The sequence below is a fragment of the Pelophylax lessonae genome (assembly GCF_965119305.1).
Source record: "Pelophylax lessonae genome assembly, chromosome: 1".
NCBI lineage: Eukaryota > Metazoa > Chordata > Amphibia > Anura > Ranidae > Pelophylax > Pelophylax lessonae.
This window is the reverse complement of record NC_138768.1, coordinates 158,342,986-158,415,074: the sequence shown is the minus strand read 5'-3', so window position 1 is coordinate 158,415,074 and position 72,089 is coordinate 158,342,986.

Sequence of the window (72,089 nt, the reverse complement as noted above, 5' to 3'; positions counted from 1 at the left end):
GGCGGGGGCCGGCAGACATTTTGTCTGCAGTACCCGCCTCTGGGCTCCCGCTGTGTGTCATCACAGTGGGAGCGAGCCGCTGGCGGCGTGTATGTGCACACCCTACCCGGAACAGCTGGATCACGTACAGTTGAGCTCATAAGTTTACATACCCTGGCAGAAATTATGATTTCTTAGCCATTTTCTCGAGAATCTGAATGATAACAGAAAAACTTTTCTTTCACTTATGGTTAGTGTTTGGCTTAAGCCATTTATTATCAATCAACTGTGCATACTCTTTTTAAATCATAATAACAACAGAAACTACCCAAATGACCCTGCTCAAAAGTTTACATACCCTGGTGATTTTGGCCTGATAACATGCACACAAGTTGACACAAAGGGGTTTGAATGGCTATTAAAGGTAACCATCCTCACCTGTGATCTGTTTGCTTGTAACTGGTGTATGTATAAAAGGTCAATGAGTTTCTGGACTCCTGACAGACCCTTGCATCTTTCATCCAGTACTGCACTGACATTTCTGGATTCTGAGTCATGGGGAAAGCAAAAGAATTTTCAAAGGATCTGCAGGTAAAGGTAGTTGAACTGTATAACACAGGAAAGGGATATTAAAAAATATCAAAGGAAATGAGAATGCCAATCAGCAGTGTTCAAACTCTAATCAAGAAGTGGAAAATTAAGGGTACTGTTGAAACCAAACCACTGTCAGTTAGACCAACTATGTATTTAGCCACAACTGCCAGGAAAATTGTTCTTGATGCAAAGAAAAACCCACAAATAACTTCAGGTGAAATATAGGACTCTCTAAAAACATGTGGTGTGGCTGTTTCAAGATGCACAATAAGGAGGCACTTGAAGAAAGATGGGCTGCATGGTCGAGTCACCAGAAAATTGAGCTTTTTGGCCACAACCATAAACGCTACATTTGGAGAGGAGTCAACAAGGCCTATGATGAAAGGTACACAATTCCTACTGTGAAACACAGAGGTGGATCACTGATGTTTTGGGGACGTGTGAGCTACAAAGGCACAGAAAATTTGGTCAGAATTGATGGCAAGATGAATGCAGTATGTTATCAAAAAATACTGGAGGAAAATTTGCATTCATCAGCCCGGAAGCTGCGCATGGGACGTACTTGGGCATTCCAACATGCCAACGATCCTAAACACAAGGCCAAGTTAACCTGTCATTGGCTACAACAGAATAAAGTGAAGGTTCTGGAGTCGCCATCTCAGTCTCCTGACCTCAATATCATTGAGCCACTCTGGGGAGATCTCAAAAGTGCAGTTCATGCAAGACAGCCCAAGAATTTACAGGAACTGGAGGCTTTTTGCCAGGAAGAATGGGCTGCTTTACCATTTGAGAAGATAAAGAGCCTCATCCACAAATACCACCAAAGACTTCAAGCGGTCATTGATGTTAAAGGGGGCAATAAACTGGGGTATGTAAACTTTTGATCAGGGTAATTTGGGTAGTTTGTCATTATGATTTAAAAAGAGTAAACACAGTTGATTGATAATAAATGGCTTCAGCCAAACACTAACCACGAGTGAAAGAAAAGTTTATGTGTTATCATTCATATTCTGTGAAAAATGGCCAAGAAATCATAAATCTGCCAGGGTATGTAAACTTATGAGCACAACTGTATATAAACATGATCTGGCGCACAGGTGCCACCCTGTAACAGTAAAACTGCTATGGGGCGGACCTGAGGTGGTTAAGCATCTAACATTATCTATCTGACAGGATAAGAAAGATTTTTATTGTTTTACACCGTATATTGTATTTCAACAGCATTAGGTGCTCTGTAGAAGGGAACTGTTAAATAACTGATCTGGGAACATCAAGAGCTTTGGGCTCTGTTTGTATCACAAGATGTAAGTGCATTATGGCTGCAGTGGAAAAATCTTGATAAAGTTGCCAGTAAAATGTATTTTACTTAGGTTCCAATCACTCTGAGCGTAAAAAAATGCTAGTTCCCTTGGCAGAAAAAAATGCTAATATAGAGCATTTTTTGTACACAGTTAACTCAAGTTTTGGATAATTTAGCAGTTTTTCTGCCACAAATCTTCAATCAAAAACTCAAACTAGAAGGGTTTTTTTCCTGCCTCTCAACGCTGTGCTTAAAGTATGCCTGGACACATAGAATTACACTGTGTTACAATATATCAGCGCTGCTTAAAAAAGTGTGAAACTAAATTGTGACATATAGTGAAATACATATAATAAATTATTACTAGAACAATCAAATCATTATTGAATTATTAAATATATCAAATTAAACAATTATCTTGTGTTATATAAAGTGTACAATATGTAAACTTGTAACAGAGACAATTGAGTACTGTCCGTGATACTTTTTTTTATTTAACAAGCTTAACAATATACAACAATTACCACCAAATACACTTCTAGTCACTATGGATGTAGAATCGCTGTATAGTAACATCCCTCACAAGGATGGATTGGCTGCATGTCACAGATTCCTATCATCCTCACCAAACCACACAGTGCTGAGGATGTTACACAGCTCATCAAATTCATTCTTACACACAACTACTTCACTTTCAATAACGACATCTATCTCCAGTGTATGGGTACTGCTATGGGAAGTAAAATGGCACCCCAGTATGCAAACTTATTTATGGCTGATCTGGATGACAAATTCCTGAACAGCATACAACATAAGCCATACAGATATTATCGCTATATTGATGATATTTTCATCATATGGACAGAAGGTGAGGAAAATCTCAAACAATTTTTTTCATTGATCAACACCTTTCACCCATCTATCAAACTTAAAATGGATTATTCTAACAGGCATGTCAACTTCCTAGACAACACAGTATACATCAGGGATGACAAGCTTCATACTTCGATATACAGGAAACCGACTGACCGATGCAGCTATCTCCACAGTTCCAGTTTTCACCCCCAACACACTAAACGGGCCATCATACACAGCCAGGCCATCAGATACCACTGAATCTGTTCAGACCCAGAAGACAGAGATAAACATCTCAGAACACTAGCAAACTCCTTCCGTAAGAAAGGTTACAAAAATAAAACCATCAACACCAGCATAAACACAGCCTTGAAAACCCAAAGAGATAATCTTCTCCAATACAAAGAGAAAAAAACAAATAACCGTGTACCTCTAGTCACCACATACAATCCAGCACTAGAAGGGATAAGAAAGATAATCAAAGATTTACAACCCATCATAACAGAGGATGAAACTCTGAAAGGAATATTCCAACAACCTCCAATACTGGCTTTCAGACAACCACCCAACCTCAGACATAAACGAATCAGCAGAAAACTTCATTCTGATTATGAAGTCGTAAATAATGGGAGCAAACCCTGCCATAAAAAACGCTGCAAACTGTGCAACCAGATCAATCTGTCTAAAAGTGTCACACACACAAATGGGACCTTTAATATAACGGGATCATACAGCTGCACCTCCAGTAATGTTGTGTACCTCATCCCATGCAAAAGATGTAGCAAAGGATCTTATGTAGGCGAAACAGGACAGAAGTTGCAAGCGAGGATGAATTTGCACAGACATACCATCAAGGAACATAAAGAAGATAGTTTCTGCACACCTGTGGGACATCATTTTTCACAACCGGACCACACTATAGAAGACCTCAATGTTTTAGTTCTTAAAGGGAATTTCAGAACTATCCAGGAAAGGAAAACTTTTGAATTAAGAATGATACTTCTTTTTGACACAAAAAATAATGGCTTAAATTTAGATATGGGTTTCCTTACTCATTATCCCACAGTTTTACGACCCCCTCTGTGACTATCCTCCCCCACCTTCCCCCCTGTCTTCAGCTCTCCCTCTGTCTTATCTCACTAACTATGCTAGTTTTATTACCATTGCCAGTTAAATTTGTTTATGTTTGTTTGGTTTTCTCTTTATTCCTTTGGCTTAGAGATTTTGTGTTTTTTTACCATTATTATTATTATTATTATTATTATTAAGGATTTCTATAGCGCCAGCAATTTATGCAGCACTTTACAATAATAGAGGGAGACAGTACATATACAATACAATAAAATACAAGAGGATTTAGAGGGCCCTGCTCAGAAGAGCTTACAATCTAATGGGGTGGGGCAGGTGTTACAAGAGGTAACAGTAGGGAATGAGCTGATGGCTGCTAAACCTTTTGTGAATCAGTACTGCTTGGATCTTGAAGAAGGGGACATACCCCGAAAGCTTGTCCTGAAAAATTGTGTGTTAGTGCAAATGAAAAAAGTATCACGGACAGTACTCAATTGTCTCTGTCGCAAGTGCACTAATACGGCTACAATGACCTCAAGCATAAACTTGTAACTAAAGAGATCCCAGATCTTCTACATATAAACAAAAAGAGCTCAGTGCATAAATAAATATTGCTAACAGTCCTTCTCTCTTTATACGGCTATACCTGTGGGGGAGCTGTATAGAATCCAGAGCCACGCTGCCACACACATCTGAATGTGTATACCCCAAACCAGGCAGTTTCCATTTCCAGACCATGAGGAGGAGGTGTTATTGATGGGCTATATATTTTTGGTCATCCGGTGAGTGAGGGACAAAGAGGGGAGCACATGAGGAGGGCACTTTAGCACTAGTGCACCTGTGTGTGGAACTGTCAGCAATATATGACATGTTTACATTGAGCACTGAGCACTTTGGATTTCTGAAGAGGAGATCCTTGTGGGACTTTTAATTAATTTACCCTTTGAGACTGTTAGCAAAACTCGAACTCTGCCGTTCGATCGTTCGTCGAAAGACGAACAAATGTGCTTCTTCACGGGAAATTTGAGCGCCCACAATGCACTGCGAGCGCGGCACGTGCATTACATTATGTAATTGGCCAAAGCATGCACCCTGACCTCCATGCTTTGGCCAATGAAATCATCTGTGCCATGATTGGACAAAAGGCAGGCTGCCTTTAGCCAATTATGTCTCAGGGGCTAAGTACATGCCCCACACTATATAAAGGCTGCTCGCGCAGCCGTAGCGTGTAGTGTGGTTGTGCGGGCAAGGAGACAGGGACAGGAACGTGTTTGAGAAAGGGAGAGAATATTTTTTTTAACAGTTTGTCAGACAATGCAGTGAGACATTGCTAGCAGTGTGAGTATAGGGAGGGAGGGGGATCCTGTTTTTCAGGCAGGAAGAGCAAGGTGTTTTGCAGTTTTTCAGACAGCGCAGTGAGACATTGCTAGCAGCTAGTCAGGGTGAGAGATTTGTGTTTTTTTTACAAGGTAAGAGATCAGATAGTGAAGTATATTATACCATAGACCATATACATACATAGATCTCTATCTATATATAGGGCTATTGATTACATCATATCAGGTCATTGAGTATCTTATCGCTCACTTGAGTATACCCTATATCCATCTGATCTCTATCTATATATAGGGCTATCGATTAGATCATATCAGGTCATTGAGTATCTTATCAGTCACTTGCATATACCCTATATCCATCTGATCTCTATCTATATATATATATATATATATAAGGCTATCAATTAGATCATATCAGGTCATTGAGTATCTTATCGGTCACTTGCGTATACCCTCTATCCATCTGATCTCTAGCTATATATAGGGCTATCGATTACATCATATAAGGTCATTGATTATCTTATCGGTCACTTGCGTATACCCTATATCCATCTGATCTCTATCTATATACAAGGTAAGAGATCAGATAGTGAAGTATATTATACCATAGACCATATACCATACATAGATCTCTATCTATATATAGGGCTATTGATAACATCATATCAGGTCATTGATTATCTATATGTCAGTTGCGTATACCCTATATTGATCTCTATCCACATCATGTCCGAAAGGCCGACAAGGAAAGGAAGACGCTCACAGGCCACAAAAAGAGGGCAAGCAGCCTCTGTGTCCACAGTAAAAAGTGGTGGTCGCAGTCAACATGGTACATCCTCTGCAGGTGGGGCATGCCCATCCTATATTTCAGGTGCTGCCCGTCTTTTCAGCCACAACTTGTGGAAGAGGAGGGGGCGGGAGGACTCGAGGAGACACGGGGAACTGAGGAGAAGCGGCCGCTGCAGGTAAGTCTCTCTGCATTGAAGGGGGCACGCTGGTCTCTCTGCATTGAAAGGGGCACCATGATCTCTCTGCATTGAAAGGGGGCACGATGATCTCTCTGCATTGAAGGGGGGCACGCTGGTCATTCTGCATTGAAAGGGGGCACGCTGGTCTCTCTGCATTGAAAGGGGGCACGCTGGTCTCTATGCATTGAAAGGGGGCACACTGTTCACTCTGCATTGAAAGGGGGCATGCTGGTCATTCTGCATTGAAAGGGGGCAAGCTGGTCACTCTGTATTGAAAGGGGGCAGCTGGTCATTCTGCATTGAAAGGGGTCACGCTGGTCACTCTGCATTGAAAGGGGGCAGCTGGTCATTCTGCATTGAAAGGGGGCATGCTGTTCATTCTGCATTGAAAGGGGGCATGCTGGTCATTCTGCATTGAGAGGGGGCATGCTGGTTATTCAAACTTGCATTTTACTTTAATTACATCAGTATTTTCATAACAAACAATACATGTGCTTAGGGGGTTAGGGTTTCTTTAACTACTCTAGTGGAAGAGACTCGAGTGCTAAAATTCCACGGGTTAGGGGGCGCAAATTACTTGCCTTGCCCCGGGTGCTGACAACCCACGCTACGCCACTGTCAGTGACATGCTGCTGGAGGATGTGCAGAAAGTTGAAAGCTGTATTGGTCCCCAGGTTGATGAAGGGAATAACGTGAGCCTAGAGAGAGGGGGTGAAAATGACAGACAGGAAACTAGCAGTCATGTTCCCACAGCTGCAGTATACTGCCAAGTTTGCTCCAGTAATGAGGAGGGAGGGGATGATGAGGTCACTGACTTGCACCCAATCTGCTAGCAGTACACCACCGCTTGATTTGAGCAGCAGGCAAATTTCACTACCCGAGTTGCTGAATCATAGAAAGAAATATTGTCCTAGTCATCCACACGCTCTGCGTCTTAATGCTAGCTTGGCCAAATTGCTAGCATTACAATTGCTGCCTTTTCATCTGGTAGACTCTGCTTCCTTTCGCAAATTTGTGGAATGTGCTTTACCACAGTGGCAGGTACCAAAAAGGCATTTCTTTTCATGTAAGCCCATTCCAGCTCTCTACCATCATGTGGAAGGTAGTGTTTTGGACTCATTGGACAGAGCGGTCAGCAGGAAGGTGCACATTACTGCTGACTCTTGGTCCAGCAGGCATGGACAGGGACATTACATTTCTTTTAACGGTGCACTGGGTAACTCTGCTGTCAGCTGGGAAGGATGCAGGACAGGGTTCAGTGTTGCAGCTTGTTTTGCCACCACGCCTCCAAAAAGCTGGTGCTGGTTCTGCCACATCTGGCTACTTCACCACCTCCTCCTCCATGTCCTCTTCTGCTCAATTGTCCTCTGAAGCAGCAATGCTCCCTAAGCATTCAAGGGCCTACGCAAGCAGTCAGGCAAAAAGATGCCATGCAGTGTTTCAGTTTGTCTGACTAGGAGATAGGAGTCACACTTGGGCAGAGATTCTGTCAGCTCTGCAGGGGCAGGCTCAGAAATGGTTGATGCCACGACAGCTTGAGCCAGGAATGGGTGTGTGCGACAATGGCACCAACCTTCTCTCCGCCCTCCGTCAGGGACACTTGACACATGTTCCATGCTTGGCAGATGTCCTGAATCTAGTGATGCAGCATTTCTTGACCAGATATCTCCTGAGGCAGGCCAGAAAAGTCTGTGGTGATTTCCGGCGTTTATACAATGCCAGTGCTCGCTTATCTGACATTCAACGGGAATTCAACCTGTCCACCAACCGCCTCATTTGTGACATGCCCACCAGGGGGAACTGAACATTGGCAATTCTGCAACAGCTGCACATGCACCAGAGGGCCATCAATGAGTAACTGTGTGAGTATGGTACACGGACAGGGTCAGGGGGAGCTTGGCTTTTTTTCGCCACGCCAGTGGCTTTTGATAAAGAATGCATGCATTGTCCTGTCATCATTTGAGGAGGCCAGAAGGATGTTGAGCCGGGACGATGCATGCATCAGTGACACTATCCCTCTAGTGTACCTGCTGGAGCACACGCTTAGTGGAATCATGGACAGGGCACTTGAGGCAGAACAGCGGGAGGAAGAGAAGGACTTCCTTTACTCACAAGGCCCCCTTTATGCAGATATCATCCCTGCAGGGACACAAAACACACAGGTGGAAGAGGAAGAGGAAGAGGAGGCGGAGGATTGCGGCAGCATGTATGTAGAGGATAACATACAGCAGTCTACAAGGGATGGTTTTGATTCCCCAGAAACCCCAGGAGTTGAACGTGGTTGGGGAGAGGTTGCTCCTGCTGACAATGTCATCCTTAGTGACCCAGAGGACTCAGAAGCTCATGCCTCCTCCAAATTACGTTGCATGGGCTCCCTGATTTTGCAAAGCCTGCAAAATGACCAGAGGAGTCGTGCTATAAAGGAGAGGGACAATTACTGGTTGGCAACCCTTCATGATCCATGTTACAAGGGTAAAGTTGGAGAGCTCATCCTGCCTTTGCAGATTGAGCAGAGGCTGAAACATCTTGAGGAGGCCTTGAAAAAAAATTTGTGTACCACCTTTCCAGACACTGGGAGGTTAACATTCTCTGGATGTGTTTTGAGGCATCGTTCAGCCAAAAGAGGAGCGGTGGAGAAGGCAGCCGGCTGACCGATGCCTTTAAACAGTTCTTTAGTCCTCAGCAGCACCCAGGGCTGTTAGGTTTAAGCAACCATCGCCAGCGTCTCCATCATATGGTGCATGATTATCTAGGGACAAAAGCAAACTTGGAGACCTTTCCAGCTGAGCATCCACTGGGTTACTAGGTCTTGAGGATAGACCACTGGCCAGAACTTGCTCAATATGCAATGGAGCTACTGGCCCGTCCTGCTTCCAGCGTGCTTTCCGAATGGACGTTTGTCATTTTTAACAGCAGGCCCTGTCCCTGTGCCCTGTGCCCAGCAAGAGTAACTGTGAGGGGTTATGGTGTTCCGGCACCACCAACACCAAAGGCCCAATATTTGGAATCTGTATGACAAGTACATGCGATTTCAAATTTGTATGAAATTCTTAGCAGAAGGTCCCGTTTCTACGCCCAGCAAGAGTAACTGTGAGGAGTTGGTTACGTTGCTCAGGCACCAGCAACACCAAAGTCCCAATTTTTGGCACTTGTATGACAAGTACATGCAATTTCAAATTTGTATGGAATTCTTACCAGCAGGTCACGTTCCTGCACCCAGCAAGAGTAACTGTAAGGGGTTGGTTACACTGTTCAGGCACCACCAACAGCAAGGCCCAATTTTTGGCACCTGTATGACAAGTACATGCGATTTCAAATTTGTATGAAATTCTTACCAGCAGGTCCCGTTCCTGCGCCCCGCAAGAGTAACTGTGAGGGGTTATGGTGTTCAGGCACCACCAACAGCAAAGGCCACATTTTTGGCACCTGTATGACAAGTACATGTGATTTCAAATTTGTATGGAATTCTTACAAGCATGTCCCATTCCTGCACCCAGCAAGAGTAACTGCGAGGGGTTGCGGTGTTCAGGCACCACCGACACCAAAAACCCAATATTTCTGCACCTGTATGACATGCGATTTCAAATCTTGTATGGAATTTTTAGCAGCGGGGCCCGTTCCTCCACCCAGCAAGAGTAACAGTGAGGGGTTACGGTGTTCAGGCACCACCAATAACCAAGGCCCAATTTTTCTGCACCTGTATGACAAGTACATGCCATTTGAAACTTGTATGTATATTTGTATATGACATTTTTTCCTTTAGAAATGTCAGTATTGCTGCAGCAGGCTACATACATTGTACAGATGCACTGCTTTACAGGCACATTCAGGGGACCCGCCAGGTACGATATTTGAAGGTATTTTTTATTTTTATAGTTTCACTTTAATCCTCATTAAAATCAGTAAATCACTGCTCCTTTAAAAACGATCGCTTTTAAAAACTTTTTTTGCATTGCTACAAGTTCCCTAGGTCAGTACCCGGACCCCCATACACTTTTTTGGGGCAATAACTTGCATTTAAGCCTTCAAAATGATGCTGTTGTATTTTTGACATTCGAGTCCCATAGACTTCAATGTAGTTTGTTTGTTTGAACAAACTTTTCCTCTGTTCGCGGTGTTCTGGTGCGAACCGAACCGGGGGGTGTTCGGCTCATCACTAGCCACTAGCTGGCAATGAATTCAAGTTGTAAAGCACTGCGTAAACTGTCGGCTAAATAAATCCTGTATAATAATAATATTAATAATAATAGCTGCCTAATCTAATAATCAGAACGAGTTCTGTAAGTTATTACCAAAAAGAAGCAAACTCACCCACCTGTGGTAGTTCTCACTGTTATCAATATACAAAGGCATGGACATCCTTATTAAATGTTCTGTCATTAAAATGCTGGATGCTGAGATGCTAGCAGTATACTCGTTTTTACGCACAGATAAGAAAACACATGTTTTTCTTTTAAGTGTCATGGCTTTTTTTTTTTCTGGGCTTGCCTGTTTTATTATCTTTTAACACCATTTATTACCCTAAAGCAAGTATACAAAACATATCTTTCATGGATCCCTGTAATAAATCAATTAATGTGTTCCAACGTGACTTTTAATCTTTTATGTCTAAGCTGGCTAAGCCATGGCCTAAATGCATTGAAAATGGCATTTATTTGTTTAGAAAGTGTGTGATAGAAAATTTCGAGTAGGGGGGAACTGTAATTTTCCTCTGTTAAATCAATGTCAAGAGAGCTCTGATCTTCTTTCATTTACCTAATCTCCAGATTCTATTGTTTTATCATCATCTTTGCCCAAAGATCAGGCTAATAATAGCTTTTGACTTAAAGCTGTGAGACAGTACAACTATACAGGTTATAGGGAGGTCGGCCAAAAAGAACCAGAAAGCCCTACACTAAAATACTGTGAAGTGCAGCTTTGCCTTTTTACAACTGAAGATATTGACATTTAATGAGGTATTTCGTTCTTGCTTTAGGATAGTGAGCAGACAACTGCAAATTATTTGTTCATGCTCTTTTATTTTTGCTTTATGATTTAGATAAAATCAAACCTGTGGCTTTCTAATCTATGGTAATTAGATGGGACTTTAGAGAAGTATGGCCAAAGCTTTTTTAGTCATACTTATCTTCTGGGTCACAGGAGTGCATAGCTCCCAATTGTCCCTGATTTTGAGGGACTGTCCCTGATTTGGAACAAAGTCCCTCTGTCCCATTTTAACATTTTTTACCTTTACAATTATTTAAGTTAGCTGCTGCAGGATTGATATATAATTGTCAAGCTTATTTGTTTATATCTGGAGTGAACCTGATAATAATGTGCCTGCCAGGTTCCTGACTGGCAGCTGGCTCAGCTTTTTAGGGTGTCAAGGAGAGCCTGAGTCAACCTCTTCAGCCCCCTCCCCAGCCCAGTGCTTCAGTGAGCTCTGGAGGGCAGAGCAGTGGTGACTTTCTAGGAAGACTGAGAACTGAGTGATCATCAGTCATGTGATTGCTCATTTCTCATGCTTAGAGCAATTACAAAATGTTTCTGCTATATTTAGTACCACATTCTAGCTTCCTAGATCAAAAAGCTAAAAAAAAAAGAAAAAGAAGAGGAAGAAAACGCATTTTACTGGTATAAGAGATGACATGTAAAATATTTATTCAACTTTATTTCATGATTAAAACAAACAAGAAGTGTTAAAAGTACAAGGGAAACAAGCCCCAAGTGTAGGGTTAGACCTCTCTAATTATTACATTCAAATACATAGTATAAATATTTGTACATAACTCCATAATCGAAAAATTATTACATTCAGGCCCCGTTCACATACAAGCGACGCTACTTCCCGGGGCGACCTCCGAGGTCGCGGTGCGAGCAGCGCGCCGCGACCTCGGAGCGGCCGGCACGGACTTCATAATATTGAAGTCTATGGCGGTCGCCTCCAGGTCGCCCCAAAGAAGCTCCGGACCCTTTTTCTAAGTCGGAGCGACTTGTGTCGCTCCTATTAGAACGGGTCCGCAGCTTCCCTATGGAAGGCGACCTACGGCGACCTGTGAGGCGACCAGGTCGCCTCACAGGTCGCCTTAGTGTGAACGGGGACTTAAATACACAGTATAAATATTTGTACATAACTCCATAATCGAAAAATTCAAAAGGTCAAAGCGTTTCGTGTAAATGCTTCCTCAGGACCCTTTTTCTTGAGATCAGGAGAGAGTAAACTATCAAAGAAAATATATATTAGATGCATACATTTTACAATCATAATACAAAACCACAGTAATTGATCATCCATGCAAACTCACATATCACTCCAGAGCAACTACTGAAGGTGGTAATCGATGGTGGCCAGCAGTTGCCTCAAGCTAAATTAGGTATATGGTTTAAATAGATGTATATCACCCAGGGGCGGTAGCGACTGATACAATATATACAACTAGTCAGTGCAAGAGTAGCCCAATAAGAAGACAAGAGAGAAAAAGCCAGATTAGCCACTCAAAATAACATAGACTAATAATACCGACATTATCTTTAATAAAAAGCCAGCTTGGAGCTGGGGGGGGGGGGGGGACAGCTGCAGCAGGAAGGTGAGTATGTATACTTGTTATTTGCAATTGCAACGCTTTTCCTTCAAAGTAGAATTCTGGGCTTTACCTAACTAGTCTCAAAAACTCACCCTCCCTGCCTCAAAAACACCTAACATCTATTCTGACTAGCCTGTGTAAGACCTGTATACTTACCTATTTTGATGATCTTATAGCATATTTATTTGTTAGTTAGATTGCATAGTTAGGTTTTTAGGATTATGTGCGAAGAAGCTAGTCTTTCCCCATTATAATGCAAATAGACCAGTCAGATTTGTTTAGGAGCTAAGTAGAGGACAGGATATGACATACAGGAAGTTGGAGGGGGGAGTTTAGGACTAGGGATGATCGAAATGTTCAAAAGTTCGGTTCGGCCAGAACATCCGAACTTCCCGAAAGTTCGGCCCGGATTTCAGAACCTCATTGAAATCAATGGGACCCGAACTTCGGTAATCAAAAAACACAATTTTAAAGCCCTAAAACCCAATAAATGCCCCTAAAAAGTACCTAGGGTTCTGGGTCATGCCCCAGGGACTATGAATCACACAAAAAAAGTCCTTAAAAATTGTCATTTTTGATAGAGAGCCAATTATCGAAAAAATAAAAAAATTAAAAAATTAGATTTTTTGATTTTGACTTTGGATTTAGTGTCTGGGGGGGGGGTCTAAAAGGTGTACCTTGTTTGTATTTTGTCACTTATAGAACAGGGATATGGCTCCGCTCTTTTCACACCTTGCCGGTTTAGTATCAAGCATTTTTTGGGCATTTTTTGGGGGTTATTGGAGGCAGGCAAAACATCAGAACTTCTGTGTAGGGGTATATATACACACATACTTATACGTATATATACCCATACACATATATAGGTGTGAAAGTGTAAAATACATATCAGTGTGTGTGTATATATATATATACCCCTATACAGAAGTTCAGATGTTTTGCCTGCCTCCAAAGAACCTGAAAAAAGTGCAAAAAACGCCTGCAAGAACAAACCTGGGCATTTTTTTGGCGCTGGCATTTTTTTGGGTTCTTTGGAGGCAGGCAAAACATCTGAACTTCTGTATAGGGGTATATATATATACACACACACTTATACGTATTTTACACTTACACATATATAGGTGTTTTAGGAGCGGAGCCATATTAGTGCTAATTATTTCATTAGCGCAAGTATAGTGTTCTGCTACTTTCACACCTATATATGTGTAGGTGTGTATATATACCCCTATACAGAAGTTTAGATGTCATGCCTGCCTCCAAAGAACCCAAAAAAATGCCCAAAAAGATGCCTGCAAGAACAAACCTGGCCATTTTTTTTTTGGCGCTGGCTTTTTTTGGGCATTTTTTTTGGGTTCTTTGGAGGCAGGCAAAACATCTGAACTTCTGCATAGGGGTATATATACACACACACTTATATGTATATATACCCATACACATATATAGGTGTGAAAGTAGCAGAACACTATACTTTTGCTAATGAAATAATTAGCACTAATATGGCTCCGCACCTAACACACCTATATATGTGTAAGTGTAAAATACATATCAGTGTGTGTGTGTATATATATATATATACCCCTATACAGAAGTTCAGATGTTTTGCCTGCCTCCAAAGAACCCAAAAAAATGCCAGCGCCCAAAAAAAAATGCCCAGGTTTGTTCTTCCAGGCATTTTTTTGGGCATTTTTTATTGCAAATTATTTCATTAGAAAAGTATAGTGTTCTGCTCCTTTCACACCTATATATATGCAGGTGTATATATACAGACATGTGTGTGTATATATATACCCCTATACACATGTTCAGATGTCATGCCTGACTCCAAACATGTCCTCAAAAAAGCACTATCAACGCCTGCAGCAAAAAGAATGCTGACAGGAGCGAAGCCATATTAGTGCACTGAATGTGACACAAGAGAAACAATCTTTTCTCTATAGCGGTCACCCTGATATGGAAGGGTTTTGTCACCCTTCCATAGCAGTCACAGTCAGTTAACCCTACACTACACTACGGTCCCCTTACACTTAACACTTTCCCTACAGAAACTGAATAATTAAAGCTAACTATAGTGGAAAATAACACCCTAACTACACTAGATATCCCTTTCCTCACACTAAAAATTGCTAAATGACACTTTGTAACAGAAGTCACAGAACTGCTTCCACTCTCTTCCATGCCCCTGTATAACAATGCTAGGAATTTGGCGGGGGCTATCTTATAAACTGGGGGGCATATTCACTAACGATTGGACTATGGACCCCCTAGTCACTCCAATCACATTCCTAGCATTCTCCTGCCTTGCATTTTGGTCGGTTCTGGTTGCCGAATTTCCGAACTTTTTCAGCAAAAAGTTCTAAATTCGGCCGAATCGCGAACAGCCAATGTTCGGGTCGAACCATCGGTTCGACCCGAATCGTTCGATCATCCCTATTTAGGACTTGCCTGCCAGGACTGCCTGCCCTTTCTGCCCAGCTCCTCCATGGAAGCTGTACTATTATACACTAGCTGCAATGGAATTTTCAGGAATGCCCTGTAACCAGGCAGAGGTGCGATCCTGTGGGTATCCGCCGAAATGGGCATAGGCGTGTGGATGCGCAAGAATGTTCACCAGATGCGCACGCATGTGCAAATGCGCATGCATTAGCCAATACATTGGCGCCAATGGGCCTATATAAGGACAGTGCTGTCTGATCTGCAGCTTTACCCTGTCTTCTGTTCCTGTGCCTGTACTTGATCTAGTTTTGACCTGGCTTCCTGACCATGCTGCTTATCTTCAGTCCTGACCTCGTCTTGCCTTGACCTTGTTATATCTGTTATCTGCCTGATTTCCCGCTACCAACCACTGCCTGAACTTTGACCATTCTCTGCCTGCCGTTACTTTATTTCTGATCCTCCATGTATGACCTGTCTTGTCTGACCCTGCACCAGTCTTCTGCGATCTGGCTTTGTGTAGCTCCAGTGATGTTGTCCTGCATCCGCAGCATACCTGCACCTGCTGTTCCTGCTGCCATACTGTATGCTGCTTAGCAATGCAGTCTGGTCCTGCAACTCGTCTCCTACTCAACTCTGCTGCCAACAGGGAATATTGCAGGCATTCTTACCTCGCTGCGCTCTCGTGGGCACTGTTGCAACTCCAGTGGTCCTTGGGCTGGGGCTGTACAAGAGGTCTCCTTCTGCTCATCAGGCTCTACCAGACAGTGAGTGGCAGGAATTGCACAGATTGTCCCCAATCCTTCTCTTCTGGGGTGCTACTGGCTCCTCCTTTTTCCGATAGCAAGCTGCTTCCTATTGTGGCACATCTGAATGCTCAATTCTGAGTCATGCTGCCTGCAAACATAGACACAGACAGTGCGGCTTGGCACCGCCCCTGGTTCCTCCTCACAGGATTTGACTGACAACAGTGGGAGCCGATAGTTCCTGCTACCTGAGCAAAGCCTGTGAGAGAAAGAGAGAGTCGATACAGAGGAGCAGATCGCTGATGTAAATGAGGACTCAGGAAAGTATAAGGGAGGGGGGTGGGGGTTGATATTACTACATAAACATTTTTTACATTAATGCAGACTAGCAAACTAGCAGACTAAACAAACTAGTTATACCTTGAAAATAAACTATTTATTTGCAGTGGAGCGGTCCGGTTTAAACTCCAGGAGTGGGTGGGTAGAGGTGCTGGGTTACTGGGCGTTTAACCTTTTGATGAAGTAAATTGACAAAATGCATTAGGGTGGACTGCATGGCAACCAGAAGTGAAGTCAGGACCCCCACTGGAAGTGACCCGGCAGATGTCACTGTGCGGGGACTTGGTGAGACGCTGATCGCTCGGTGGGTGATCGGAGAGAAGCTGACATATTGCTATTTATATGTACTACGATTGCTTGTGAGTCATTTTTCATGAGCTGTAATAAACCTTTTTTATTGAATAGGATTACACTATGTGGAGCATTCTTTTTTTTTTTTTTTTATGGTCAACCTGAGTTAACTAAGGAAAAGGTGGAGATGAGATGAACTTGTCCACTGGGGAGCTGCTGGATTGATTAACGTAAACTTATTTGCTGATCATTTATTTGAGAGGTAAATCCATCTGGTGAGTGAGGCAGAGTGCCTGGGAGGGGTTATACTTGGGTGTCACGGGACATTGCCGGTGGATTCTGCATGAGCAGTGTCACTGTGGCGCAAAATACTGTTTCCTTTTACTGGTGTGATGCTCTTTGGACTTTCTAATTTAATGGACTATTACTACATGGACACTTAGATCTATCTTGGACTTTACAGCCAATTATTAGGGAATGTGGTGAAAATGGTCAGTTTATTGTTTATATTGGTGTTACAATTAGGAGATTATTTCAATACAGTCGAATAGTATCAAATATTTTGTACATGGTGATGTATGGATTTAAATTTAGCAAGGTTTTGCTACCCATTCCATTCAACACAACTGTTGCAAATAAGATGCTGAACTTTATTATCAGCGTTTTCAAGACCCCCCAACATTCACACTTGTGTTTTGAGCCAATTAGCTTCAAAATAGCCTAATTGGCCACCAAAATCTCAGTGTAAATAGGCACTTCAAGTCATTTAAGATGAACTACTTAAGGAAATCCTGAAGCTATAAATTTACCTCAAGGAGTAAGGACGGAAAGTGGTTTTAAAAGGTGCATAAATTCATAAAATCATTGTATAAATATTTTATATATAAAGTTTATTAATGCCTTTCATCATTAGAAGCACATACAGTAATAAAAGCAAGCCATAATTTGAGAACCTTAGAAGCATATCGAAGCCCCAGTTTAATGAGCCAGCTTACACCTCAGCGCTTTATTAGCACTTGATAAATGATGCAGTGCCATAAGGACCCCCTGCCACAGTATTTACTGGAGAAACACTTTTAATAGTGATTTATAGCCATTTAATAAAGTCAACCTAAGCTGTCTTTCTACACAGTCACCAAATTTACCCCTAATGAAAAAATTATTCCCAGCTGTTCCTTGACTTACCACTATGTTTCTTAGCAGGTTATGTAAGTTGATATTTTAAGCTGAACTCCAGGAAAAACAGCTAAATACACAGATACATGCATATAAGGGAGGTGTTCTACCTGCCAAATGACATGCATATTTGTCCAGCTGGTGACACAGCTCTACAGTACAGACCTTTCCGGCAGAGCTGGAGACCTCATTTTTCAGATTTTTTTTCTGAAGACCTAAAAGTAATACTTATAAGTTTTGCCCATTTCCTGTGATTGGGCAATGAAAAGAGAAGCAGCATTCTAGCTATTGGCTCTGTAATTCTGCTTTCATCTCCTATCAGCATTTTTCTTGTTAGCACATGAGCATTGCAGCAAAACTGACTGGCTTTTGTGCAGCTTCTCACTCCCCCAGTCTGAGCTCTGTTGTACAGGAACTGTAGGTGGTTTATACCAAGACAAATTAAGGTACTTACACTGTTTGCATTTTCTGGATTTATTAATTAACATAGAGCTGTATTCGTTTGTGTTTTTTATATTTGTCAACTGTTTTATAATGCTATATGCCCTAAAACCTCAACATTTTTTCTCAACTTTTTTCCAAATATACCCCTTCATAAAGGACATTGTTTACCTAGTTTTTCCTGGAGTGCGTCACTTAATCTTGAGCATCCAATGATGTTGGTACATTTATTGTATTTGCAACTTATACAGTATATCTGTTTTCCATACAATGAATAACATTTTTAAATAACTGAAAATTCTTTCTGATATCTATATTATAAATAATTTATCACAGTTTTCATATCCCTGCCCTAGGGTATTTGTGCCATAGTGCACATAGAATGTGGAAAACAAAATAGTCAGTGGAATTGGGTGTTACAAGGGTACTCTTAACCACTTTCAGACCAGAGGATTATCCCCCTTAATGACCAGGCCCTATTTTGCGATTCGGCACTGCGTTACTTTAACGGACAATTGCGCTGTCGTGCGACGCTGTAACCAAACTAAATTGACGTCCTTTTTTTTCCCACAAATAGAGCTTTCTTTTGGTGGTATTTGTACCACCTGTGCGATTTTTATTTTTTTTGCGCTATAAACAAAAATCACCTGTGCGATTTTTATTTTTTTTTGCGCTATAAACAAAAAGGAGCGACAATTTAAAAAAAAAAAAAACAATATTTTTCACATTCTGCTATATAACATTCCCAAAAAAAATTAAAAATCAAAACTTTTTAATATTTTAGGCCAATATGTTTTCTGTTACATATTTTTGGTAAAAAAAAATCACAATAAGCGTATTTTGATTGGTTTGCGCAAAAGTTATTCCGTTTACTAACTACGGGAAAGATTTATGTCATTTTTATTGTCTTCTTTTTTTTTACTAGTAATGGCGGTGATCTGCGATTTTTTGCGTGACTGAGACATTGCGGCGGACAGATCGGACCCCTGACTGACACTTTTGGGGTACCAGTGACATTACTACAGTAATCAGTGCTAAAAATATGCACTGTTACTGTAATAATGACACTGACAGGGAAGAGGTTAATACTATTGGTGATCAAGGGGTTAAATGTAAGCCTAGGGGAGTGATTCTAACTGTGCGGGAGCAGGGCTTGTGAAATGATCATAGAGACATGCGATCCTATATAGCAGGATCACATAGTCTCTGTGATCATTGCAGGCAGAAGGATGGACGGCTGTGTTTACATCAGCCGTCCATCCTTCTCTGTCAGCGGGGGAAGATCGAGGGTGTCAGACGGCATTCGGAGCCGCCTGACACATACGCCAGCTTCCCCGCTGACGAGCGGGGACGGGAGTGCGCTCACCCCCTAGACACTCTAGAGCAAGCGCCGTACATGTATGGGGTTTCACCCAGGAGCTGCTGTCTGCTGCAGTGTATCTGCGGCGGGCGGTCGTCTAGTGGTTAAAAAAATACATGGCATAGGGTGATAATGTTTTAATTTCTCAGAAGGGTACTCTTTACAAAGTACATGGTATAGGGTATTTACATTTCCTTTGCCAGAAATGTATTCTTTACAAAGTACATGGTGTGGGGTGGTGACATTTGTCAGAAGGGTACTCTTTACATAGTCTGTGACATAGAATGCTAAAATGTTATTTGTCAGAAGAGTACTGCTTTCAAAGTACATGGCATGGAGTGGTAACATTTATTATGTCAGAAAGTACTTTTTGCCTAGTCTGTAGTATGGTTTGGTAAAATGTCATTAGTCAGAAGAGTACTCTGAATTATATAATAACATTTCTGCCTTATGCTGCCCATTAGCAGATCTTGTGCTCTGCTTTATTCAGGCTAATTGACCTGAGAAAACTCTGCTGCTAAAACATTCACACAGGACAGAGTCCACTCTACTTTTGTCCTCTGGTGTGGATCAGTACAGATCTCCCCTACCGACTTACAGTCTCTGCTGATTCATAAAAGGACAGATTGAGGAACTATCTACTTTTTTGTTAAAAATGCAAATGGCTTTAATTAATAATTGTGCTCTTGCATGGATTGTAAAAAAAAAGTGTTTTTGAAACAAAACGAGAAGAAATAGTATTTACTCCAAAAACAGTATTTTCTTGTTTTACAAATATTGCTATAGAGGGCTCCATGGTGTATTGAATGCTCCATAAAAATTTCATCACATAATTTTCTGACTTTTTTTACCTTTACAACAGCAGTACCGTTTCATAAATCAGTTGTAAACGAATGTTTAGCTTAACGTGTTCACCAGTATGTGAGCAATTTATAGCAGATTTGTGTTTAATTGTAGCTTTAGCATGTGTAGTGTACCATCCCATTGAGCAGACAATGACCGTGTTTACTGCCAAGAAATTGTACTCGTAATTAAGCAATACATAACTTTGATTCCATACTCGGCTGGAGGTTTAATTTTGGCTTCTCTCTTAGATTCTCGGGGTCACTAGTTTAAGCTCCCACACCGGCTGCACTGTGTAGCTTAATTAAGGCTGGGAGGTTTCATTACATACACATTGATGTGCTTGTAGCATTTTATAACTGTAATCACCATATGTGGATATGTAACCTGTAGCTGAGGTTTCTATTAAGAACGATAAGCCCATTAACATAGTGATGCAGGTAATTAATAATAATAGCTGCAATGAAGCTTATAAAAGTAGCAATATATTTCATAAAATATTTAAATTATGCAATAAAATGTTTAGCAAACGTCTGATGGAAAATAGCAACTAAAAATTTAACTGTGTTTAAGCTAAAAGTGCTGAGTGCTTTTTTTGCCATTGGCTTGATCATCACGAGCCTTTCATCTGACTAGGAACTTGACCTTAACAGCAAGTATTTGCTTTGAGCCATGAAAAGCATTAGCTAAAGGAAGGAGGAGGCATTGGCCATAATAACCAATATAAGAGCAATAGACTATATTGCAGCAATTAGATTGGGAGAGGAGAGTAAATAGATACAGAGACTACCTTTTTTTCACAATTTTTCAGAAGCAAAAATGTAATTTAAAGATCTAATTATTTAAAACTAGTAAATATGAAATATTACCTTTTGGTCAGCGTGTCCACCCATTACAATAAAGAACCAATAAAGAGGCTTGTAGGAAAGAGGTGCAGAAGGCAGCATACTGTCTTTCCCCGAAAAAAAGACCTACACCAAAAATAAGACCTATCTCTGTTTTCTAGGATGGCTGCAATTTAAGCCCTACCCCGAAAATAAGCCCTAGTTGAAATTCTTGTAAAATCATGTAATCTGCGCTGTAAAAGTATTATTTAATGTCCAGTGTGTGTTAATATGTAAAATGATTGTAGAAAACACCCTACAGTATTGCTGGGCACTCATGTGACCCGCGGGAGCTCTCCTCCTCCTCCCAGCTGACGTCAATGGCCCCTCCCCCTGCAGTGCTCGGAGCAGGGCTGACGTCACCAGGAATTCCAGCATCTCCCTCGACAGTGCTCAGAGCAGTAAAGAAGAGCTCCGGGCGGGTCATGTGAGCGCCCAGCAATGCTATAAATAGGGAATTTTCTATAACATTACGTAAAGACACACACTGGACATTATAAAATACATTTACAGAGCGAATTAAATTATTTTACAAGGACTTTAACAAGAGTTTATTTTGGAGATTACAGGGATGTTGGCCCCTGAGCTGACAGGGAGGGAGAGGGGGAGAGAAGACAGGGGACAAATAAGACATCATCTGAAAATAAGTACTAATGCATTTTTTGTACCTAAATTGAATATAAGACCCAGGCTTATTTTTGGGGAAACAAGAAAATGAAATATAAAAATAGATACAAATAAATAACAAACAAAATCATTAAAGCCCCTTTTTGACCTAAACTATTTTTTCCCATCCCTCCCTCTCACCCCTCCTCTAACCTAACCTACTAGACGTTTTTTACTCTTTGCCTGTGAAACCAGATCTACTCACCTAAGTCCCCCCTTCTGGTCCCTCACTGCTATTTCTGGGCTGGGGGGCTTGGTAATCCAGGGGTGCCAATGGAGTCCAAGATCACTGTTCCCCTGCTGTCCCACTGTGATGATGGTATTCTCTTTTGGATTCTGAGTGGCCCCTACCACTGTAAATCCAAAAGAAAGTGTCCACATTATGAAGGCAACCACGTGGATGCCTGAAGAAGGACCCAAGCAAGAAGTAAAAAGAGGAGGAGGAGGAGACACAGGACTGCGGTATCATGTAACCAAAGCTTAAGGGAAGTAAAAAAAATATTTTTTTTTTTAAATCCAGCAATGGGATGGAGGCAGTTGGGAAAGAAGGGGAATATATCCCAGAGTGCATTCCTTTTTCAAAATCATTTGGAATTTTGGACCTGTTTGAAACTATGGCAGCCCTATCATTTTTAATCTAAACAAACAGGTTTGCATTTTGATGCTTTATTGCTTATTTTTAATGATCACTAATGTTCCCAGGGAGCAAGGATCACTTGCCACACATTTGTGGCAGTGTTGAATTGTAAGTCTATTAACTTGCTGCACATTTCCACTGGCAAGTTGTACACTTGAAGAGCATTTGAAGCAAGTTCTAGTTGACACTTATCCAGTTTGTAGCAAATTTGCGTGGCAAGTCTCTAGTAAGAGCAAAGTTGTAGTGGTGAGTCTACAGCAAGAGCTCTGCAAGTCTACAGCATGGAAATTCAGCCACAGTGACCCCTGTGGTGGGATGACTATTGCACATCATAACTGAACCAGAACTTGCAGCAGACTTGCAGAATGTTTGCAAAGAAAGTTGATCTGGAGTCATGCAATGCGGACTTGCTGCAATTGTGCAACAAACTTGTGAAGCCTGGAAAGTCTAGCAATATCTTAGCAAGTCATTTTCAAGCTTTCTTCACAATTGCTTGCAATCTGGGTAGATTTCTATGTGTTTTGGGGTTTGTTTGAATGGTAATTGACATGCATGCAGTGAAATGCAGACAACAGCAATGCAAAAAATACTTCAAATTTTGTGTACAAAAGAACATTAAATGCATGCGTTATTTACAAATAAAGGTGTGAGTAAGGCCTATGGAACTACCTTTTTTAAATAGGGTGCTCTTTGTTTTTGGGAATATAGGCTATGGAACAGCAAGCAAATACAAGCATGAGAGTCACATCGGAAAGTACTTTAGGGCAAACAATATGCAAAAATAATTCAAAGTGCATCCACATTCCATAAGCAGGGCCATCTTACCGAATGGGTACCACTTACTCCAGGGGCCCCACTTGCCCAGCGACCCAGCCCCAGCCAAGTATTAGTCCTGATTCCCGTGTGCATCCCGTCGCCGAACTTAGCAGATGACAAGTACCTGTCGGCCCTGGGATACTGTCAGGCCACTTGGGCCATGGAGGGGAGCCCACAACTGCAGGAATGCCTGTCCGCCTCCACGGGAACAGGCACACACAGGACAGTCAAGTCTGACTCCTGTCGGTGTGTGTGTTTATCAGGCCCAGCCGCGAACCTGGAAACTGTCATTAGCCTGGCACTGCTGTACCAATAAATATTGCCTTATCGATAATTTACATTTTTATTTTCATGGGTGATTGTGTAGGCAAGGTCCCAGTGCACTGCATTGCCTGGGGGCCTTTAATGCTCTTGAGATGGCACTGTTTATAAGGTCTATGTTATGGAACAGTTACTATTGTTTTTGGCAAAGCCCGTTGACCAACTGTACTTATAAACCTACCGTAGGGGTCCTGTGGGTTTTGAGCAAGGAAAGACCCTAACTAGGTGACAACATGGCCTTTGGGCATACACCTAATGCAGGTTGCAATAATAATCTTCTAAAGGCCCAAGCTTTTTCTTCACATAGAAGCTTTTGTAATCAATGCTCACCACTGGACAGAACAGCATCCTTACAAGCACTGTATTGAGAAATAAAACACAGTGGCAGTTAGGTTTTTCGAAATGTTATTTCATATTGGATTTTTGCTGCAGATATTATGCTGGCCTAGCATGTATTTATTGGTTATACAAATTTTCAGAGTGTATCATGTTGGAGAGAGCCGTGGATCTAGGTCTAGTTGGATTGGACGTGTCTAAAGTATTGTCTGGAATATCATTAACCACTTAAGCCCCAGAAGATTTTACCCCCTTCCTGACCAGGGCCTATTTTGCGATTCAGCACTGCGTGACTTTAACGGACAATTGCGCGGTCGTGCGACGCTGTACCTTAACGAATTTGACGTCCTTTTTTTCCCAAAAATAGAGATTTCTTTTGGTGGTATTTTATCACCTGTGCGATTTTTTGATCATGCGCTATAAACAAAAAAAGAGCGTCAATTTTGCAAAAATAACAATATTTTTCACATTTTTTTATATGAAATTCCCCCCCCCCCCCAAAAAAAATGTAAAAATCTAATTTTTTTAACATTTTAGGCCAATTTGTTTTATGCTACATATTTTTGGTAAAAAAAACGCAAAAAGCATATTTTGATTGGTTTGCGCACAAAAGTTATTGCGTTCACTAACTAAGGGAAAGATTTTTGTCATTTTTGTTGTTGTTTTTTAACGCGTAATGGCGGCAATCTGCGACATTGTGGTGGACAGATCAGACCCTTGACTGACATTTTTAACCCTTTTTGGGTTACCAGTGACATTACTACAGTAATCAGTACTATACATATGCACTGTTACTTTAAAATGACACTGGCAGTGAAGGGGTTAACTTTTTTTGAGAGGGAGGGGTTAAGTGTGTCCCTAGGGGCATGCTTCTAACTGTGATTGGCTGTGGCTTGAGGTGTAGGAACAGTGATAAACGGTCCTACATAGTAGAACCGTATGATCACTATTCTTACACAGGGGAGAATGACAGGCGGCTTGTTTACATTAGCCGCCTGCCTTTCTCCCGCTCTAACGGACAATCGCGAGTGCCCGTGACTGAGAGCCTCACAGGCTAGTGACGTACCCATACGTCACTTTGCCTGTGAGGGGCTGACCGCCGCAGTATATGTACTTGCGGCGGTCGGCAAGTGGTTAAAATCTCCCCAGAGGATTATTTGATCCTTGGGAAACGGTTGTAATTGAGATAGTACGGTTTTAAAAAAAGATCTGCGTCCCATGTTGGGAGCATAGACATTGGCGATCACTAACGGTGAGTCATTAATCGAGGCAGAGAGAATTAGGTATCTGCTGCAAGGGTCTGTTTCTATATGGTGAAGTTGGAAAGCAACAGTATTTCGTATAGCTATCATCATACCTTTCGTCTTATTGGGTGCGTCGGCAAAAAATTGATGTGGGAAGAGCCTATAAGTTCATGATGGGGCCCTGTCTTGTGCCAAATGCGTTTCCTGAACACATAATATATCGGTTTTGAGAAATAATGCCTCCCTCCATAGTCTGGAAGAGACTATTAAGCCCTTTCGCCTTGATAGTGGTAATATTGAGGGACGTGTCAAATTAGCTGGCATTGCCGTGTGGCCCCGGAAGAAATCCCTCTGGGATAAGTATGAGAGGAGGGGAACTGGAACTGCAAAAAATTATACTCGTTACAGCACTATACAAGCAGTACCCTCTGAGAATCAAGATACTCAACAAGCGGTATAGATTGTTGACGACGTATTTATTTGTTAATCTCCATTTGCAGCTTGTTCCTTCTATTATAAATGAGTAGATAATGTATTATATTGGGATATTTTACCTTATTTCAGAATGCACCAGCTTGAATTTTACTACAGAGCAGTAAATGAAGTGACAATTTTTGGCAAAGTCCCCTGTTTTTTTTTAAACAAGGAAAATGTAAATCTACTCTAAGTGTATACAAAACAAGTGAATGTGAACAGGCAGATATATTCAACAATAAAAATAAAAAGGTGATGATCAGTTGGGAATTTGAGAAGCCGTAGGAAAGTACTTTCTATAATGTGGCAGGCCCAGCACACACAGTTGTCACTTGCGAGCAGAAAGTTAAAAGACAAAGCTACATCTTGCATCCAGTTTAATTTGCTAAGGCACATTCTATCTCCCGTGCTCTCAAAGGGGGGAACACATCTTCTATCACAACCTGTAAACCAGCTCGCTGAAAGATTGACAGCAAGGTGAGGAGAATGCACACCTAACACTTTGTTCAGACAGGCAAAGTTTTAATCACAGCCATGGTGATGAGAGGGTTGCAAGGGCTCACTTTACACATTGCTAACCTAAACAAACAAAACATCATGCCTCCCCCACTCCTGTCCAATTTAAATCATTTTCTCCAGCAGCATTGTTGTTTTACTCTGTGCTCATTGCATTATTTAAAGGGTGGTAGCAAACATACACTGCCTTGCATTGTTTTACATCACCCCGTGTTTAAAAGTGCTCTTTAACACTTGGTTTCTATTGCCTGGTACATAGGATAGTTCATTTATACATTTAGTCAAGCCATACATGGGGGAATCTAATTGTACAAAAACAAAATATCAGAATATTTGTTAACATCCTCTAATATCTACATTTTGGCACTTGTCAGGCAGTTTCTCAACTACTGCCTCATAAAACCGGGTTACCTCTGTTAATCTCATTATGTAGCTTTTGAGCTTTTTTATGTCTTTTTCATAAACAACGTTGAACCCACTTAACCACTTAAGCCCCGGAAGATTTTACCCCCTTCCTGACCAGGGCCTATTTTGTGATTCGGCACTGTGTGACTTTAATGGACAATTGCGCGGTCGTGCGACGCTGTACCTAAACGAATTTAACGTCCTTTTTTCCCCCACAAACAGAGCTTTCTTTTGGTGGTATTTGATCACCTGTGCGATTTTTTGATCATGCGCTATAAACAAAAAAAGAGTGTCAATTTTGCAAAAATAACAATATTTTTCTCATTTTTTTATATGAAATTCACCAAAAAAAAAAGTAAAAATCAAAATTTTTTAACATTTTCGGCCAATTTGTTTTATGCTACATATGTTTGGTAAAAAAAATCGCAAAAAGCATATTTTGATTGGTTTGCGCAAAAGTTATCGCGTTTACTAACAAAGGGAAAGATTTTTGTCATTTTTGTGTTGTTTTTTTTAACGCGTAATGGCGGCGATCTGCGATTTCTTTTGCGGTACTGCGACATTGCGGCGGACAGATCGGACCCTTGACTGACATTTTTGACACTTTTGGGGTTACCAGTGACATTTCTACAGTAATCAGTGCTATACATATGCACTGTTACTGTAAAATTACACTGGCAGTGAAGGTGTTAACTTTTTTTGAGAGGGAGGGGTTATGTGTGTCCCTAGGGGTGTGATTCTAACTGTGATTGGATGTGGCTTGAGGTGTAGGAACAGTGATCAATGGTCCTACATAGTAGAACCGTATGATCACTATTCCTACACGGGAGAATGACAGGCGGCTGTGTTTACATCAGCCGCCTGCCTTTCTCCCTCTGCACCGATGATCGCCGAGTGACCGGCGGACATCGGGTCCTCCGGTCACACGCGTGGGGGGGTCCGTGACCACGCGGGAGCGGGAGCGTGCCTCCGGGGGTGCGCGTTCGCTCCCTAGACCCTCACAGGCTAGCGACGTAGTACTAGGTCGCTTTGCCTGTGAGGGGCTGACCGCCGCAGTAAATAGTCGTGCGGCAGTCGGCAAGCGGTTAAAGTGGAGTTCCGACCTCAAATACCTTTTTTAACGAAAAATACTCCTATAATACTAATCCATTACTCTTTACAGAACCGCTAGTCTCATACTTACAAGGTGTACAGTATTGGATTTTAGTTAAAATCTTACTTTTAAAAACAGCCGTCTGGGCACGGCCATCTTGGACCTGGGCATCTGAAGTCGCAGTGTCATCTGCTGTGTCCTTCTTCCTGATTCTAGGGAGTGTTCTGGGAGTTCTTCCTGATTCCAGCCTCCTGGGAGTGATGACAAGCAGCTCCCAGGATGCAATGCAAAGGCGGAAGTGATGTCGGTGGCTTTGGCCACAGAGGGAAAAGAAGGAGGAAGTACAATCAAAAATGCCCTGAAAATAAGGTAAGGGACCCCCGAAAAAAATTGAAAATGCCCAATTGTTGATTAGCATAGCGAGCACTCCAGGAATCACTAAAGTTGCAAAATAGGCCGGAACTCCACTTTAACTGACAATTGCGCAGTTGTGCGATGCTGTACCCCAATAAAATTGATGTCTTTTTTTCCCACAAATGGAGCTTTCTGTTAGTGGTATTTGATCACCTTCCCGGTTTTATTTTTTTGCGTTATAAACAAAAAAGGAGTGACAATTCTGAAAAAAAAAAAAAAAAAAACTATATTTTTTACTTTCTGATATAAAACATATCCAATAAAAAAAAATTAAAAAATATTTTTTTTTATCAAATTAGGACAATATGTATTCTACCACATATTTTTGGTAAAAAAAATCCCAATAAGTGTATACAGTAAACCCCCCTCCATTGCGGGGGTTACGTTCCGGACCCAGCCGCGAAAAGTGAAATTCCGCGAAATAGAAAAACCCTATTAAAATGCATTGTAGGCATGATTTTTTTACTGTCACTGTACGTGTAGAAGTATTTTAAGGTCTTTAAACACACTTTTAAAACAATAGAAACTCATTTAAACACATAAAAGATACTTAGAGACAGAGCAAGAGCTATGAAAAACACAAAAATCTTTCATTTTTAATGATTTATATAGTAAAATAACATTACAAAAAAAAACGCGAATTACCGGGACCGCAAAAACTGAACCGCGATGTAGTGGGGGATTATTGTATAGATTGGTTTGCGCAAAAGTTATCACATCTATGAACTAGGGGATAGATTTATGTGTTTTTTATTTTTTTTATTTTTTTTAAAGGTAATGGTGGCGGTCAGCGATTTTTAGCAGGACTGCGACATTGAGGCAGACAGATCAGACACCTGACTAACACTTTTGACACTTTTGAGGGGACCAGTGACATTACTACAGTAATCAGTGCTAAAAATCAATGGTTTAAGTGTGCTCCTAGGGAGTGCTTTCTAACTGTGTGGGGGGTGTACTCAATAGACGAACACAGAGATCTGTGCTCCTAAATAGTAGAAACTCAGGATCCCTGTGTTCATCTGTGACAGAACGGCGGTCTGCCTTGTTTATATAGGCAGATCGCCATACTGTATTCATGGGGAGTAATCGTTGGTGGCTGGCAGAAATCGCATCCGCTGGACCCGCTGATGAGCTCCCCCTCTGACCAATAAGCGCGTGTGCGCACCTTCGGTGGCACGCCCACATGCCCCCACTGTCTATTACACTAAGCGACGTACGGGTACGTAATTTCACGTAAAAGAGCCGACCTGCCACAGTAAAACTATTGTGGCTGGTTAGCAAGTGGGTAAAGAGGAACTACAGTCTGCTCACATAATTTGTAATAAAAACATATTTGCCATTCAGAAGCTTCCCTCCAACCACTTTGCATATTATTTTTATATATACTGTACTGTGATTCTGTACTACTTGCCAAATTTGCTGCAGAAATCTCCCTCTACTAAGTCTAGCTGCAGCCATTTTAACTGTGGGCAGCCGAAGCTGCTGCCTGCTCACTTCCTGGATTTACAAAGATACACAGAGGCACACACACTCACACATATACAGTATCTCACAAAAAGTGAGTACACCCCTCACATTTTTGTAAGTATTTTGTTATATATTTTCATGTGACAACACTGAAGAAATTACACTTTGCTACAATGTAAAATAGTGAGTGTACAGCTTGTGTAACAGTGTAAATTTACTATCCCCTCAAAATAACTCAATACACAGCCATTCATCTCTAAACTGCTGGCAACAAAAGTGAGTACACCCCTAAGTGAACATGTCCAAATTTGGCCCAATTGGCTATTTTCCCTCCCCGGTGTCATGTAGCTCGTTAGTGTTACAAGGTCTCAGGTGTGAATGGGGAGCAGGTGTGTTAAATGTGGTGTTATCGCTCTCACTCTCTCATACTGATCTGCATGGATGTCATCCCAGAAGGAAGCCTCATCTAAAGATAATGCACAAGAAAGCCCGCAAACAGACTAAGGACATGGATTCCTAGAACCATGTCCTGTGGTCTGATGAGACCAAGATATATTTACTTGGTTCAGATGGTGTCAAGCGTGTGTGGTGGCAACCAGGTGAAGAGTACAAAGACAAGTGTGTCTTGCCTACAGTCAAGCATGGTGGTGGGAGTGTTATGGTCTGGGGCTGCATGAGTGATTCTGGGACTAGTGAGCTACAGTTTATTGAGCGCACCATGATTGCCAACATGTACTGTGACATACTGAAGCAGAGCATGATCCCCTCTCTTTGGAGACTGGGCTGCAGGGCAGTATTCCAACATGATAATGAACTCAAACACACCCCCAAGACAATCACTGCCTTGCTATAGAAGCTGAGGGTAAAAGTGATGGATTGGCCAAGCATGTCTCCAGACCTAAACCCTATTGAGCATCTGTGGGGAATTCTCTAATAGAGTGAAAGGTCTCTAACATCCACCAGCTCTGTGATGTCGTCATGGAGAAGTGGAAGAGGACTCCAGTGGCAAACTGTGAAGCTCTGGAGAACTCCATGCCCAAGAGGGTTAAGGCAGTGCTGGAAAATAATGGTGGCCACACAAAATATTGACACTTTGGGCCCAATTTGGACATTTCCACTTAGGTGTGTACTCACTTTTATTGCCAGCGGTTTAGACATTAATGGCTGTGTGTTGAGTTATTTTGAGGGGACAGCAAATTTACACTGTTATACAAGCTGTACACTCACTACTTTAGATTGTAGCAAAGTGTCATTTCTTCAGTGTTGTCACATGAAAAGATATAATAAAATATTTACAAAAATATGAGGGGTGTACTCACTTTTGTGAGATACTATATATATACAGTGGAACCTTGGTTTACGAGTATAATTAGTTCCAGCAGCTTGCTTGTAATCCAAAACACTCGTACATCAAAGCAAGTTTTCCCATAGGAAAGCATTGAAACTCAGATGATTTGTTCCACAAGCATTTATAGTAATATAAAGATATGCTGTTATATATAAAGTAGTACATTACTGTACAGTATAAGTATGCCATCTCCTTTGTTAAACATTATGTGTCCCTGTGTTCGTGCTGTACTACATAACAGATGCCGATTATACTGTATAGTGCTTGTCTGGCTGTTCACTCACTTCACTGCAGCCCTCTGCTTCCTCCTCCCCTCCTCCTCAGATGACGTCAGAAGGAGTGATCGGCCCCTCCCGCCGGGTAGAGCACAGAGCCGAGGTGAGAGAGAGACAGAGAAACGAGGAGACACATACATACAGTAAGTGCAGGGACACTCTGAAACAATATAAATCGGCATGTTTATACACTGTACAAGCGCTGGGACACATAATGGTATGTGAGAGAGTGCATTTACAGAGGGGATGGCATGCTTTTAGAGTATAAATCTGCTCGTATATCAAGACAGTGCTCGTATACCAAGACAGTTTTTAAAAAAAAATGTTGCTCGTCTTTCAAAACGCTCGTAAACAGAGGTACTCGTAAACCAAGGTTCCACTGTATATATATATATATATATATATATATATATACAGTATTATATTATATATTATATATTATATATATATATATATATATATATATATATACATGGACACATACACATATATACAGACACACACAAATACACATACAATATATACAGACAGACAGACACACACACATATATGGACACACAGACACACTCACACCCAGGGCTGCTGTTAGAAATCACGGGGTCCCGTACAGCCTACCTGGCCCCCCCCAATTTATCAAGACAATATTTTCACTAAAATTACACTAAAATAATTATTAGCGGACACAAACATAACAGAGAACTCATGTAAATTAACAATTTTTAATAATTTTTTACATAAAAAAAATAAAATTTATAATTTTTTATGTTAAAAATTTTTTCAATTATTTTATTCTACATTTTTTAAATTATTTATTAAAATGTTTATTTATTTATTTTTTTTACAGGACAGGGAAGCCTGCAGCACTGCGGGAAGGGAGGGGAGGGCACAGTGAAAGGGGGACACACAGGAAGGGGAGGGTCAAAAGCAGGCAGAACAGGGAGGGGTATCGGTGTCGGAGAAGCAATTACAGGAATGATGCCCTGTGTCTGTGTCTCTCCCTGCAGCAGGTGAAGGTTGGCGGGGGGGAGAAACTGGCTTTCAGCTGCTGCAGAGAGCTGTACAGGGCTTCCTTCCATAATTGTCCCTCCACCCGACCGCACCCTGCTCACACCACTGCTTGCCTGCACATTTCTCCCCTCTGGATGAATACACATGGATCTCTGCAGTCTCCTGTTGTCTCCACCCCTATCCAGCCCCTTTCAGCTCTGCAGCTCTCCTTGGCTCACCTATGACTCATCTCTCCTCCACTCTATTGTCCCCCCCTCCCTTGCTGGCAAACTCTCACGAGAGTGAGAGAGTGTGCATGATGTCAATAGCCTAGGCTAATTACCAGACAAGAAATAGGAAGTGGGCTGTATAAGGTACTTACTGGCAGAAAAAAAAATATTTTACTATCCAAAGTAAAAACAACAAGGGCAGAGGATTTAATAGATGGAAAGATTAAAAAATGATGGAAGGTCGGCTTTAATGCATGCAGTGCTGAATAACTTGTGAATTATAGCTTAGATTGTACGCTCCTTGAGGGCAGGGACTGATGTGAATGTGTAATGTATATGTAAAGAGCTGGGTAAATTGACAGCGCTATATAAGTACCTGAAATAAATAAATAAAAATAAATTGTATGCTGTTAGGTCAGTTTAGAATGTTGTAACATATCTGCATTACTTCCCTTAGATAGAATGTTAGGATCTATTCATTTTTTTTATTTTTTTTTTTAAAACTCGTTTGGAAGAGTTTGGCCTGATGTATGCAAAATTATAAATGTTGCCTTCATTTGGTAATTTGTTTGTTTACATCCTTTCACTGACCTGCAATAAAATAAAAGTTAATGTATAATACTTACCTTCATTTCCTTTTCTGACAAGGTCAATGTCTGTGGACGCCACCCTCTTTCTAACCCCATGGGACCAGACAAAGTATCAAACATGGGAAGCTGTCTCCGCCGGGAGAAGACAGTTTCTGATTTCCCTGTCAACACTGTCTGTGTAGATGAGGGAATTGTGTGAATTTCTTTCCTGCAACCTGTGGTTGCAGGAAAGTAATTCACACTTTGTATAGCCAGACTGAGAGTCTAATTGGCCTTTTTAATGCCTCCCTGGATTTGTGAATGTCTAGGGGACTATTTGCTTGTTAATGAGGAAGACTGAACACACCTTGGAAGTAAAGTCTAATATCTGTACTGGGACTACTTGACTGGGAAAATGTAAATGAACTGTTCTCTTTGCATCTAAGACTACAATTTCTGAAACTCTTCTTGCAGAGGTGACCACTACCCAAAAATTTGTTTTAATTGGTAGGTGCTAAACAAATCAGGAGTAATCCAGGTTAAACTGGACTGAGACTAGAAAAGCAAAGCTCTGATGGGGAAAAGGAGATAGATATCTTTTAAATCTATTGCATGCTGAATGGCCTGCAAGGTTTCCAATTTGAAGTGTTTTTCTGATTAAATTTGTTTAGAATCTTCAAATCCATTACAGGCCTCCAAATACCTATTCTCCACCTCCTTCAAAACATTTGTTTTAGGCAGCAAAACTATAGCTTTCTGTAAAAACAATGCCTTGACATACTGGAAGGAATCTTTGTGGTTATGAACCTGAAAAAGGACTAATGGATCTTGACTATTGTCTGCCTAAACCTACTGAAAACTCTATTGTCTGACTCTAACGTGGCATATTTTGACAGACATTCCAAAAAAAAAAAAAAAGAGACTTCTGGGCTTCCTGACCAGTGGGACCGTTAGCCTTTGGTGATTTTCCATAAGAATCTTTTCCAGGATATACAGAATTCTTTACCTGCTCTGTAGGATTGTTCTTTTCCCCATCCCACAATTGTTATTTTGTCTGCATTAACCACTTAAGCCCCGGAAGATTTTACCCCCTTTCTGACCAGGGGGTATTTTGCGATTTGGCACTGTGTGACTTTAACGGCCAATTGCGCGGTCGTGCGACACTGTACCTGAACTAATTTGACGTCCTTTTTTTCCCACAAACGGAGCTTTCTTTTGTTGGTATTTGATCACCTGTGCGATTTATTGATCATGCGCTATAATCAAAAAAAGAGTGACAATTTTGCAAAAATAACAATATTTTTCACATTTTTTTATATGAAATTCCCCAAAAAAATGTAAAAATCAAAAATTTTTTAAATTTTTGGCCAACTTGTTTTCTGCTACCTATGTTTGGTAAAAAAAATCCCAATAAGCGTATTTTGATTGGTTTGCGCAAAAGTTATTGCGTTTACTAACTAAGGGAAAGATTTTGTCATTTTTGTTGTTTTTTTTTTTAACGAGTAATGGCGGCGATCTGCGATTTTTTTTTGCGGGACTGCGACATTGCAGCGGACAGATCGGACCCTTGACTGACATTTTTGACACTTTTGGGGGTACCAGTGACATTACTACAGTAATCAGTGCTATACATATGCACTGTTACTGTAAAAATTACACTGGCAGGGAAGGGGTTAACTTTATTAGAGATGCAGTGACTATGTGTGTCCCTAGGGGCGTGTTTCTTACTGTGCAGGGATGTGGCTGTGTGTGTAACAGCACAGATCAACGGCCCTACCGTTAGATCAGTGCTTTTACACAGGGAAGAATGACAGGCGGCTTTGTTTACACTAGCTGCCTGCCTTTCTCCCTTCACAGCGGACGATCGCGAATGACTGGCGGACATCGGGTCCGCCGGTCACATGCACGGAGGTGTCCGTGAACGACCAGAGGCGGGAGCGCTCCCAGGCTAGTGACGTACCAGTACGTCACTTTGCCTGGCCTTGGCTGACCGCCGCAGTATATGTACTTGCGGCAGTCGGCAACTGGTTAATAGGTGATGATTCCACTGTATAAAGATGGATTTCGCACCAGTAACTTTTGATATAGTGGAACCAAGCTTGTTTCCTAAGAGAAAATCACCTACAAATGGGATTTTGCTTGATTTTGCAGATTACAAAATATAAACACACATAGTCAACTACACGTGTGCAGCTTCGGTCTAATGCTGCAGCTGTCCCTCACCGACTTTAACACCAAGAACTGAATAATCACATGACCACTGATCGCTCAGTTCTCAGTCTTCACTGGGCAGTCCCCATCTCTCTGCTCACTGGAGTGCCAAGCTGTGGAGGGGGGCGGGAGTGTTTGGTTTAGGCTTTCATTGGTGTGCTGAGAGGCTGAGCAAGCTGCCAGCCAGGCATCTGGTTGGATTCCAATATTTTTGTTAGGATCCCTGCAGAGCCTAGAGTGGCTTTGTGAGATCAGCCAACAGTGGACTTTAGGTTTGGCCATACAGTACTTCTCTTTTAACAATGGATCCACATCTGATCAACGTGATTATTGTTGAATTTGCAATGTGGGGCTTTTTAAAAAAAAATAATAAAATGCTTTTTCGTTGGTGTAGATGTTATTTCCTAACTATTATATACTATTATTTATAATTTTGTGAATGAGTAACAAAGGGTATTATGAAAAAGGCTGCATCACTTGGGACCATCTTTCTTTAAAGAGGGCTTCTAAATACCCATTAGTCCCTCCTGTAGATCTCCACATCCACCTGGCCAGGGATGTATGGATGAGGCCCTTGTTCCTATAACATGAGGACAAGATACATTGCTAGGTGGCTCATCTGGCAAGGCCCTCTCACAGTGAAGAAGGTATGTGACCTTGCATAGTTCAAGGGGGTGTTGTGGGGGCACAGCCAGCCATACTTTTTTTTTTGCATGGGCCCCCTATTTAAAATCCATACCAGAACTCTTTCTAGGATAAGGGTCTGGTTTGGATTTTTATGGGGACCCCATGGAATTTTTTCTTCTGTAGGACATGTGTTCTTGTGTGTTTCAGGAAGGGGACACACACTTGCTGTCTTCATTCCTGGTCCTTACTTGGCCACCCAGATCTCATAAGTGCCTGATGTGTGGATTTTGAAGAGGACCGCATGCAAAAAAATAAATGGGTTGTCTGGTGAGGTCCTTAGAAATGGACACAGTATTCTAAATATTCTAACTAAAGATCTATATAGGGAATTCAGGACTTCCTTTCTAATGACGGTGATCTCTTTAGTGATCCATCCTGGATTTCTAAACACTTTTCTCACTGCATGGCACACTGTTTGTTCATTTTACAATTATTTGAAAAAAGTACCCCAAATCTTTTTCCTCTGTACTGCTGGCCAACACTGCACCCCTAAAATTGTACACTATCAAGGGTTTTTATTTTCTCAAGGTACATTATTTTACATTTAGAAACATCGAACTGCCTTTTCCACTGCTTTGACCAGTCTTCCAGCAATGCCAAATCATGTTCTATGTTACAGATACCTCCAGGAATATCAACCCTTTTGCACACCTATGTGTCAGCAGCAAAATGACATATGTTACCCCCAAAACCTTTAATTATATTACTTACAAATAGATTAAATAGAACAATACCTAGTACAGAGCCTTGTGGCTACTAGTGACTGGTCTATGTTCTGAACGAATTCCATTTTCAACCACACTCTGGTGTCTGTCCTTTAGCCAACTGCATATTGACTAAACCGCCCAAAAGTTAAATCCTAGCTTGTACAACTTTTTTATTCGATCATTATGTGACTCTCTGTCAAATGCTTTGCTGACATCAAGATAGACTTTGTTCCCTGGTCAAAAACATTAGTGATATAGTCTTAAAATTTAATTAAATTAGTCTGACATGACCTGCCCTCAGTAAAACCATGCTGCTTTGGGTCCAGCAAGTTGTGGGGTTTTAAGTGTTCAGTGATCCTTTTTTTTAGGAGTGATTCAATTATCTTGACAACAACTGATTTTTAATTCACTGGCCTGTAATTGCCAGCTTTTACCTTGCTAGCCTTTTTGTAGATAGGTATAATATTAGCTGTCCACCGGTCATGGGGAACATCTCCTATTAAAAGTGATTCAGTAACCGCTCTAATTGCCGCCTGACACCCGTGATTGTTCCCCGCTGAGAGAGAAGGATGGGCAGCTGTTGTAAACACAGCTGACCGTTCTTCTCTCTGGAATGATCACAGAGTGCCTGTGATCCTGCTATATAGGAACACACGTCTCTGTGATCATTTTACAAGCCCCGCCCCCCTTACAGTTAGAATCACTCCCCTAGGCTCACATTTAACCCATTGATCACCCACAGTATTAACCCCTTCCCTGCCAGTGCCATTATTACAGTAACAGTGCATATTTTTAGCACTGATTATTGTAGTAATGTCACTGGTCCCCCCAAAAGTGTCAAAAATGTCAGTTAGTGGTCCGATCTGTCCGCCGCAATGTCGCAGTAACGCTAAAAATTGCAAATCGCTGCCATTACTAGTAAAAAAAAACAATAAAAATGACATAAATATTTCCCGTAGTTAGTAGACGTGATAACTTTTGCGCAAACCAATTTTTTTTTCCCAAAAATATGTAGCAGAAAACAAATTGGCCTGAAATGTTAAAAAGTTTTAATTTTTACATTTTTTTGGGAATGTTATATAGCAGAAAGTGAAAAATGTTTTTTTTTTTTGCAGAATTGTCGCTCTTTTTTTGTTTATAGCGCAAAAAATAAAAACCACAGAGGTGATCAAATACCACCAAAAGAAAGCTCTATTTGTGGGAAAAAAAGGACATCAATTTTTTTTGGGTTCAGCGTTGACCGCGCAATTGTCTGTTAAAGTAACGCAGTGAAGAATCGCAAAAAATGGCCTGGTCATTAAGGGGGCAAATCCTTCCGGTCCAGAAGTGGTTAAAAAGATAATTTATTGGTCCAACAACTATAGCACAAAATTCTCTTAGAACTCTGGGATGAACACCATCAGAACCTATTGCTTTACTAAGCTTTAACTGAGCCAGCTACTCTGCTACTTTTTCACAAGTTGCACCCAAATTACATCTATATCATGCAAATGCACTTTGAAGCAACTTTTGAGGGTATACATTGAGGTCTATGGACCTCAAGTCGCAGGAAAGTCTGACCAAAATAGTGCAGAAACTACTTTGAAGTCGCAAAGATATGAACAGTTATCATTGGGAAACATGGGATGTGACTTGTCATGTGACTTTAGTGGTCCAAAGTTGCATGACAAGTTGCACAAGTGTGAATAGACTCTAATAATAAACCAAAGACATTGGTGATAACTAGAACCTAGCAGAGAATCTTGGTCCTGAGTTTTCATGGTTTCTTCAAAAGCTGTGTACACAAGCACTGTGTGTACCTAGAATAATTGATGTAAGACCCTGATCTAAGGGGGGTGTTTCTGGGGATCCTGATGTAAGGAAAAGAGCTCTGGGGACCCCAATGAAAAGGGGGTGCCTTTGGGGACCCTGATATAAGGAAGGGGGCTTTGGGGACCCTGATGTAAAGTGGAGGTGACTCTGGGGGTCCTGAGGTAGGAAAGGGGAAACTGGGGACCCTGATGTAAGGAGGGTGATTTTAGGGACCCTAATGTAAGGAGGGGGCTTTGGGGACCCTTATGTAAGGAGGGTGACTTTAAGGGCCTAATATGTAAGGTGGGGGTGACTTTGGGAATCCTGATGTAAGAAGGAGGGGTTTTAGGGACCCTGATGTAAGGGGGAGGAACCCTGATATAAAGGGGGAATCTAGGGACCCTAATGGAACGGGGGTGACTCTGGGGACTCTGACTAACACGGTGACTTTGAGGACTCTGATATCAGGGAGAACTCTGATAGTGTTTTTTGATCTAAGGGGGAATTTGGTGCGAACAGGTAGGCTTGTCCTGACTAATGCACTGTATACAGTATGTTGTTTTGTTTCTTACTAATCTTAGCTCTTACATTATATACATTATGTTATATGTTACATAGTCCTGACCATAGTGCTTATTGTCTGAACAGTTGCTAGTTTTAGCCACTTGAAGACCAGGCCATTGATTTCTTCCTGTCAGGGAATATCGACCTACCCGTACGGTAGGCAAGTCAAGTTCCTCCACTCCAAACTCGCTTGTCTATGTCTTTATGGACCTTGCTTTGTGCACTGGTGCATAGTCTTGTTGGAATGGGAAGGGGCCATCCCAAAACTTTTCCTACAAAGTTGGGAGCATGAAATTGTCCAAAATGTATTTTCATATTTAATAAAAATATATTTTATATTTAATTTAAACTTTTTTGAGTGACTAACCTGGGAATTATTTGAAGCTTCATTTAAAGTTCTGGGAGTTTCATTCCTGTGCTGAAAGTCCTGTGGAACAGCTTTCTGTGAATGATTCATGAGGATGTGCCTGTCTTTGGGGCTGGATTTGTTTGCAATGATTGTAAGTGGACTTTGGTAGTTAACAGTATTACTATATTATTATATTATTTGCTTTTTTGATAAAGATATTATCATTGGTAGGTTTAACCTTTGCCCCATTGGATATTTTCTTCCCCCCCTGCAGGAGACCTATCACTGCGAATCTGCTTCTCAGCTGGTGCCGAGGACCCCCAGGTGTAGGCTCACACACCCCATTTTAGCAGTTCATGTTACATACCTCAGGTATGGACATTATTATTTTTCTGCACCTTTTTGAGTATTAGGCTGCATTGTGATTTATTCAGATAAATATTGGTATTTTTGTAAACAATATATATATGTGTATATTATTGTACTCGTTATATTTTATCTGTTTATTGGTCAGGTTCATATCTACGCTTTCTCTGAAGAAGCCGCTTTGGCAAAACCGGTCGGAAATTAAAGAGTAACAACCAAATATTGTAACATTGACCGTTTTTAAACTGAATAACTTTTTATATAATAACTTTTTATATCTTTGTTAAATACTGTATATAAATTTCTACATATTTAATATTTAATACTTGTACTTTTGATTTATGTATTTAATTGTGATTAAATATTAAGCACCGTTAAAGTCCCACAGTCCTCCCCTCTCTCTATATCTCTTCATATATATGGGAATGTTGGTGCTCTAGATATATGTGACTGGTACCATCCATGAAAACCTTTGTATGCAAAATATATTTATGATAATGGATTGTTTTCTAGGTATGTCACTGCCTGTTCTTTCAAATGTGACAAATGTGACATATGACAAATGTGACATATATAGCAAGTAAGAAACAAAATAAGCTTGTATTGTTCCAGGAACTGCATATTGCTTTAGTTAGCCTTTTGTTAAGTTAGTATTATAGATCTACAAAATAATATTTAAGGAACATAGATGACTCTTCAACAAAAGAAACCTGTCACAAAAAAAAAAAAAAATGCTAAAACTCACAGAAATTCACTAATTGTGTAAAGTAACATACTTTTGCAAAATCTTTGGGTATCCAAACTAATGTTACAATGTACTACCACATTTGCTGTAGGGATGGCAATGTAATACCCAGGCATAGAGCAGTGTTAGGTATAACAGGAATGTATAGTAAATTTGAAAACACTTTCAAAATGTTGTTTCTTTTAGTCAGATAAACAAGAAATATAGCATATTAATATTGTTAGTGGTCTCATTTTCAGCTAACAGGTACAGCATTTGGCTTCTTTTAACCCTTTTTTGCAGAGCCATTTTTTGTGGTTTTTGAACACATGTTGAAAAAATTATTTTAGCCCTAAAGATTGCGTAAAATCCCCAAAACATTACATATTTTCTGAAAGCAGAAAACCTAAAAAAAAAATGGTGGTAGATCCAACTTTTTTATGTTACATGAAATTGGTGGAAAGGTCTAGGAAATGCAAAACATCTGTAAAAAAGACACTAAGGTAATTTTAGGGCACACAAAAGCAAGTTTTAGTAAAATGTACGACATGAGGTTAAATGTATACCCAATATTTTAAGCCTTAAAATTGTGTGCCAGTGAAATGGCGACAAATTTCAGTACCCTATATTTTCCATAGGCAACAGTCTAAGGACCTACAGGTAAACATTTTAATGTTATGCAGGAGCTTTGGTGCTAAAATGATTGCTCTCACTCTTATTTGCATGGCAATATGTAACATGTGTATTGTAATTAACATTTTCATGCGTAGGAACCCCCGATGTGTGAGTTTACATTCGCACATGCGTCTATGTGGGGAAGGGGGGACCTCAAAAACGTTTTTTTTGGGGGGGGGGTAACTTTACTTTTTTACAATTTACATTTTTTTTTTACTTACCTTTTTTTTTCATCACGTGATGATTTTTTTGGTGATAGCTTCTCTTTAGGACCCCTGATGTCTCACCTGTCCTCCAGTGAATCTTATGCAGTGTAAAGTGCACTATATTCGATTCTTCCTCTGCCATAAAGGCTGGGGAAAGTAAAAGGAGAACTCAGTATTGACGTATTACACTGGCTCAGCAAGAAGAGGGGGAGGAGAGCAGACAAATGTCCATTTTGCTCCCTCCTCTCTGTCTGGCAGCACCTGACATGCTGGTCCTAATTGGGATGTGGAGCCTGGGATACATGTCAGGGTGTGCATATGGGGGGGGGGGGGATTATCAGTGGCGTTTGGCAGCCACCGGATTGCTTCCATCTGACAGCTGGCAGGTGGCTTGTCAGGGAGGATTAGGTAAGTATATCTCCGTTCTCCAATCCCCTAGACAAAAATGAGCAGTTGACACATGCAGTCCAGGCACAGCCCCACTGCATGGGATAAAAAGTGTTTTTGTTTGTTTTACCTAAAGCATTATAAAAATTGTTGCTCCCACCAAATGAAAGCTCTTAAAAAAACTTTTTATGCTTTGATACATTTTCCTGATGACAGTGCCCAACTCCCCATGCCATTTGTTTGACAAATCCTTGCATATTAGTTTAGAAAATGACCAACACTGTTTTCTTTAACATTCGGCTCTTATTGACCTTAATGGGGTTTGGGTTCAACACCTGAACTTCAGTAAAGTTTGTCAAACCTGCTTCAAACGGAACCCAGGTTCATTCAGCTCATCTCTAATTCCATTTTATTATCAAAGACTCAGATAAAGTCAATGACTCTTCAGCAGAGACTCCAGTCAGTTTCAGCCATACAAATATAGGTAAAAGCAAACAGCTTTGGTGTTCTCTCTCTTTTGAAAGCCTATAGTGCTGACAATCCTTTGTAATGTGTTTATTTGTAAAACAAAGTTCATATTATACATACAGTAACATACATGGTTGAAAAAAATGTTAAGTATATAAAACGGAAAAATTGGCCCAAAACCATTGCAAGTTCCTTTTAAATAAAAGGCAAAAAATCTCAAAAAGTGCCAGAATAAAGCAGATTCCTCAGTGTTTCAATCTGTTGTGGAACACTGTTAATTTTTTTTATGTGTGAAAAATATACGCAGGTCCAGACAGGGACAAAAAACATGCCTGGACATTTTAGACTGTGCAGCCAATTTTAGCCCCCCCTTGCATAGCACCCCTTAACCCCTTTGTGCCAGCGCCTCCTGGCTCTTTCTGGGTTTCTGATGCCAGGAAGCAGGGGGAGGTTTATGATCATTCATATGACAACTGTCAAGGCAGTCACATGATCAGAAAGCTACTGATCGCAATCAGCGAGCTGAACCTTTCTGTTAGCCGATGGTAATTGTGCCGGAAGTGTGCAGGGCGCACACTCTTAGCGCAGCTATTTTTTTCCAGTGTGGTATGCAAATATGTGGCTGCTCGCCGTTAAGGCTCATCTGCCGAGAGGCTGCATATTTGCATACTGTTGGCGTGAAGGGGTTAAATTTGTTTATACACTAGGAGGCAGGAGAGAGGGTGAGCTTATTCACCCCAGGATGGAGGGCGGCTCAAGCATAGGCTGTCAGCAGCTTTTCAACTCTGGCTTCAAACTTCCTGCCCACACATCCCTGTGGAATATGGGCAGGGCAGAAACAGGAGGAAAGGGGTGGGAGGAGGAGCACATGAACTGTCTCTCCTCTCCCATCTATGCGGATAATGAGGAGGAGGGGGAAACTGTCAGCGCTGGCTCTGAGGTGGAGCTGTGTGTGAGCCACTCAGCTCAGCCCTGCAGCCAGCCAGAGGAGACACAGGCATGGCCACATAGCAGGGGGTAAGCGGCGGCTGCAGTCTGTGTTAGCCATGTGTGGTCATCAACAGGCCACGGTCATAGAATCATCCACTAATAACTGACTAAATCGGGGCATTTAAAATAATTTTAACAAGGAATCAAAATCCTAATTGGCTGTTCAAACCTGGAGAAAAAAATCTGATCTCTTTCAATCTATAGCCCAGTTCGGTAAATCAAACTCAGATGGACAATCAAACTTGTTGGAGGTTTCAGGCAACCATTTCAATTTCATGTTTGCTTCCTGGTTAATCAAAAGTGGTTGAAATTGCCTTAAGGTTGCCACATATATGGCCAGTTAAGAATAGGCTAACCTCCCAGAGAAAATAATTAGACACCAACAACGATTTGAGCAGAGCAGGGGTACCTTGGAGACAGCTGTCTCCATTCAACCCAGCAGCTACTATTCATTTTCTACAGCTGACACTTGGTTATTGCTGACCCTTATTGCTCCCTTTTGATTGGCCCTGCATGCACACATGACAGGGCCAACCTCCTTTTATACCTTTTCAGGGTTGCAGTGGCATTTCATGGCTATGAGACCACTGCTACAGCCCTGGGATTTCGCTGCAACAGTTTGTACTCTGCTGTGATCTAGGTAGACTGGTAAGAATAGATCTTTAACATCCATGGTTTTAGTACATGTTTGTACATTGATGCAGGCTTTACAAAATATTTTTATTTTATTTTCTGAGGTCCCTCTCTCTGTTTTATGCAGATTTTGGGGGGTGACCTCATTTGTGTCCTTCCGTTGTTGCAGAGGGATAACTTTTCCACTCTGAGGTTTCTAGTTATACCATTACAGATCCAGACATATCGGTGGCAGCTTTCAGGTACCCTTTTATTTGGGTTGCCTACATGCACCCATGAACTTATGACTATACAATTTTCACCATTTACATTTATACTTACATAATTTTTTCATTATCTTTTGCTCTTTATGATATTTTTATCACCTACTTATCAGGCATATACCTAGCTAATTGGGTTGATCTTTACATGTCCCTTGTGTTTGGGACACAGTGCCTCCATGCATGACATCCCCATTTTCTATGTGGACCTCCAGTATAATGTGAGATGCTGTGTATACTATATATAATCATGTGAGTGGAGTAAATTTTTATCAGTGTGTAATTTGCCACATTGATTATGCACTGTATTTGTATATACTCACCTATGTATGTTTTCTAGAGATCTTTCTGATATGGTAATAACCACCATACCCCTGAAGAAGACTCAATAGGTTGAAATGTGTCAGAGCTCTGGATGCATGCTATCAGGATCATAAACATTTCTGGTTTGGCAACTCACTACCATCCACTATTTTCTACTGTTTCATAATATGTGGTATTTTTATGTTATTATGCTTTATGTTTCCAACCCCCCCCCCCCCCCATGATATTTGCCCGGGAGTCATTTTAATGTTTATCTAAAAAAAAAAAAAAAAACTTGTTTTTTTTTTATTGGCACCGTTGTTTAACAGTTTTCTGGGTATCAGAAAAGTCCCTCCGTTTTACCCACTCCTTACCTTGTGGTATTTTCTTATGTCAATTTGGGACTGATAGCGAAGTTGTCTCTTGTTCACAGCTACTCTATTAGTGGTTTAATATTAGAGTAGTTGTAGCTATTCAGGGGTTGAGTTGAACTGCTGTTGATAGACTGTTGCTCCTTCACACTGCTAATCTTCAGAAGCATCTGGGTGAAAAGGAATTAGGATGGAACTGAATAGCTAATAAAAGTAGAAAGTATAAAGAAATCTGTGAGATCAACGAAACAGTAATGGATTGAGGCATAGGCAAGAGGTTCTTATTGCTTCAAATCTTTGCAAAACTTCAAGAAACAAAAGATCAAAATATTTTCCTTAAAGCCCAACTACAGCCAAATTTTATTTCTTAGTTTTGAGTGGGGACCACATAGAACCCCTGTTATTTTTTAATTTTTATTTTTTTCTGTGGTCTGTATCCCCATTTTAAGCAAGCAAACAATTTGGGGGAGCATACCCATGTATTTCTAAAGCTGGTGCAGCTATGAACCAAAAGACATGTATATTAAAAAAGAATAGCGCACATATGCAAAAGAAATTACTACCAAATTTGAAGACAATCCATAAATAAAAATGGGGATTTGGTCCCACCATATGGCCATATAGTGCTCAAGCCCACCACTACGTCAAAGTACCCCATTATCAGTGGGTCCTACACTATCCATGAAAAAGAGATGAATCCAGCCTTTCTAACCCTTGGAGATAATTATTTTTTAATATACATGTCTTTTGGTTCATAGCTACACCAGCTTTAGAAATACATGGGTATGCTCCCCCAAATTTTTTGCTTGTTTATTATGTATTCGGTCTGACCAGACTACCGAGGTTGAGCAACCCATCCCACCCCCCACACACACTTGTACTCGATCAGTGTCCACTATCAAGTGGATATAGGAGGAGTCCCCTGTAGTGCATTTGCACATCTTTCCCAGCAAGGAGTATTATCTCCAAGGGTTAGAAAGGCTGGATTCATCTCTTTTTCATGGATAGTGTAGGACCCACTGATAATGGGGTACTTTGACGTAGTGGTGGGCTTGAGCACTATATGGCCATATGGTGGGACCAAATCCCCATTTTTATTTATGGATTGTCTTCAAATTTGGTAGTAATTTCTTTTGCATGTGTGCGCTATTCTTTTTTAATATACATGTATGTATGTTGTCCCCATTTCTCCTACTTCCCAGAGAACACAGACTGCAATAAAACAGGTTTCACAGCAAAATGGGGAATGGTTAGATCATTTGTCTAGGATTTAATACTATCATGTTACGCTGCTTATAACATCCCCCCTCCCCTTCATTTTTTTGTCCTACTATCACAGGCTATCGAGGAACTGGAAGTATTGTAAATCTTTCCACTGAGTCACAGACATCAATAGAACCTTGACATAATTCATTACTTTCTCCAAATCTTTGTTTTAGCTTTGGATAGAGCAGGGACAGGTTAGAACCTTTGTTCAGGTTTTTATTGCTATCTATATGTGTCCCCACTACAAAGATGTAGCATATCTATTTGCCCTGGTAATAATTGGCTTTAAAGGATAAGTTCACCTTCTCTTAAAAAATACTCATCGCATTGCAGGTAAGAAAATGTGTAATTATTCTTTTTTTTACAGTGTAGCCTGTAAAGCATTGCACCCTCGTTCAGCTCACCAGTGCCCTTGCAGTTTAATGGGGCCCACAGTACTTGTAGTTAAATGTCACAAAAAGCTGCACTCATAAAAACAGTGAAAAACATAGAAATGATAAAGGTGTCCATGCAAAAACTACAAAAATACACATATTAAAATCCAAATACAGATATAAAATGATGTGCAAAGTGTGCAAAATTAAGATCCTCTTCATAAATGTTCAAAAAAAGCCATGTGAACAATGTCACCATTACAGCCTCCAGTTCCTCCAGAATGCAGGATTACCAACTTCATATGACCCTCTAATTAAAGAAAGGTCAGCAGAGCATGTTGCCAAACAAGGGTTTTCCCAAAGCATTCCTAAAGGATTCCCTCAAAGACAAACTTTTGGACTGTAATGGTCATCTCAGCATCATTCCCATAGAATCTTTAAAAGGACATAAAAGAAAAAGCTCCGCAGAGTGTAAAACCCTTTTGTTACTTTATTATAAAATGTAGGTTGCACTTACATCAATGAATTAAGTGAAGAGCTTAAAATTCAGCCAACATACAGCAAAAAACAACCTTCACTTTTGGAAACCCTGGATGACGTCAGCACGTCGCTCCTTCCTATGCGTTTCACGCCCTTGTCAAATGTGTGGTCAACCTTCCGTAGTGCGACTTCCTATGCGTTTCATCATATGTGACAACGTCCGGGGCACGGGTGCCATGCTGCACCATCGCTGTATATAAACAAGTTGTGTAACCAAGCCTTTCTCTGCAATGTAAACTGATCATTCAGATGGGCAACTAAGCCTTAATCCCACTCATTTCAGACCAAGCCTCAATGTGAACACCAATTAGTTGTTCAAATTACTAAAAGCTTAAATAGCACTCAAATGTTTCAAACTGGCTAATTAGGTGGAATAAAAAGTCTGGGGACTCACTACCCCTATCAGTAGCATCACAGAAAGAGTTCATTATATTCCATTAATAATTGAAACTTGGCAAATCTGAAAATCACTATAAACTCTCACATGGGGACACCGGGTAACAAGATCATAATAGGGCCATCTAGAGGACAAGGCCAGGAAAGTCATCAGCCAGGCCAGGTCATGCACGGAGGAACACGGAGAACAGAAGTCTGCTAGCAGTGATGCATCTTGGAACACAAACACAAGGGCAAAGGACTGCAAGCCAACAGGTGATATATATAGTCAGGTGTGCAACATCATCACTGGGCAACGCCCAGGCAGCAAACAAGTGATGATGCAAACATAATTTATAAAAGACAGCAGTCTGCACATGTCCAGGATGGCTGCCAACAGGAAGGCAAGGTAAGACCTTGACAGGATCCTACCCACATTACTAAATTCAAATGTTAAAATGAAAACAAACTATCACATAAAACATACATTTTACCTTTACCTATTCCCCCCTCAAAAAGGGAAAGACTAAAGAAAGAAACTGTAGAGGAATAGAGGGAAGGGAAAAAATATTATGAATTATCTATAAAGGAATTTACTTTCACATTTAATCCATGTGGAGTGAAAGACCTAACCTTGTGGATCCATTTCATCTCCAATCTGGAGATTTCTCTAACTAATGAGCTCCCTATCCAGTGCAGAGTATTGCCAATGCCTAAAAAGAATGTGTTAGAAGTATATCTTTTATGTTTAATTGCATAATGTTTGGAAATGGAATGATTCTTAAAGCCTTTCCTGATGTTGCTAATGTGCTCATTGAGGCTAACTTGGGGTCTCTCAGGCAAGACAGGCCCTAGGACCTTATTGCGTAAAATGTGCCAGTGTCTGCGAATCATATGCTTAACATACTGATTCTGTATAGAATATGAGTTAATAAACGGGAGGGAAAAACATTATCAGTAGCTTCGGCTGTGTGAGGCTTTTCTAACAACAAAGTGCATTTATCAATCTCCTGTACCAGAGGCTGAAGATAAAAGTCTACTTGCCCACCTGGGACGTAAGAGAACTCCATTAAGACTAAAGCTGATGGAAAATTCAAAATTTTAGATTGTTCCTGTAAATAAATAGTGGATAAATATCCCAATGGGGACATTTTTTCCAGAGACAACTGTCTAAGAGATGATTTACCTCACTTAGGAGGGATTTCCACTTATTTTCTGTTGTGTCTACTGGGCAGAAAGTGTAAGGAAATCTGTTGAATGGCAGGCAGATGGCAAAACAAATTGCATATAGATTTTAGCCATTCCCTACTTTATCCCAAATAACAAATGGCTATAGATATACTTAAAGTGATTGTAAAGTTTTGTATCTTTCCTATAAAATTCTCTTCTTCTCTGTTCCCTCTTCTGTGTTTCTGGCCCCTCCCTCCTCTTCAGTGCCCCCACAGCAAGCAGCTTGCTATAGGGGCACCCGAACTGAGTCACAGCTTCCTGTGTCCATTCAGACATAGAGCCCCAACCCGGCTCCGCCCCCTCTTTCTCCTGATTGGCTAGCTGACTTTGATTGGCAACAGCGACAGCCAATGGCACCGCTGCTGTGTCTCAGCCAATCAGTAGAGAGAATCTTGGAGGGCTGAGACACTTATGGACATTGCTGGACAGAGAGGGAACTTAAGTGAGTGTTAGTGGGTGCTGGGGCGGCTCCTGCACACAGAAGGCTTTTTATCTTAATGCATAGAATGCATTAAGATAAAAACCTTCTGACTTTACAAACGCCTTTAAGAGGCATGCCACATCAAGACAAACTTTTCTAGGTAGAGCTCCAGCTAGTTGAAAGTTTTGCTCTCTCTCTGTTGACTTTAACCTAATTTAGTGTAATCTTTTAAATATACTGTATGCTACCCATTTTACAGTACTATTCTTTGTTGGAAACTCTCAGTCTAAAATCCTGAGGTGACAGAATATAAAATACATAGAATAATATGTTAGAACATACTATTACATATTACTCGTGTATCTCTCTAAATTGTAAAAAAATCTCCTAAAAGTTTGTGTCATGAGAAACACTTTCATTTAGGCTCAGAATATGTAAAGAACACTCAGAAATAATTTGGAGTCTTACCAACAATGATCATGAAACAAATATTTGTAGAACTGATAGAATACATTTTTGGCTCCAAGATATATAGAATGTTTGATTTTTTTGTATTATTAATACCGTTGCAAATTCCTCCCCATGAGAAAATGTCTAATAGACCCAGCAAAAATAAACAAGAGCACATTAGAATTAGGAACATGTTTGTGCCTTTTATAAAGTCAAATATTGTGTGTAAATATATTTTTTGTGGTATGTACAGATAGCCAGTTTGGATTTGCAAATATATTTTAGACTTCTTACACTCTATGAAACCTTTCTGTGTTTACACACACACACACATACTAATATATATGTATATATATATATATATATATATATAGATGAAGATATCTATATCTATATCTAAACCTATATCTATATATATATACTATATATCTATATACACACACACATACATAGATATACATACACACACTAGATTTTTTTTTTTTTTTTTACAGAAGGAGAATTAATTCAGTTGGAGCTTATATGAAATTGTGATTCAACATGTCTATTTGTTTTTTGTTTTCTAGGTAAAATGTTTCCTCAATCAAATAAATTTAGCCGTGAGGCCTAAGGCTAATGTCACATTTGCGATCCTGTCACTGGCAGGAAATAACCAATAGCACTATTGCTAGACTATGGAGAGATATGCTTGTATGTTCCTTGTTGGCTTTATTGCTCCAACTCTGCTAAAAATACTTCAGAATGTAAGTTTTCAGTTAGATAGAGATGCCTTATTGCTTGAGAGTTTCACCTTCCTACTGTCTGTAGCCTCTGTAACAATCATGCTGCTAGTGAGTGCTCATCAGTGGCAGGGTTTCAAGTGTATTATTAGCACTACCACTAAATAAAGAGCTACTACAGAATAACGCCTGACTATTCTATCTATCTATCTATCTATCTATCTATCTATCTATCTATCTATCTATCTATCTATCTATCTATCTATCTATCTATCTATCTATCTATCTATCTATCTACCAATACATTATCTATCTATCAATCAATCATCTATCTATCTATCTATCTATCTATCTATCTATCTATCTATCTATCTATCTACCAATACATTATCTATCTATCAATCAATCATATATCTATCTATCTATCTATCTATCTATCTATCTATCTATCTATCTATCTATCTATCTATCTATCTACCAATACATTATCTATCTATCTATCTATCTATCTATCTATCTATCTATCTATCTATCTATCTATCTATCTATCTATCTATCTATCTATCTATCTATCTATCTATCTATCTATCTATCTATCTATCTATCTATCTATCTGTCTGTCTATCTATCTATCTATCTATCTATCTATCTATCTATCTATCTATCTATCTATCTATCTATCTGTCTGTCTGTCTGTCTGTCTGTCTGTCTGTCTGTCTGTCTGTCTGTCTGTCTGTCTGTCTGTCTATCTATCTGTCTGTCTGTCTGTCTATCTATCGCTAGGTCATAGTAACTACAAGGAAATTCTTCTTACATCTGGTTTGGTAATTAATTTTTCATATGCAAATGCTGTATTTTTACATTTCTCTATTTTGTATAATGTTTGAATATAGTCTGATTATTATACACGTTATACAAATACTGAATATATTTTTGTATTATTTGCAAGTGCTATTGCTCACATTGTTTAGGTATGGAATGTATGTTGGTATGTGTGTATATATATATATATATATATATATATATATATATATATAAAAAATAAATATGGGGTGGCTTTGGACCCCCTATTTAATATAAATATGTATTATCTTGTCTATTCCAATAGTTAGCTAGTCTATCAAAGCTTTGATAATGTTAATGGTGAGGATATAATAACAATGCTAGCTATAAAATAAACTGCTTAACTAAGCAAGGATCTAATTTATTTAACAAGAAAGTAGAAATGCTAACATAAAATAATAAAAGAATATTACGGAGTATATAGCAGGGTTGATACAATATCATAAGTCCTTCCTTTTAGGATCTGTATGTGATTGGGCTACAGGGCAAAGCACATTATTTCACAGAACTTTCAGGACTACTCAGGCAGGGCTTCAGAATTCACGAACCAACATGAATCTTGTCTACAGCAAAGGAATGCTTTCAGGTTTTGGGTCTCTTGTAGAGAACTTGTTGGCTTATAGGACATCAAGACAAAAATGCATTAGGGTTTGGATTCTGTGCAGAATTTCTTTCCACACTCCAGCTTCCGGGGTGCCAAATGAAATAAATATGGGGTAGTTTTGGACCCCCCTAATTATTATAAATATGTATTATTTTGTCTATTTCTATAGCTAACTAGTCTATCAAAGCTCTGCTAAGGTTAATGGTGAGGGTATAATACCAATGCTAGCTATAACACGAACTCACTGCTTAACTAAGCAAGGATCTCATTTATTTAACAAGAAAGTAGAAATGCTAACATAAAAAGAGTATATAGCAGGGTTGATACAATACCGTAAGTCCTTCCTTTAAGGTTCCATATGTGGCTGGGCTCCAGGGCAAAGAGCAAAGAGAAAAGAGGAATAAACTTGCTCTGCTGGCATTCCAGGTCAGGTGTAATCAGGTTTCAACCATCCAGAAACATCTGATATTAAAACAAGAAAAACATGTTGCCTTCCAACAATGTGTGTATATATATATATATATATATATATATATATATATATACAGTATATATAAATATACAAACCCGATTCCAAAAAAGTTGGGACATTGTACAAATTGTGAATAAAAACAGAATGCAATGATGTGGAAGTTTAAAATTTCAATATTTTATTCAGAATACAATATAGATGACATATCAAATGTTTATACTGAGAAAATGTATCATTTTAAGGGAAAAATAAATTAATTTTAAATTTTATGGCATCAACACATCTCAAAAAAGTTGGGAGAAGGCCATGTTTACCACTGTGTGGCATCCCCTCTATAACAGTCTGCAAACGTCTGGGGACTGAGGAGATAAGTTGCTCAAGTTTAGGAATAGGAATGTTGTCCCATTCTTGTCTAATACAGGCTTCTAGTTGCTCAACTGTCTTAGGTCTTCTTTGTCGCATATTCCTCTTTATGATGAGCCAAATGTTTTCTATGGGTGAAAGATCTGGACTGCAGGCTGGCCATTTCAGTACCCGGATCCTTCTTCTACACAGCCACGATGTTGTAATTGATGCAGTATGTGGCCTGGCATTGTCATGTTGGAAAATGCAAGGTCTTCCCTGAAAGAGACGACGTCTGGATGGGAGCATATGTTGTTCTAGAACTTGGATATACCTTTCAGCATTGATGGTGCCTTTCCAGATGTGTAAGCTGCCCATGCCACACGCACTCATGCAACCCCATACCATCAGAGATGCAGGCTTCTGAACTGAGCGCTGAGAACATAGTTACATAGTTAGTGAGGTTGAAAAAAGACATCAGTCCATCCAGTTCAACCTATGATGTGTGTGTGTGTTTGCTTTTAACTGTACATCGTATACCCCTGTATGTTGTTGTCTCTAAGGTGCCCATCTACTAGTTTTTTGAAACTATCAATGCTTCCTGCTGATACGACTGCTTGTGGAAGAGAATTCCACATCCTTACCGCTCTTACAGTGAAGAACCCCTTACGCACTTTAAGGTTAAACCGCCTTTCCTCTAGTTTTAGTGAGTGACCACGTGTCTTATTGTATCTCCTTTCTCTGAATAGTTTGTTACTTATGCTAGGGTCGCCAGTACAGTATTTGTACATTGATATCATATCCCCCCTCAATCGTCTCTTCTCCAGAGAGCATAGGTTCAGTGCTTGTAGCCTATCCTCATAGCTGATGTCCTCCATTCCCCTAATCATTTTTGTTGCCCTTCTCTGGACTTTCTCCAGTTCCAGCACATCCTTCCTGAGGACCGGTGCCCAGAACTGGACAGCATACTCCAGATGTGGCCGGACCAGAGTCTTGTAGAGCGGGAGAATAATCTCTTTATTTCTGGAGTGAATCCCCTTTTTTATACATCCCAGTATTCTGTTGGCTTTGCTTGCAGCGGCTTGGCATTGCATGCCACTGCCAAGCCTGTTGTCTACCAGTACCCCCAAGTCCTTTTCCATCTTAGACTCACCCAGAGGTTCCCCCCCTAGTGAGTAGCTTGCTTTCTGGTTTCTGGCCCCCAGGTGCATTACTTTACATTTTTCCACATTAAACCTCATCTGCCATGTAGTTGCCCACCCCGTTATTTTGTTCAGGTCCGCTTGCAAGGTTTCCACATCCTGCATAGAAGATATTGGCATGCCTAGTTTAGTATCATCTGCAAATACTGAGATTGTACTAGATATCCCCTCCTCTAGATCATTTATGAATAAATTAAACAGGATTGGTCCCAGGACAGAACCCTGGGGGACCCCACTTTCCACACCCGCCCAATCCGAGTACTCCCCATTAATCACCACCCTCTGGACTCTCCCCTGGAGCCAGTTCTCTATCCAGGTACTCACCTTATGGTCCATACCTACCTTCCTTAGTTTGTACAGTAAGCGTTTGTGGGGAACGGTGTCAAAGGCCTTTGCAAAGTCCAGATACACCACATCCACAGGCTTTCCCTTATCTAGGTGGCAGCTCACTTCATCGTAGAAGGTTAATAGATTGGTTTGGCAAGAACGATTTTTCATGAATCCATGCTGATTACTACTTATAATACCATTTTCATTGCTAAAGTCTTGTATGTGGTCCCTTAACATCCCCTCCAAAATTTTGCATACTACTGATGTTAGGCTGACCGGCCTATAGTTACCCGGGATACATCTCGGCCCCTTTTTAAATATTGGTACCACGTTGGCTTTTTTCCAACTTGGGTTGTTCTTGTCCTCTTTAGTCCGGATGACATGGCGTCCCAGTTTTCCAAAAAGAACTTCAAATTTTGATTCGTCTGACCACAGAACAGTTTTCCACTTTGCCACAGTCCATTTTAAATGAGCCTTGGTCCCCGAGAAAACGCCTGCGCTTCTGGATCATGTTTAGATATGTCTTCTTTTTTGGCCTATCGAGTTTTAGCTGGCAACGGGGAATGGCATGGTGGATTGTGTTCACCGACAATGTTTTCTGGAAGTATTCTTGAGCCCATGTTGTGATTTCCATTACAGTAGCATTCCTGTATGTGATGCAGTGCCGTCTAAGGGCCCCAAGATCACCGCCATCCAGTATGGTTTCCCGGCCTTGACCCTTACGCACAGAGATTGTTCCAGATTCTCTGAATCTTTGGATGATATTATGCACTGTAGATGATGATAATTCAAACTCTTTGCAATTTTTCTCTGAGAAACTCCTTTCTGATATTGCTTCGCTATTTTTCTCTGCAGTATTGGGGGAATTGGTGATCCTCTGCACATCTTGACTTCTGAGGGACACTGCCACTGTGAGAGGCTCTGTAATTGTACTGCCCCCCTCCACATTGTAAAGTGCTGCTCAAACTGTTGGCGCTATATGGCGCTATATAAATCCAGTATAATAATAATAATAATATTTACAGTATACCATTTTATTAACTATGGACTTCCAGAAATCAGATGTAGGAGCCTGCGGGGATTTCCATTTAAGGAGAATAGGCTTACTCTGTAATGACCTTAAAGTGAACAGCTCAACACTAAGTTCACTATATGGACCACTCATATATTTATAAATTTTAATCATATCCTCCTTTTTCTTCTATTCTCAAGAGAATAGATTCAGTTGGGCTAATTTTTCCTCATAGCTGAGCTCCTCCATGTCTCTTATCAGTTTGGTTGCCCTTCTCTGCACTTTCTCCAGTTCCCCAATATCCTTTTTGTGAACTGGTCCCCAAAACTGAACTGCAAATTCTAGATGAGGTCTTACTATTAATTTGTACAGGGGCTAAAATTATATTTCTCTCTCTGCAGTCCATACCTCTCTTAATACAAGAAAGGATTTTGCTCGCTTTGGAAACCACAGCGTGGCATTGCATGCTATTATAAAGCCTATGATCTACCAGAACACCCAGATCCTTCTCCACCATTGACTCACCCAGCTGTGCACCTCCTAGTATGTATGATGCATGCATGTTTTTAGCCCCAAAGTGTATAACTAATATCTGAATATTAGTGCAGAACAATGCATAAATGACTGATGTTCACAAAAATTTTAAATGATGGGATAAAATCGAAGTGTCTTAGATAGGATTTGGCACCTAATGATAGGATGAAAGACGGTGACTTGGGAGAAGAATAGTATAAATTCTTCAATCGCAGTGAGAATAAGCTCCTTTTAATACTTTAATAGTATCCAGGAGAAATAAAACTTTGCAAAAACTAGAAAAGTTAAATACAAACATTGAGGCCCCGTTCACACTGGGGAGATCCGACTTCCCGGGGCGACCTCTGAGGTCGCGGTGCGAGCAGCGCGCCGCGACCTTGGAGCGGCAGGCACGGACTTCATAACATTGAAGTCTATGACGGTAGCTCCGGGTCGCCCCAAAGAAGCTCCGGATCCTTTTTCTAAGTCGGAGCGACTTGTGTCGCTCCTATTAGAACGGGTCCACAGCTTCTCTATGGAAGGCGACCTACGGCGACCTGTGAGGCGACCTGTGAGGCGACCAGGTCACCTCACAGGTCGCCCCAGTGTGAACGCGGACTAAAGATAAACTAGCCTCAAGATACAACAGGTAACAAAGAGAAAACAAAGCAATTACAGGAGTGCCTAAACAAATTAGATGCTGATACTAGACACCAAAAAATCAAAAAAGTATTTTTGGGATGTAAATTATTACACAGAAAAGCTGTCTCCAAAGGCTCCTTGGTAGAAGGAGAGGAATTAGGGAATAACAACATTTCCCTGAGTTTGAATAAAACCCCACATAGGAAGGAAAATGACAGGGGAGAACGCCCTATGGGAAATAGGCCCTTTGTTCACCAGCCCCATGTAAACCCAGAGGAGATCAACAAATTCACAACGGGTGTGGTACCCCACAATACAGACAACAGGACCATATATACCAATATGGAGTCCCTACATCAAATAGATATATACCCCATTCACAAAATGATGAGAATCCCCCTGATATAGGATATACTGTAATACCTACAGAGGAGGTTTTGGACAAGGGATTCTTGGGGCCTGCCATAGAGGGGGGACCACAGTTATCAATACAGAGGAAGGGGGGAAGAAACCCAGAATTGGGGAGGGGACAGAAGGGACAGAGAATATCAGAACCCACCTCCCGCCCCAATGGTATCCCAGGGAGGGAGAGGAAAGAGGAAGAAAGGGTGCAGGGGTGGACAGAAGGAAAAAGCGAAGCTTAAGTGAGGGAAGTAACCTCAGTGATGCTATATTTTCAGAAAAAGAATAAAAAGACTTGGACTTTGGTTTAATATGCCCCTGATAAAAACCTGAACAAATTTAATGCATTTATAGATGTAAAGCAACATTGGTCGATACTTAAAAGTGTACTTACTTTAAAGATAGGGTTTTGGCTGCAATTCTAGCAATAAAACCACGCTTTAGATACAGGAGATCTCCTGCCCTGATAAATAAACTTGTGCATTATAGTGTACTAGATTCCCCCAAAAAGCAGGTCACTTTTTTAGATAGGACAGTATTTTATAGTTGTGAAAGATGTGTTCCTTGCAAAAAAATGTGCCTAATAGGCAAAAGAAAAGCACTGTTTTTAAATCAATTTATTTCCTGTGACAGCACCCATGTCACATATTTGTTGGAGTGTCCCTGTGGGATTCAATACATGGGCAGAACTACTAGAAAGCTAGGCGTGGGGATAGGGGAACATGTCAGCAACATTAAAAAAGGATTCTGCATTCACAGTGTCTCTAATCATTTTAGGTTTCAACACAACTGTGACCCCCAAAGTACTTACTTTTGCCTGGATCGAAAAAGATGAGAGACACTGGAGAGGCATGGATATGAATATATAAATTTCAAAAAAGGAAAGTAAACAAACCTTTGAACTTGACACTTTGACCTCAACAGGGTTAAATATACACATAGATCTTAATTGTTACATTTCAAATTTTATATCCAATGGGTTTTGTCTTCTTATATTATTCCTTCATTAGTTTTTAGTGTGTATCATAATTTTTAGACTGTACAGTAGTTTATGGATTCGTATATTTCTGGAGGATGATCAGGAATTTGGAATTTCTTGCTAAACTATCATTGCTTAGAACAGTGATGATCACTGTTCTAAGCAATAGTTTTAGCTCGCATAAATGGCTTTCATTCATGAGAGCTTATTTAACATTTTGATCTGTGACTGGCTACAGCTAATCACATTGTACAGGGTGCTGTGATTGGCCCAAGTATCATGTGAAAGCTGTTGGCAAATCACAGCATCACAATAGTAAGCAAAACAGTCATGAATGGAAGCCATTCAAGACAGCTAAAACTATTGCTTGTAACAGTGATCATCAATGTTATAAGCAATAATAGTGCAAAAACAAAACAAAACATAATCACCCCCCAGAATAGTACATTGTCACAACCATTGTGATTGCATTTGCTATGACATAGTTATCACATGAAACCCTGGCAGATCAAAGTGGCGGGGTATAAATGTACCAGTACATCGCTAAGCCTGTAGCTGCTGCCCCCTTGCAGTAAAAGTACTATGGCTGGATAGCAAGTGGTTAAGCTAGGTTAGAAAAATACAGTTTTTTTGAAAATCGGAATAAACATACTTTCACTATGTGAGGATCCTTCCTTTACTGCACATATATGGAGAGAGGCAATTTGTTTACATATACTGAGGAGCTGGAGGATGACCCACTGGCAAGTTGGAACTGCATGATTTTGGACCTGTGTATGACATGCCATTTTTGACTTACATGCTCATATAATCCGGTGAGTGAGGTTTGAAATCCATGTGGTTTGTTTCTTTTTTATGTTAGAACTATCACCAAGCATGGGGACCTAAAAGTGGATTATTTATAATGTTTGAACTGGTAATATGTAGTTTGAAATAAGAGGCCATACTGTTACTCGTTAGAGAATTGGGGGATTTATTTTTTGTGCATAAATTACTGAAGTCAGAGAATCATTTACAAAATAAGCAAATTGATGTGCTACTTCAATCTCAGGAGCTGCGTACTGGACCTTTTTAGTAGGCCAGTTTAACTTAATTTATTTTTAAAACTGATGGCTGGAGTTGTGCACCCAGAGTTTTTATCGCCTTAAATGGAAACCTGTGTTTCTTTTTCAACAAATCTCTAAAAGTCAAGCCTGTGAACAATTGCATTAAACTGATGGGAAAAGGGGGCTATAGATAGTAAGATGACTTCCTGAGAACAGTAGGTGGGAAAACATGCTTGTGACATAGCAAGGTGGTAACTGCTGCCATCTGGTAACATCACAAATGATTAAAAGCTGTCCATGCTTGCTGATTACTATTTTATACTTTTTAGGAGGATTGGGCCTACTTTGAAATATTTAACTTGGAATAATTTTTTACTTGGCAAGGGGATTTTCACATTTAGTGACTGTGGTGAAAATTCACTTTGCAAACAATACTGATTTATGTGCAAGCAAAATAAAAAAAAAAAAAAAAAAAGAAAAGTATGCTTGCATGCACATATTCAGATGATAGAAGTCACTGGTCTGGACGGGGACTTGCAGTCCTTGATGAAAGCTGATAAACACTCTCCTGCTCTAGCAATGCTTCGTAAAATAGAAACCACAAGTGTGAAACTCAATTTAGCATTGACCACAAAGGCTGAGAAGAGTGTACGATGGGATGCTGCCAGATTCTATATCCATGAGGCAAAATAGGTACCTTGCTGGCATATAAAATGTCCCCTAGAATTAGAAGTCATGCAATACCCAAAATGAAATGCCTTGGGTGTATGTTATCTCAAAACTCGCAAAAGGTCTTGGGTGCCTTTCAAAAAAACCCCGACCTTAAATACTGCCTACATCTCAGTGGTGCCTAAACCTCAGAAAGATTCTAGCATGGTTGAAAATGATCATCCAATTTCCTTAATTAACAATGATCTTAGGTTGCTGACTAAAATCATGGCAAATAGATTATCCTCCTTTACTAATATCTATATTCACAAGGACCAGGTAGAGTTTATTCCAGGAAGGCAGGGTCCTGACCATATTAGAAGGGCTGTGGAAATGATTTCTCTTCTACACTCCTGGTGGGATGGGAGGCAGGCTCAGGAAGGCCTTTTGCTTTATATTGACTTGCAAAAGGCCTTTGAGTCGGTGTCCTGGCCCTATTTGTTCGCTATCATAGAGGAATATTTTGATGCTGACACAGATATATGTGTTTCAGAAATTACCCCTCTTTTGAAAACGCAGTAAATCCACCTCGGAGCCCTTTTACCAAACAACCCCCGGTAACTATTTAGCATACCCTACAAAGGTACATGACCCCATACTCCACCATCTATTCCAAACAAGAAAGATGGCTGAATAATATACTAATATCATTATACACACTCTCTCTAATCCCCTATAAATGTCACCAGAGACGCCACTGTGACCTACACTTTTGGCAGCCTCGCTGAAGCCCCTCGAGGGAAGGACACCACCTGGCAGCTCATCTTGGCCCACTGTCCACACCTCCCACAGCAGACTCTTCATCAGCCTTCTTGATCTTACCTGCTGCGACTCTCTTGTTGCACTTGAATATTCATTTGGTATGCACTCTTTACGTTGTTGTCTTCTTTTTTATATCCTAATATGGAATGTTACCTACACATGGTACAATACAGTAACTAACATAATACTATTTACTGCATTGTTTAGGAAATCAATGTTCTCCATCTCCAGACCCCTGAAGAAAGGCATATCTGCCTGAAACGCATAGGGTTGGAGGATTTCCTCATCTATTTCATCATATACCCTACAGCATATGTATTACCTACATCTCACATATGGTTCTACACCCACACTCCGCATTTCTTTATATGTAATAAAATTGTATAATACTAGATCTTCTTTGATCTATTTTACTTTGTTGATATTTAAATAAACAAATGATTTAATTCTACTCTTTTTGGAAGTGTGATTGCTGCTAAAGTCCCACCCCTAGGGGGAACCCTTTCCTGTTTTGTTACAGTTATTTTGGGATGTTGGCAACCCACTTTCAGCTTTTCCTATAACTGGGGACACAGTTCTGAACTCATTATATACTTCTTGAGTAAAAATCTAATAAAATGTTATTCTTTATGGTATTAAGGTTTAAACATGTGCTGAAGACATAGATTTAGTCAATGTGATATATAGCATAGATTTGCAAAGAAGATCTTATATGCTCCCAGGACCCAGGGTAGGCTTGGAACCCTGAATTTGTGGCTGTATCATTAAGCAATGCAGCTGACACTGTTATCAGTAGTTTACTCCACTTGTGAAAAACCAGAATGGGTACAGATGGAAAGATCAGCTATGTGACCCTTTTCTGTGGACTTTGTGATGTGCCAAACCACTAGGGCCTGCTCAGTGATTATGATCTCATTATCCTACATTATCTCATGGTGACATAGGCGGAACTCCAAAAAATTTTACGTACCTATATAATCATTAATAATAATTAAATGACACTCAGACTTGCATATATATGGTATGATATGGCCGAGGCCTTTTATTAAATTAACATAACAACATACATAAACTAGTTCAGCCCTAGAGCTCGAACTAGCAAACAAATATATATCCTATATATATATATATATATATATATATATATATATGTATATAAAATTATATATATATATAACCACTGTAACTTAGCCCTAAAGCTCAAGTTACCCGACTTTGACAATATTTTAATAACACATTACAAAAAGCTCACAATAACCAACACCAATTACTGGAATCGAGGGCGGGATGAATTCCTGCTCTGCTCCTGCTAACTGCCAAAATATTGACTACCTTATCTATTTTTATAGGGAATCAGTCAGCTTCAAGGTGGTCAAATTTTGCAATTTTAACCAATTAACGGTAAGTTCTTCTTTCTAACTGACCAATCATTTTCATTCCCTAAACTGACCAATCCCTAACTCATGCTTATTTAGCCAATCCATAACGACTATAATGGACCTTATGACCTTTTGTTGTCCTGCCATGTCCCCATACATGCAGAGTGAGTACTATGACTCACACTGCATTTTCATGGTGACATAGGCGGAACTCCAAAAATTTTTACTTACCTATATAATTATTAATAATAATTAAATGACACTCAGACTTGAATATATATGGTATGATATGGCCGAGGCCTTTTATTAAATTAACATAACAACATACATAAACTAGTTCAGCCCTAGAGCTCGAACTAGCAAACAAATATATATCATATGTATATATATATATATATATATATATATATAATTATATATATATATATAACCACTGTAACTTAGCCCTGAAGCTTAAGTTACCCAACTTTGACAATATTTTAATAACACATTACCCACAAGCCTTGCACAGATTTACTTATGTGCAAGGCACCACCACCAAACCTGCGGCCCTCTCTATGCAAGTCTGCAGATCCAAGTTAAAGATGTCTATAGCAACATCTGAAAGATGAATCCCATCATTCCTATAAAAACCCTGCAACCCACCTTCCAGGTCCAAGTGTCTAAACGAAAACCCGCCAATATAAGGCATGAATTTAGACACTTCCTATTTCTATTCAAAAATCTAAAATTGTCAGAAAACCATACTAAGCGTGGCACAATTTCTGAAAAAACAAAATTACATTCTGGAAATTGGGATTTAAAAAATAGCAAATCAGTTTTAATGTTAAGCAAAAGATCAATAAGCTTCCTAGAACTGAGATCATTTCCCCCTACATGAAAAATAATAACATCTGGCTTAGGCCAGCAATGACTCAGATCATCAAAAACACCAATTAGCTCAGTCCACTTCATACCTCTGTTGCCAAACCAAAAAGTACGAATAGTGGATTGCAATATTCCCAAATTGGTGCCATAAATCCGCAAAGATGCTCTTCGGTGGGCCCAAAAAATGTATGAATGTCCAATAATCCATGTAATCCTAGGTGGACCTGCAATCAAAGGTAATATTTAGGATGAATGTACGTCTTAAAAGCATCAGAGTGCCATCTGCCCATTGCCTTAATGGAAGAATCTGACATACCAAAATTAGCGGCCGTAGTAGCAGCACCCATCCTAAAAGAATGGGAGGATATGGGCAGATGGCTCAAATTTAAACTAAATAAGCATTTCTTCAAAATGGCGCCAAATTGAAAAATAGTGAGAGGCAAACCATCAGCATGAATAAAGAAATGATAAAATGGTAACGGCCGAAGACATACAAATCTCTCAGCCAAAGAAACTGGGCAAATCGCCAGATCCTCATACCTGAGTAAAGAAATCCATTGTCCTCGACCTAATTGGTCAGTTTTAGAACGCCTAAGAAAAATGCGCAAATTATTATTCACAATGGAAACATCACCATAAACAAGACCATTCATTGCATTGGATTTAGAAACCACCAGTTCAGATATGCGGAATGCTCCGAAATAACAAAAAGAAAACGCACAAGAGAATAAAAGGGCCTCAAACTTCGAGGAGCAAACAGAAGATGTAGCAGAGCAAATGTCTTTAGGGAGAGATAAGGACAGTGCAAACCTACGATCAACATTCACATGCCCTTTCTTATAACCCCTCAATGCCGTCTTGACAGAGAAAAGTTGAAGGCAAGATGGACCACCATGAAGTTTAAGGAAAAATTAAATTCCAGCCAAAGTTTTACCACATGGGAATAAGAGTACCCATAGCCCATCAAAATGTCCAAAAAAGACAGAATAACGGATTCTGTAACTGGAAACCGATGGAAACCTTTGGCCTGAGTAAATGAAACCCACATATTCCATGCAGAGCAATAAGAACGCCATGTGGAAGGCACCACTGAATCCTTGACAGCCACAGCAACATTTTTCAAATCAAATCCCACAAATGTGGAGGGCAAGGAAGGCTCGACTGATCCGCTCCATGTACCAAATCGAAAAAATGGTCTGCCTGTAAGCGAGATAAAGAATTCGCAATCGTGTTAGAGTAACCAGAAACATACTTGGCCTTCAACCATATATTATATTTCAAATATACGTACCTAAGAAGAGAAATTACTGGCAGAGAACGAGAAGAAAGGCAATTAACTGCAAACACAATTCCCTTGTTGTCAGAATGCAACAATATCCTTCTATTAATAAAATGCGTACCCCACAGCTCTAATGACACAACTACAGGGAACAACTCAAGGAGAACAATGCTACTAATCGCACCTTTTTCTACCCAATCAGTATGCCATGCGCCAGCGGACCAATGCCCATTCCAGAAAGCCCCGTAGCCATGTGCACCAGAAGCATCCGTATACAAAGCTAAAGCATCAGCAGAGCAAAATTGCTCTTGCCATACTGACGAGCCATTAAAATTCTGCAAAAACTCAAACCAAACCAACAAATCTGCTTTAACAGCAGGTGACAGAATTACATAACTGGAAGGAGATAAACCAGCAATTGCCCTATATAAATGTTTGGTAAATGCCCTGCCCATAGGCATAACTCTGGACACAAAGTTCAGCAAGCCCAACAAAGATTGCACAACTTTCAGACGATCCTTATCTTTCAACAAAAGGGAATGTAAAAGACATTTATCAATCTTGTCCATAGGCAGTCTGAAAACCATGGCAATGGTATCAATCAGGATACCAAGAAATTCCAAACATGTCGTGGGCAAAACCGTTTTGCTTTCAGCCAAAGGTACACCAAAGGCCTGACAAATAATTTTGAATTCAGTTAAAATAAACAAGCATTCAAAATTGTCAGGCTTACCAATAAACAAGAAGTTGTCCAAGTAATGTAAAATCCCATTTGAACCAGTTTTAAATGACACCACCCACTCTAAAAAACTCGAAAATAACTCGAAATATGAACACGAAATAGAGCAGCCCATGGGCAAGCATTTGTCGAAAAAGAAATTATTCTCAAAAACAAAACCTAATGAATTGAAGGCCGCCGGATTAATAGGTAGCAAACGAAAAGCTGATTTAATGTCTACTTTAGCAATTAAGGCTGCAGAACCTACACACCTGATTTTTTCCAGAGCATCTTCAAAAGATGCATAGGACACTGAGCAAAGTGACGAGTCAATGTCATCATTCAACGATAATCCTTCAGGGAAAGAAAGGTGGTGAATTAATCGAAATTCCCCAGGCTCCTCCTTTGGAATACTACCCAAAGGGGAAACCCTAAAATTTACAAAAGGAGGCAAAGCAAAAGGCCCAGCCACCCTCCCACATTCTACTTCCTTCAAAATGTTTGACCTAACTATAGCAGGATACAAAGCAATTGAAGGCAGATTAGACGTAACTATACAACCTTTACCTGAAAATGAAGGCAATGGAAACTCAAACTGAAAACCAAAAGAGAGTAAGCTGGCAGCTTCACGGTTTGGGTAAGCCTGCAACCAGGGTAGCATTCTTACCAAGTTCACCCGAATTTCCGCTCTTAAGAAAAAGATGATCTTTGGAAGAATTACCAACCAACGAACTACCTTTCTTAAAACATTTAGCAGCAGGGTGAGAGCCAAATAGAACATTCGTGTTTGAACCTACATGTGAGAGGCCATTTACACTGGCCATTATTAAATCCAAAGCATAAACCTTTACGGTGTACTCCTTGAGTAGAAGGCTTTTGCAAATTGGGTTGTTTCTGAGGCAACAGCAAATTCAGCCATAGGCCGACATCCTTAACCCCCCAAGATAGGGACTTATGGATTGATAATTTTTGCCTGAAGGCCTCGTCATAGGCAAACCAACCCATACCAGGAACATTTTTATAGGCCTCCAACATTATGTCCAAGTGTTAAAAAAGGCCACTACACATGTCAGGGCGCCTTTCACCTAAAATACTGGCATAGATACAAAAGCCCTGAAGCCAGTTATTAAACGATCTGGATCGAGACTTCGTTTTGTCATCACCAGCTTTCTCCACATCAAATTTAGAGTACCTGAAACCTGGCAATAATGACAACACATCGATAAAATCTCCATTCCAAATCCTACTCTTAACTGACTCAAGTAAATAAGCCAAGTGGAGAGACACAACAAGGTAATGCTTCCTTAAATGAAATACCAGGGACAGACTTGGTAATAACAGGCACCGGCATCGCAGCAGTACTGTAATCATTAGAACAATTACAAGAACATGCAGCAGAAGGAATAACATCTGTACCCAAACCTGGAAAGGAAGAAGCACTAACACTTGTACTGGCTAAACACCTTCCCCAACAATAACATTACTAGCAACATTAGCAGACATCATATCATTACAAAATGATGATAAAAAATTACAAATTTTAGAAACAATCACATTAGAAAACTGCTCACCTTCAGTTACTGCGTCACTACGGACCCCAGTAACATTTGCAGGAAGCAGTTGACCCGCAGAAACTCGTTCAGAAGGAGCAGCCACCGACACTGGAACCGTTGTGATGCTTGAAACGACAGGAACCTCTGATGCACTGCAATCACCGCCGGCTGCCGACTCACAATCCTGTGGAAAAGGGGGGACGTTAACCGGGCGGGGGACCTAATGATGGGCACCAACAGTACCTTTATTAGAAAACCTCCCCTTCTTGTGTTTGCAAGCCGCATATGTAGCATCCATAGCAGGACCAGGAGCAAATCTACTCAGGCGTTTAGCCATCCGACGCCGACGACCTCCATCCTGACCGGAACCGCCGGGCTCATCTTGATGACGCAGCCAGATATCGTCACCGGGGTCACTCACTGCATGAGCCGTAATAGGATGACCACTCTGCCCGGAAGCCGCATCATCACGGAGGTCAGCCGGAACAGGAAACACAGCATCAGCGATCGACGAAGACTGCGGCTGCGACCGAATATCCTGCGGAGCAATGGACAGGCATTTCTCCATCCACGCTTCGCCATCCTCGCAGCCAGCTCTCTCCATCAATCTACGCAACAAGGACTCCATCACAGGTAACAGCACAACACGATATCCAAATGAAAAAAGGCTACAGTCACCTGGGCTAGAACCCAAAAACTTCACCATGATAAGCCTGTTACCTTAACCGCTATGCTATAGCCCCAAGATGAATTCCTGCTCTGCTCCTGCTAACTGCCAAAATATTGACTACCTTATCTATTTTTATAGGGAATAAGTCAGCTTCAAGGTGGTCAAATTTTGCAATTTTAACCAATTAACGGTAAGTTCTTCTTTCTAACTGACCAATCATTTTCATTCCCTAAACTGACCAATCCCTAACTCATGTTTATTTAGCCAATCCATAACGACTATAACGGAACTTATGACCTTTTGTTGTCCTGCCATGTCCCCATACATGCAGAGTGAGTACTATGAATCACACTGCATTTTCATTCCTTAGCACTGTTGGGCAAATTACGATAATTTAATATCTCAGTTTAACCCCCTAGCCCACATATTTAATAACCCCAAATTCCCTCCAGGTATGGACGTTAGGGTGTTTAAATAATGGTTAGATAAAGAAATTTAAAGAATTGGGCACTATTTTACCCTAACTAGATCCTTCACCTTAGCCAACTGTGTATCTAAGCTTGACTTACCACAATTTGAATTTTTTTAGTTCTATCAAATTAAAAATTTTTTGAAATTCAAATGCCCGGTGTGGCAAGAAGGCACTTCTTTTTCCCTATATGAAAAAATTGTGTAATGCTGATAAAGGGCATAGAGGAGGAATCTCACTATTTTATGGTTTGTTGCTAAATCCTCCTGTAAAATTATTTACATGGTGCACTGAGACAGGAGTTTGTCATCTGACACAACATTGGTTTTCCGAGGTAGGAGGACTCAGTTTAATTTGATATCCTTGTTTATTTTTATGTATGACAACTTTGGAAAATGGCTGTGATATGATATCTGTTGCTTTTTTTTCTGCTATGACATGATATAATATCTTATAAGTGCAGCCAAGAGACTTTAGCTATGTTTTTTTACAATTTTTGGATGTGGTTTTATTCCATTCTTTGTACCTGTAAAATTAAAAAAAAACCTCAATAAACACATTGAACGACAGATAATAGAAGTCAGCATAGCTTCATCTCATTCATTAAGTTAAGAAAAAATTCCCATGAAAATAAAAAATTTCTATTGCTATGCAATGTGTATAGGTCACCTAAAGAGGATTGTGTTCCAATCCACAAAGCTGAAGTTATACTATAAAGGCTTGCTCATATTAGCAGCTGTCTTTCAGAGGATGGCTTACAGGCAACTAGGAGGCAATATTGTACATGTGCGGTGCTTGATTTAACCCATAAAATCTTGCACCACTTGCTGGGTAGTTGCAGCATGGCCCACTTACTTGAATGGGTCCCATTTGGAAGTAGTATTTCCCGCCAAACTTGACAGGGGGTATATTTTTTCTGCAGCAAGAGTACAACCCTGTCTGGCCAATAGGTTTAGGAAAAGGAGGGGGCTAACCACCCCCCCCCATCTATCCAATCACAAGTGTGAAGGAGCCCTAACTGTTATTCTTTAAATTAAGCTAAAATATAAAGCTCTGTTTGTTGGCGGAAGTGTCACATGCGCTGTCAATTGTTCTGCTTCCTTGTCTCATTGAGCAGAAGCTGTTCAATTTTGTGATGGTCTGCAGTGTTTGTTACCACCCTCTAAGATGGTACTGAATGGCCCAATGCTCACATAAGTATCACAAATTACATTTGGCTAATTTACATAAATCCCTTAATTTGCATATTGACAAAGTTCTTTACATCATATGTTGATCACATTCACTCACACTTCTGGAAAAAAAAGAGACAAAAAAGTATTTTAAATGATTGTTCCACTGACATGCCTTGCATTCAAAACATGGCAATGCTTTCCACTAATACATTTTTTTAAAAGCTACTGGATGTTTTTGGAATCTGCATGTTCAGTCACATCCATGATAACAGATATTAACTTGCATTCTCTATTTAAATTGTACTCAGCACTTCTGAGAAAACGTCAGTGTTAACTTTGAAATTGACATTCATGTAGAATAATTTGTCTATTAAAAATCTTTGGTGCATTAAACTGTAAATGTAAGTGTTTCTGCAAAGAAAAATAAGTAAAACATGAGTAGCAGCATTTTGTTATAATTCATGCTTACACAGTACTAGTCTGGATGTGGCTTTTTGTGTCCACGACTTAAAAATGCTGCACAAATATCTGTTTTACCTAATTTACATTGCCAACAAAATATTGTTTTATTCTATAGAAAGTTCAGTCTGTAATTCCCATAACAGGGCAAAGTAACAGGTTTATTTCCTATTCTGCTACACCTGCTGGTGGTACTTATTTTTGAAGTTCCAAGATTCCTGTGAAATAATAGGTATATTTAAGTATGTGGGAACATGGGACTCTCTCTAGCTTCCTATGAGGCTTTTAAGTGATCATATCACTTTGCTCAAAATGTTTCACTTTGAAGTAAAATATTTACCGTACATATTCTTAACAAGCCATTAGAAAGCTTTAAAGCAAGCTCTTACTGACCTCTGTAATTACAGCCACTGTGAAGTAAATCATCCTTACATTTCACCACAGAAGCACCAAAGTTGTTTAAAGAAGACTTACGGTCTCCCTTTTTTTAAAATGTGTTGCAACACTTAATTATAAGTGCATCTGCACTTACAGTTTTCTCTTAGCCCCCCTACAAAGTACTACAAATATGTGTTGAGCCTGCCAATTAAGTCTACCTAATGCAGCTTTCTGCGCTATGGTGGCAACAATGCTGCACTGCTTCTAAATTCAGAACAGAATTGATATTCCCATTTAGGCTGTGCCTTCTGGAACTACAGTAGGATGAAAAAAATGTTGTAGGAGGCATGCCTATTAGCATTTTCACTGCTGATTCACAAGCTTATAGCTTGTCAGTCAACACCTGGCCACACCTAGTCCTACCCACCTTAGTCAGGAAAGGCAAAGCAAGTTTTTTGTTTACCTAATAAGGCTTGTGCATCCCATACCAAACAAAAGTATAAAATGCGCTCGTGTAACTAGTGATAATAAACACAGCTGCTTACCAATAGTAAGACAAACTAAATAAACATATGTATTATATACAGTATATTGCTGCGCTAACATAGTGAAAATAAATTGCTAAAAACAAAACTCTGTATATATATAAGAGTATATAAAATAGTCCAAATCCAATATGTGTCGTAAGGAAAACACCACTGATATTGTGCAGAGGTCGTGTTACTCCATAAATGTAAAATTTTGTTTGCTTATTAGGTAAAAAGCTTACAAGCATAATAAAAACTTATTTACATATATACAAAATAAATAAAAAATATATAAACAAAAATAGCTTACATCGGCATAGAAACAGAAAATTGCTTTTTGGCAAAAAAAAAAAAAAACATAAAGAAAACTAAATATACCAACCAAGACACATTTTCATATTATTTTCATGATTCAACTCAACAAAGCCCTAACCTCCACCTAAACACACCCTCAAGAAAAAATTACACATTTAAACCATGCATGCAGCCTTTTTTTCCAAAAATCTGATCTTATAAAAAATCTAGGGGATGTGAAAATACAGAAAGAAAGGCCGTACACCCAGAGAATGACAAACAGCAGCTACGGAGACCTGATATTCCTCCATGCCTTTGTCCAGGCTTCCGGGGTGGCCACCTGTCCTTCTCAAGACCCCGAATCTTCCCAACCTCACCCAGAATGTTGTGCACCACCACCTCGACAGGAAGGACTTTTTTCAGAGAGGTAACCTGACACCGTGCATCCACGTGAAGTAACAGACTACTAAGCTAACTTGAAAAAGTGTCTCAAAATCAAAATTCCGAAGTGTCTCAAAAGACACATACCACACGACCGATCTGGATAACTCAAGCGGGAAAGGAAAGGGATACACGGAGCCCCACCCTCCCGCATTGACTTCTATATTGAAGGGGCACTGTGGCAAGAAATAGTCCATCAGCTCCTCCACACCGCTACACTCCACTCTTGGACAACCACAGTTCTCCACAGAGCGATGCTTTAAGTTGCCCTTCACATACAGTCTGCCATGGAATCAAACCTGCTGAGCAAAAATAAGGCCATGTTTCGAGCACCTACTGATTTTATGCTGGCAACATTAATGGTCGCCACATTCAGTGGAGTGGGAACCACTATCATGATGATTTGGGTACACGTTTCTTAGCCTGCTTACACTGCTCCCTACTTGGAGACTTTACACTGAACTCAATGTTCCTTGTGATTCCTCTTTCATGGAAATCCCTGACTCACCCCCCAAAAGCATTTGACACCTCCATCCTCCCAGGTTCAGGAGCACTGACATCCTCCTTCTCCGCCTCTTACCATTTTTGCCTTCAACCATTCCATATCCTCATTTGAAAATCCTCCTGCCCCCCAGGACATCCTCAGCCAACCCCCCCCCCATTAACCCCTCTCCCTACATCATTCATCTAATTTCCACATCATTCACCTTGCATTCTGCACCAGACACACCATTCCCTTCCCCTTCCCACCTTCCCCCCATCATCATCCAATCCTTCACCCACTCCACCCTTCGGCATCTGCTGACCTCCAGCCCCCACTTCTGCCATGCAGAGGAAGAGGGGCTGGCACAACTATACATGCTGGTACAGCACTCTCTACTGCCTTCACTACTCTAGGAGAAACAACAGATGCAGACAAAGACTTGACAACCTCACTTTCTGACACTGACTGGGGAACCACAGACTGGGGGGGACACGGACACCACAGACAGTCTCACAGACACAGATTCTGATGGGAAAGAGACACTAGGATCCCCTGACACAACCTCAGCCAATCTTCCCTATCCAGATGAAAGAATTCCTCCACTAGCTCTGGCTTATTGTGCAAAGCCTTAGGGCACTGGCTATAAGTGTGACCGACCTTATCACATAGGTTATACCTAATGATCTTACAGTCCCTTACCAGATGCCCTAGTTTATGGCACGAAGAGCACTTCTGTTCTGGACAGAAAGAGGAAAAATGTCCCTTTGCACCACATTTAAGGCACAGCTATGGTTGACCAGGGTAGAAGATGGTAAGCCTACCTCTACCAATAAAAGCAGAGGAGGGCAAATACTGGACCACATTCTCCCATGACCACTCACCCATCTAGATTCCTCTATCATCCACAATCTTTTTTAGGGGGCACAATGTTTCACCAAGCCTCCTCAACCAGACCCATAAATCCTAAGGGGTATACACTCATTCATTGTCATATAGTTACATTCTTTATTAAGGGCTGTCAATAAACAAATAAACTTTAGGGACAAGCCCCTTCCAGTCCGACTGGCTCAAACCCCTCCCAAAACAGTGACTCTAGATGCACAAATGATAAATCATTTTCATAGAATCTGTCGGACTGACGAGAGCATATATATATCCTCTGCCTTAAATCCCATGGCTAGGATCCTATCCACAACCACCCTCCTGATAGGCAGAATGCTTCCTCCTTCCCACCTGAGCTGTACCACATTCCTGCATTTAATGGAAGAAGGTGCGTTAGTTAAGAGCCCCACAACTGCCTCCCTTCCAGAAGCAGCATGACCTTGTCCAGACACAGCCCTAGCATAGCTGGCACAGAATTTCTGGATTTAGATAAATTTACTGGCTGCATAGAAACTTCAGAATTCAAGTTTGGCAAATTACCAATTACCTGATCCTCCCCCATCCCCCTTGACACAGCAGCCCCACTCACTATAGTCCCAGAAGTACCACAATTACTAG